Source organism: Colias philodice, chromosome 9 (genome assembly GCF_061535455.1).
Source record: "Colias philodice isolate Cphi_HAF_F1 chromosome 9, ilColPhil1 Martin Lab GWU primary, whole genome shotgun sequence".
Lineage (NCBI taxonomy): Eukaryota > Metazoa > Arthropoda > Insecta > Lepidoptera > Pieridae > Colias > Colias philodice.
The window spans coordinates 9786306-9858394 of record NC_143094.1 but is presented as its reverse complement, the minus strand read 5'-3'; the positions used below and the strand labels follow the sequence as shown (position 1 = coordinate 9858394).

At 31.5% G+C, this 72089-nt stretch overlaps 4 protein-coding genes and 1 non-coding gene across 5 annotated transcripts; 3 read left to right on the top strand and 2 right to left on the bottom strand.

Annotated features, from left to right (window-relative positions):
* Positions 1-20422: 20422 nt before the first annotated feature.
* On the top strand, positions 20423-41707 carry LOC149486064 (uncharacterized). Its single transcript, XM_089699365.1, has 11 exons — positions 20423-20536; positions 28031-28127; positions 29864-30044; positions 30680-30848; positions 31167-31276; positions 32267-32379; positions 33158-33294; positions 33740-33892; positions 34151-34331; positions 37037-37176; positions 38456-41707. Exons 3-11 carry the CDS (start codon positions 29871-29873, stop codon positions 38713-38715), a joined length of 1437 nt encoding a protein of 478 aa, XP_089555491.1. The 5' UTR covers positions 20423-20536; positions 28031-28127; positions 29864-29870; the 3' UTR covers positions 38716-41707.
* Positions 41708-46673: 4966 nt separating this feature from the next.
* On the top strand, positions 46674-49501 carry LOC149486063 (uncharacterized). Its single transcript, XM_089698684.1, has 4 exons — positions 46674-46685; positions 47030-47077; positions 47129-47347; positions 47675-49501. Exons 1-4 carry the CDS (start codon positions 46674-46676, stop codon positions 49499-49501), a joined length of 2106 nt encoding a protein of 701 aa, XP_089554810.1.
* A 6230-nt stretch (positions 49502-55731) lies between these two features.
* Positions 55732-60522, top strand: TpnC41C (Troponin C at 41C). The gene is made up of 6 exons (XM_089698744.1): positions 55732-55915; positions 56005-56032; positions 56315-56458; positions 57775-57894; positions 58837-58968; positions 60377-60522. The coding sequence occupies exons 1-6, from the start codon at positions 55913-55915 to the stop codon at positions 60415-60417; spliced, it is 468 nt and encodes a 155-aa protein (XP_089554870.1). The 5' UTR covers positions 55732-55912; the 3' UTR covers positions 60418-60522.
* A 6977-nt stretch (positions 60523-67499) lies between these two features.
* TRNAH-GUG (transfer RNA histidin (anticodon GUG)) lies at positions 67500-67571 on the bottom strand. The gene has a single exon. It is a non-coding gene; the product is annotated as a tRNA-His (tRNA).
* A 1959-nt stretch (positions 67572-69530) lies between these two features.
* LOC149486060 (uncharacterized) lies at positions 69531-69941 on the bottom strand. The gene has a single exon (XM_089698683.1). The coding sequence runs from the start codon at positions 69939-69941 to the stop codon at positions 69531-69533; it is 411 nt and encodes a 136-aa protein (XP_089554809.1).
* Positions 69942-72089: the final 2148 nt, after the last annotated feature.

The following is a 72089-nucleotide window of genomic DNA, read 5'->3' as shown; positions in this document are numbered from 1 at the left end:
ATACCATGCAATTTGTAGGACAATGTGGGCGTTAAATTATATAATTATTAACTAACCAACAAAAAAAAAATCAGCTGGTTAGTAATAATTTTTCATGACCTCGTAAATAGTACATGTTGCAAAAATGGGACCTCGTTGATCAAACCTAGCATTTTGTAGGACAAATATTTTTTCGGCTACTTTAGATTATTATTATAAGAATTATAAATTAAAAAACCAGTTAGTAATAAATTTTTGATAACCACTAAATCAACAAATTATGTCCTCATTACCCCTATTAGCTACCGCAATCGAGCATTTTCGTAAAGGAAATTCTTGGGCGTCTCATTGAAACGAAGCTACTCACGAAGTTTCAACTTGATACTAATTATTTTTACATCTAGTATTTGTACTACAACCTAAGAGTGTCGGACTAGAAAAACGTTCCACGTAATGTGTAGGACAATGTGGGCGTTAAATTATATAATTATTAACTAACCAACAAAAAAAAAATCAGCTGGTTAGTAATAATTTTTCATGACCTCGTAAATAGTACATGTTGCAAAAATGGGACCTCGTTGATCAAACCTAGCATTTTGTAGGACAAATATTTTTTCGGCTAATTTAGATTATTATTATAAGAATTATAAATAAAAAAACCAGTTAGTAATGAATTTTTGATAACCACTAAATCAACAAATTATGTTCTCATTACCCCTGTTAGCTACCACTTACGAAATTTTTGTACTAGCTAATGTTGGGCGTCTCGTCAAAATGAAGCTACTGACGAAAATTTAGCTTGTTAGTAATCACTTACGAAAAAGGGCGAGGGATCCCGGTCTATTTTCGAACACAATGTAGTATTCAATACGTCGCTATAGCTTTAAATTACACGTAGATATCAGTAAATCCTTTGAAATTCAATATACATTGACGTGTTGACAGTTTGAACGCAAACATACTGGTGCGGGTGTCACTATTGAATATTCTCTCCCGAGACAAAATATTGAGTGGAATATCAAATGCCTTTGTCCTTACGTTCTCTCAAGTCTCATGTTCACACTTCAGTTGTTATTTAATACAAATATTATATGCATATATTATGATATGGTTCTTGTGTCTGGAAGTTACCTATGTTTTACCACATTTGTATTTTAATCGGGAATGTTGGTTTATCTTGGGATTCTCCTGTGAGATGCAGTGTTAGATTCAGTGAAGTGGAATAACTGGTTCGACGTATTTGACTTTACCTCGCATATCCATGTAACAACAAACATGTAACGTTGTCGATGTCAATTCTTGATCATTTAATATCCATTTAAATTATGCACCCTTACAATTAGGGAAAACCGCTTGAAGATAAATGATCCGGCGTCGTAAACGCGTTTCACGAATCTAGACATAGTGATTTTAAAATTACAGTGTAATAAATTTTATAGTCATTTTATGCTCCACTTAAAAATTATGACGTTTAAAATTAAACAAAAGCTTAAATAAATGCGGCAAGTTATATCTAACCCGCACGCGACTGAAGTTTAATGAAAACGTTAAACCATTTCAACTATAAAGTAGAATTAGTTGCCAGCGCCAACGCCCCATTTACAATGTCATTTTCTACAATTGTTACGTTCACAACTGGTTTTTATCAGCTCACAGCTTTCAATATCACGCTGAAGTTTTGATTTTGTGATTTTATCTCAGGCGAATTGTTGGACTGAATTAGCTGTTAAATGTGTTTATTCATACTTGTAGCGAGAGGATTATTAAATTTACTGTTATAACGGGATTTTCTCTAGAAATAGAGCTCTACATTCACGTATTCTCATAATAGTCGAATACAAAGAGCTTAACTATTATAGCCTGATTTAATTTTTCAATACTATTAAAATAACTAGCGCGATTAATATACAATGTATTTATGAAACATGTTGAAGATTTTATTTTGAAGTTATGTAAATATTAGACTTTAGAAGGACACAAAAAAGGAAATGAATCGCTTGGGAAATCAAGGTCTTTTTGCCTTAAAATTTAGGTAGTCACAACAGAAAACAGTGACAATCCTCCAGTTTTACTTTGTTTTAATTTAAATTGTAAGCTTAAATATCTCTGTGGTTTCAAACATTGTTAGTTTCTGTAGTGTTCAGCTTTGAGTTACACAATTCATATTGGAGATTTATACTTTGTGTTACATATTCATAAGCAACAAAACTTTGGATATTTAGAACACGGGTTTGTATGAAATTCATAGTTTTAAGCGAGTTAATGTATACTTAATATATTGATGAATTCAGTTTGATTTATTTTATAATAGTAGCTTTCCGCCCGCGGATTCACTGACGTAGTAAAAGAAAACTACTGAATCGTATCGGTTCAGTTGTGTTCAGTGGAAGAGACTTACAAAAAGACAGACAGACAGAAGAATGCTATCGATTTTTATTGTTAAAATAACGAATTTCAACGAAGACTTCCTGATTTATTTTGTCATTGATATTTTGGAGGGATTATATACTTATTAACTACATTTGTATTCCAAGTGAATATTTCTGACAACATAAACAAAAAGTTACTTTAACAAGATACTCTTAGTATAAGGAGTGTGTTCTATGAGTGTGTTATTCTAGTGTAATCGAGTTTACTTTCCGTAATGTTTTTCTTTGCTCTTAATGTAAGTAAAACAATCTTGCACGTATTTGTAGGGCTAAAGCAACTTTTACACTGGATAGTGTATTTTAACTTCCTTCTAGGATATAAAAGATATACTACACTACAGTCCTTATAAATTACGTCGTTACTTGAAATGTTTCTGCAATCCTTTTGCTACAAATAACTATTTTATTATAGTAGAGTATAGAAATTGAATTATGAAACAATGAAACCTAGTATTATTATAAGAATTTATAGTGTTTGGTGTAAGAAAAATTAGCCTTACTTTAAATATACTTGAGAACGGAACATTAGAGAAGAAAAATAGGTAAATTACTAAACACCTTCTTCTCTGATAGTATTTTACTTAAAAATGGTCACAGAAGGGTGATTATAGACCATTGTATAGGTACAGCATGTTGAAATATTCAAATGTTATAATATAAACAAGAAATGTATTGAGGGCAAGCATACTAAATAACTAACTAACAAGCCCAGCAATTAAACTAAGGGCCGGCGAAAATAAACGTCAGCTCCACTTAATAAGGATTTACAGTGGCATGGATTATACCCATAGTTTTCTAGTAAGTATTATTTTTGATAAAATTAGCTAATTGTTTGCAAAGTAATAAGTGTATTATTTTATTTACTTCGACAATATATAAAAAAAAAAAAAAAATATGCATAGAAGTTATTATTTACCACGATGATATATAATGCTTCGCCTAGAAAATAGGAGTACCTAAACATTATTTTTCCTACAAGGTGAGTTTTTAGTCATAATTGGCGAATCTATCGGTTAAATAAATAAATTATTTTTCTATGTTTTTGTATAAAAAATGGATTATCAAATGTTTTAAGTAGACACCAAATGTGTGTTTGCCTGTGAATCTGTCGAAATTTTTGGTCCGGGAGCCAGCAGCAGATTTTATGACCAAGTTCCTCTCAAGCGGTAATTAGTAAAATGCATCAAAGTATAGTATTATGAAGCCTCGTGAACATCAGCTGGAGCTCGGTTGGGGGGAAGAGCGGTTGTAGCCTCCCGTATCAGCTGACGGTTTTTCCACCAAGATACAGCCAGCTGACATATATATTTATCCACAGTTACATATAAGCTATCATCAGGTAAATTTTTGTTTGAGAGGAAATAACGGAAAATAAATTTTTCTTTAAATTTAACTTTCATGTTCGAGACACCAGCTGACGTATAATACACCATGTTGTAAGTTTGTAACCAGCTGACTATTTTTTTTCGTTGAGATATTGGGTTAGCTACAATTTGACAAATTTTTAGCTGAGAGGAAATGAATGAATGAATGTATTTTTTTTCCTATGTGCGTGGGAGGCTACAACCGCTCACCCCCCCAACCGAGCGCCAGCTGACGTTCACGAGGCTTTATAATACTATACTCTCATGCGTCTGACGAATTATCTCTTGAGAGGAAATAGTTAACCAAATTTGCACCTGGCTCCCTAACCATTTCATTTCAAATGAAATAATGCATCTACGTACTAATGCTTCTCTATTATACCTAGAGCATCTTTACGTAACTCTATATTACACTTAATATAGAGTATCCAGAGAAACGTGTATAGATAGAGTTTACTTAATAACTAAATTAAACCGTCCATAGATATTCATAACAGCTGTAAAGCAAAATATAATGGTTATTACTTGGAAAGCGGTATCGTTATCTCCTGTTAGTTTATCGCGGCGTCAGTTCCCAGCCGAGCTAACTTGATCATTTCGAGTGAACAACTTTCTATCTGCGGGAACAATCGCTTGAACGTTTCTACTTCCAAGGGGATCATCTGTTGGTTCTGTGTTGACTAAAATTATAAAAGAATTTATAAAACGCAAGACGAAGAAATGTAATACAAGTTGTTATCAAATAAGGCATCATCGTCGTAACTAATTAATTGTTAAGAAGCTTACTCCAATTTTGGCAAAGAACCGAATGGTCTTAGGTTGAAAAAAAAAACATCAAGTATATCTCCTATTATTCTACTTGTTGTTACATCATGAGACAAATGATGTATTCAAGAAGAATAATAGTAATTTCCGCGTGTCGACTTTGATTCAACTACTACTTATATTAATATTTACACTCATGTGTTTCTATTTTATATTATATGTTACGAAATATGTAGGTATTAAATAAATGTAATTAATTTTAAAATTATAGTCGAATTAACTTCCCAAAATTTGGAATAAGCTCGATGTTTATGTAAAGGTTGAAATTTGTCTAATTGGAGTTCAAACGCTGTACGATAAATTTTAGTTTAGATATCGTATTTAATTGGATTAATGTGTGCTATTCAAAATAAGAGTTCAGAATACCATATTGGCAATTAAAACTTGAATATCGGAGGGTATAATTTTTGGAATAATTGCATTATAATATTCTTCGTTAGACCTTCAATTCAAGCTAAAACTAAGTCTCTGATTTCAGTTCCCCAGGCCATAAATGTTGGTAGTAAACCCAAACATCTTTGAATTATAATACATACTATATACACAATCATAATTCAATGAACTTTAACGAGAAAAAGCAATGCGGAATGGAAACGGTTGTTAAAATATCGAAATATTATTCTTTCCAATACAGAGGCTGTGGAGAGGTTGTATAGTTGTTAAAAAAAGGACTCATTGTAATTGGAGACACAGCATCATTCCTTTTTATCCCGGTGTTTGATTCATGTTTCACGTGAAATTCAATACACTTTACTATTATGTAGTTGCGAAACATGAAAAATTGATAGAAATATAACGCTGACTCGCAAGAGCACGGAGGAGTTTTAAAGTTTTGCAAGGCAGCTGAGTTTTATTGGACCTGTAAAGTGGTGTACTGCATTCTAGGGTAACTAGCTATTTCGCATTATGATGCTATCTTTCTCGTGTAATAGCTCTAGCAATGTAAGTACGTCTTCGTTTCTTAGAAAATATATAGTGTGAAATTTTTAGTCTTTAAATGTTTTGAGTGTATTGTTAGGTATCGCTATAAATCAATAGGTTTTTATATGCGCATTGTTAAGTTGTCTCATTCGAAATGATTTTTAATATTGACCATTTTAAAACAAAGATTAATTAACTTGGCGTTTGGTTCAATCTAAATTAAAAAGAATAATTAAAATGAATAGTTCGTTTTAAATTCTCATGTTGTGAAAACAAAAAATGTAATCAGTAGTTATTTGATACTTATCACAGCATTTATCGAGCATTCCATTTAAAATGACCACAGTAATCGCGTGTCATGTTACCAAATTGGAAAATTACTGGAAACGTGGATTCAATACGAACCATTACATACTTTTATTATCTCGTAAAAATAAAGTACTGCCGTTAAAGGTTCCGATGACGCTCGCACGAAAATAGTTGTCCAGGGGTGGGACGGAATGGGAGGCAATTTATAATACTAGTTTATTTTGGTCCTGAATCAATCACACATTAATACAATAGGTATCGATTTGATCGCTTAGTGGAATTAGTATATTAAAACTGTCTATCTCTTTATATGTATTACATAAAACTATAGAAATAAGAGGGAAAATAACTAAAGACAGAGTTCAAATTAAAATATAACATGGGGACATGGGACTTCACTTTAAGGAATGGATAAATACAAAAATAAACAGTACCACGTTTTATTCAAGATATCAGACTAGAAAAATGCGAGCTGACAGCATCTAAAGAAATATTTTCAACTTTAAAATCAAATTAAATCTCGATAATTTAAAACTTTAAAATATTTTCAATTAAATCTCGATTCATAATTATTGACAGACTAACGAGCAAGTCCTACGAACTTAAAAAAGTATTTATTTTCAACTAGGAATCGCAACTACAGTTTTTGACCTAGTTTTCAGGATGATATTGAACAAAAATATATATTCTGTGTTTCGTAACGTGCGTAGCTTTTAGCGTAGCACTGAAGCTACGCGTTCTTAGTGTTTTTCTACGACCAAGCTATCAAGGCGAATTTTGTAAATATATAGAAATGGAACCCTTTTTCTTTCGGTCACGATATAACTTGAGCAGTATTTTACCAAATTTTTGTACAATATGGTTCCTACGGAACGAAAAAATGGTAAATAAATACAAGCAAAAAAATCAACGATCTATTCTTACCACTCACTACGTGTAAGTATATGAACTGCAAAACAAAAAAAACCTTGTACATATGCTACGGCTCCGTACATTACATAAGTATATTTATAGCTTTTCGCAGCGGCTCCGATCGCGTGCATTTGACGTTATCTTGCGACAACCATTCAGTATTTTTTTCTATTCCCTATATATATTTTATATTCCTTCACGTTTTTTTCGCGGTAAAAAGTACACTCGTATGTTTTAAAAATGAAATCGAATCGAATATAATTATTATTATAGCTGGTAAATTTTGTATGTTTTTAATAAAAAGTATGAAGTCTAAACATTAATAAATCTTGGCATATAGTAGTTTATTAGCAAGGTATTGAATAAGTTGTATAACAGAATGACTACCTATGTTTTTATTTTATGTCTCTACCCGAATGACTGATTTTTCTTTCATATGTAATTCGAATGCTAATATTTGCTATAATATTTTGTACTATTTGAACAAATTGTAATATTCGATTCACATGCACTTTACTCGTATATTTTAAATAAACCAAATGTTTAATTGCGATAATGTTGGGGTTGCATAACAGCTATGAGCTATAACATAATTTAAAGCGTAATAATCAGTGTCCCTGCGGTACACGTAACAAATAACACACGTCACATGATTACCGATTCCGATCACGCAACATTGCTAACGAGCTTCATTCCGACCAATGAAGTAGAAATTTTGCTTTCATTGCAAAAATGCGTAGGACTCTATGGAAAGCGCGTCCTTGTTCGGGGAAAAGATAATTATACTCTAAGCATGTATTCTATAATACGTACCACACGTATATATTATTTTAAGTTTAAAATATGTAATTTTAATATTTATTTTTTGTTGCAGATTAAATTGACCGAGCCTTTAAGAAGCACATACGTTTTTTTATAGGTGAGTATTTGCAAACCGTTGAATAAAATTTTCGTTAACAAATTTTATGAGTTTAACTGAAAATATTCTTTAATGTTGTAAATAATAAAAATATGGACAGTGCGTGTAAAAATTCATGAAGCTTTAATCCAAGCATAAGGTTTAATGTCCAATAAAAGCTGGATTTTGTAATGTAACAACTAACAAGGGACTGAAAGCTGCTAGTGTAACGGTGTGAAAAGCCTTAAATTTCCTCAGTGCCATTGTGCCTCAACTAACTAATTCATATAACTAATTAATGCAGGTCACGTAACATTTGCGGACACGTAACAGAGTGACCTCAAAATATCATACTTTGCAGTTGTAATTAGGAAAGTTGGATAACTTGCATAGTGTTCAGCAAAAAGTTCTGGCGAAAGTTTCGTTGGAGGCTGAGGTTGGATAGCCTTGTCCGACCTTGTCTTGCTCTACGATTGTTATAACGTTAATTGGTTAGCAGTTATATAAATAGTAGTTTTGTTAACACAATATTTATACTGTGCTCTGAAATTTGATATTGTTAACGTTTTAATAATGGGTATATCTTGTTCTAACTGCTATAACTGTCTTTGTTAATCGTTTTCTTTCTATAATTATAGGTTATAGTTTATATCGAACTAGCAATTCACAGCGGTAACTTTTCAACAGATTAACTTGTTAATAGTCAAGTTTTAATTTATTCTGATCGCAAAATCGATATTTCTGAATAATTCATTGCTGATATTGTATACATACTTACTGAAAATAATTTAACCACATAGCAAATTTGAATTTTTTCAATTGAAACTATGTATTTTGCTGATTTATTCGTAAATCAGTAGTAGTTTAACCTTGATTGAAATGGAAGCGATTTGTTGGTTAAATCGCGAATTGTAAATGAGCACTGAGTATGAAGCCACAGTTCAGGGTAACTGGGGCGTCGAGCAATATACGTCTTAATCAAGCGGCCCTACACGAAATACAGCGTGTATGAAGTACCTTCATTTGAATAGACTTTTATGTCGAGAACACCTCGCCTTGGCGAGAACCTTCTGTAAAACGATGCTTGAAAATGTGAGCTTGTCACCTGTTGCTTTTATGGCGACGTCATATTATTTATTGGAATTTTATTAGTTTTCCGATATCGAGCGTAAGCACTTTGCTGGAAATGTTCCAGCTTTTATGATGTAAAAGCGTTGCGAATATTTCCCCGGTCAGGTCACGTACTTTTTGTAATGTAATTTTTAAACGTATGTTCGAGTACATAGGGGTCAAATTGATTTAATAGATCGAGCACTGTTAATGTTCTATTAGTATAAAACAACATAATTAAATTCCCAATAAGCTCTCATATTTCAATATAGAATTTAATAATTAACTACTATGTGAGTATATATCCTATAAACTCGATTTTAAACGTGAGGGATATTCGTGATGAAGTTCGCAGACATTCCTCTCTTTAATAATTGTACTGTTATATAAATCAAGAAAGGTAGCCTATGATTTGATTGACTGTATATAAATAAGAAAATCATGAAGCTTTAGTATACCTAAGTAAAAATATACTGTTAAAAATACTTAAAATACGATACTGATTTTCAGGCGCAACGTATTTGTAAGTAAAGTCAACACTGCCTAGTGAAGCGTGAAACTGTTGTCCATTGTAAACTGGATAGAACGAGCACCGTCCGCCCACAATGCTTATATTGTTCGTACAAAGCGCTTCACGATGCTATTAGAAGCTTATATGCCGCCTATTTTGCAAGCACTTAGCTTTTAATAAAGCTGACTGATTTTGACGCAGCGCTAATTGAAATTGGCGCTGTGTGACTTTAATGATATTTTGTAGGAAGCTGTTCGTATTTGGATTAATATTTGATGCTTTTTGGGTGTACTCTAAATAAACACGTCCCTTAATCTTGTATATTTATTTATTGTTGCTTTTATTAAAAAGAGTCTTATTTTATTATGTGTTTATTTAATGAATCAGAAGAAAAATACATGCAGTTTTTATCACATACAGTTCCACTGATTGATTCCCTTTGCGGCTGAGCAACAGATTGTCTTAATGAACTGTAGCCTTCTGTGTCCTACTGCCTACAATTCATGTTTCCGTTAATAAATGCTTGTATTGTTAAATGTGAAGAGGAATAGTAAATTGTTTAATTCCATACTTAATTTGTTCTAATATGAATAATAAAGAATTAAAAAATTCTAATATATTTAAGTAAATATGAACTTTAACATTTGTTTTGATTTCATGTTCTAATAATATAAATTCATTTTTACCTCATTTCTCCATAATGATTCTTTATCTGGATTAAAAATAATTAATGTATAGTCTGGCGAACGTGTGGAAGGATTAAATTCCCACACAATATCGGCTTTAGGACTTTGAGTAATTACGTTGGTTAGGTTTGTGTTTCAGCCATAGCACGTTCTAGTATACAAGTTTGTAACGAGTAACTAAGGATGAGGTTACTTTGCTAATTATTTGATAAAAAGTAGTCGGTACGCAAAAAATAGTGTTAATTAGGTACTAAAGAAAAGTTTGAACTTAGAGTAGTTCAGTTTTATATGAATCGGTTCAGTAGATTCGTCCTGTGTAATTAGATATGCATTATGCAGACAAACAAATTAAACTAGGAAAATATTTTCTTCAAAATTTCATTTTAAATTTAAATAAAATAGTTTAACTGTAAAATAAGTAGAAGGAACTTACATAAAACTCTACAATAATTGTGAGTCACTAGCTGCGCCCCGCGGTTTCACCAGCGTGGCTCCGCTCCTGTTTGTTTTAGCGTGATGATATAGCCTATATAGCCTTCTTCGATAAATGGACTATCTAACACCGAAAGAATTTATCAAATCGGACCAGTAGTTCCTGAGATTAGCGCGTTCAAACAAACAAACTCTTCAGCTTTATAATTGTAACGAAAAATATAAATAAATTTTACAATACTTATTGTATTGAACATAAAACCTAATAATATAGGTTACTACAAAACGTCACTAACATGGATTTATAAAATGTAAAAACACCTATACACCAGTTTGCTAACATTGTTTCACATGTTTTTCTAGTTAATTTGCAATTCAAATATTTGTTATGAACATCAAAATACAGTCAATAGACCTTCTGTTTGCTCTGTTAATTTCAACACAGAATAGAGTTTATTTCGCGAGTTTTAATTTTATAATCGGTAATGTCGTTTGTTTTGATTTGCATAAAAAGTTAAATAGATCGAATAAAAAAAACATAAGTTAGTTAACATAGTTTGTTATGCGAATCAATGTGTGATTTTCCTGTCTATGGTAAGTAGAGAGTAGCCAATTTAGACGTACTTCATTTCAAGACTCTCTCTATATATCCATTTGACGGAAGATGCGATAACGCCAGTAGGTATTCAGGCGTAGGTTTACATCATTTTGAGTTTCAGCGGTGTGTTAAAGTTAGTGGTGTTCTAACACCGCTAAATTTCTAATGTGTTGTTGAGAGAAAAATGCTAATCACATAAACTTAACTCGTTCTCAAAAATATATCCCCGCAGTATTTAGGATCATAATGATTAATGAACACCGTAGTTAACATTTTATAATTAACGTTTTACACTCAAAGAAAACACCTAAAATTTACCATAATAATAAACTGGAAACTAGCTCACAGAATTAAAAATACTTTCAGAACTAATTTTATACGGCAAAACAAAAAGCCAACCTAATTATATACATAAACTTGTAAAAAGTTATTTTCGAGCGAGTGTTGTAAAATACGGCACTAAAAGTTGTTTAAGCTGTCTCGGAGTTAGGGATTGTGACAATTTGACAGACCAACTCGAATCGGAAAATATTTTCCGATATTTCAAATACAAATTTCCGATATTTGAAATGCTTAACTATAGCTACCTGAATATGAGATATTTTTTTATAAAATTTGCATGGACATGTTCTGATTGTATTTGTTGTGTATTGACGATGTGAATAACATAAAAAGTTTAACATAAAAATAAGATAAAATAATATAACTATTACATTATAAAAGTACAACTCAAAATGCGAGCGATATTGACGATTTAAGAAAAACTCAGTTTACAAATTATATTTAAACAATTTATTGCATATATAAAGCAGTAAGTGACACACTCTTATGTATGATTTATTATCTTTTCCTTTAGCACAGGACAGTGTAGAACAGCGAATTAGGAATATATGTATAATTAAAACGGCACACACGGCTTTCTTTTAATCACACTTTGTATCTTTTCTCGGTCATATAATTTTTATCACTGGGCTTTATTACGGGTACTGTAGAGTGTAGAATGTCGTTTCAGGCTTTATGTTTCGCCATAATCTGTCAAGAGTGGCGACAATAAGATTCACACTGACTTTGTTTTATATGTATAAGTTATGTCGACATATTGTTTAAAAATACTTTAATTTTTAAATAACTTATGTAAACCTAAACTCAATTGAAACTAATCCAAAAACACAAAAACTTTTTGTTGAAATATTATATAGGACTTACGTTACATTATATCTTCAATATGGATATTGGACAATGAACATATCTAGACAACATTAAAAAATCAATAAATTTAATATTTTTTCAATAATTTACTCAAGATAACTACGAATAATACACATCACTAGTAGTAGTACACGCGAGTAATCGTAAACTTTAATACACAATAATAAATCGTACGTAATCAATATATCGTTACATCTACGATTATATTAATGTATTTCTATCATCACTCGAACTCTATAAACTGGTTTATTCCGAGCTTATTTGTGCATCCTTCAGGTGAACAATACAAACATTTCAAGTGCTTCCAGACTGGCCCGATGTCCATGTGGTATCGAGAGCCATTCAATAGCTCCTAGTTTATCTGCAAAGGAAACCTCGTGGTTTGTTAACTTAAGTGTTAGTTGGCTAAACGGAATAGCAAAGCGAAACTAGTGAAATTTCAAAGCTGCTTGGTCGGGAAGCATTCATGCGGTATTGATGTTGGCTCTCTGCTGTTGACGTTGATTGCTTATGTTAATTATAACATTGGTCTGTAATATCTTTACGTCTGATTTATTACTGTTTATTTAGATACAAGCGGGAACACATGACACGTTACTCGCATTATACCCGGTAAATATTTATGTTCTAATCAATTCTATCCTTGAACAGATAGATCAGATATTTGCGAGAAAGAATGACAAACATCCAAACAAACTTTCGCGTTCATAAAATTTTTGGATACTCTGTGCAGACTGCAAATTAAAAAAATAAATAAAATGTAATGTTACTAGAGTACAAACATTATTATCAGGCTTTTCGCAAAGGTTTACCTACTTGAACACAAGAAATTGTACGAATGAAAGTTTATAAGAAATTAGAAAAATAAGCGTGCCCTGGAAGTTTCAAATATTTAAGCAAGCTCAAACAGGGTAAAAGATTGAAAAGGGGTGAGACTAAAATACACCTACTATATAATTTATACCGCTGTAGGTACCTACTGGTTTGATGGTGTACATTTTCATTCGGGCATGACTCAATCTATATAGTGGCCACTTCTTACTTATACTTTTAAATTTAACACATAACGGGGTTGAGATTAAAGAAAGCTATTTTTCTAGCTATAAACATAACCAAAATAAAAACAGAAAATGTAACTTGGGACTTTATCGTTTATCCAAGGATTAATCTAAAAGTTTTTTGTTTGAAAGTTCTTTCCAAAAAGTTTTACTTGGACATTGATATATCGGTCCTGAAATTGTTGGACCTGACAAATAATATCTAGAACTTATGAAGAAATTGTTCAGAGACAAATAATTTCAAAATTCCAAAGCGGTGTATTATACTAACTAAGGTGACCCTTTGTCAGGCTTTTTAATATACATCATATTTTCAAAATGAAACGTCCCATTTTGCCCTTATTAAATATTCAATGTCAGCAGTTGATGGGTCGTAATTAGCGTTAATGCTATTTGGACGAAGGCTGCATAATTGACTTTGTTAACAGTAAAATTGTTTGAAAATCCCGTCAATGTGGAGGGAATTTCAATCATTTTTAAATGAAACCGCGAATGTGATGTGATGCAGTATCCAGAGGCTAAGTGAATTAAATCCACTGAACCATAGTTTAGTAGCATCAATTTATGGATAGATTGCAGTTTTATGAGTATCGACTTAATCATATTTATAATTAGTTAAATTTATTTGATTTTGAGGATATGAACATTATCGTATTTATAGTATTAGTAAGTATAAAGATAGTATTGTAGTTGTTTATCTTTTGTGAATAAAGTATTGACTAATGAGTACAAGGGATACTTGATAAAAATAACAACCCACGGAAACAAAATTTATTATAATTTATTTTAATCAATTTGTTGGTGAAATAGAAAACGCAAAAGCTCATAAATACAGTCTGACAGTAACAGGAAGAGGATCTCGCAATATCCAATTCATTTACTCGACACGAGGATTAAGTGTCTACGGAAATTTTTCTTTCGTGCGAGAATGTCCTCATATACCTAATGTTGGCGCAAATACAACATCTTTCAAAGAATTATTTTCATTGTAATATAATATTTTTCTCAATTTTGTTATAAAATATCAATGATTTAATTATAGAACCTTTTCAGCCGAAAAGAAACAGAACTTACAGTCAGAAGCAAAATGACTTACTTTGGAAAAGTTCTAACAACTTAAAACACCAATAAAATAATAAACCAAAAGTAAAGTTTCGTCCCAAAAAAGCAACATTTTTATTAAATATACGCCCAAGCGAGTTTTTATTGGAAAGTTAATGATAAGAGCAATCCCGAGAAGTCAACGTGAAGCACTTTTTATTTTTATATAGGAAGTGAAACGTAAAGTACGCGGAGTGAATATTTAACACTCTGAGTGAAAATAACGTGGCTCTAATTAAAACTTCAGCAACATCAAAATTAATATACACTGTCCTCTCGGTCCCCAGGGAATGAAGATAAAATGTAAGTTTTTGTCTAGTTGTACTGGAGCCGGGTTTTCGGCGTTATTTCATTAAACCGTATTTTTACGATGTAAATAAAAGCTTTGTCGGTTGGGATTGCAAGACTTTGTTTTACTTTTCGCTACGTGTACAACGAATTTCATTATAAGTTTACCGAGTGGATTATTTTAATGTGTTTGTTCTATTAGATTCCTAATTTGAAATGTGAGAGAAAATATATAAGTTTTTTAATATGATATGGAAATAAAAGATGCAAAAAGGGGTGTGGTTGTTTGTAACGTAAAGCTCTTTAAGTGAAATCTAATTAAGATATATAAGTTTCTACATCTTTCTTTTTTATGATTAATACGAAATAGCTTTTTCTACTTCTTTTAAGTATTTTGCCGGATTCCTTTCTTTATAGGTTAGTCCTATTTTATATAACAAAACGAAAACTTATAATGAAAAATATTGGTAGTAATTTTAGCACTGAATTAAATAAATAAATAAATAAATATTATAGGACATTATTACACAAATCGACCTAGTCCCACAGTAAGCTCAATTAAGGCTTGTGTTGTGGGTACTAGGCGACGATAAATATAATATTTAATAAATACATATATAGATAATAACACCCAGACCCAAGAACAAATAATTGAGTTCATCACACAAATATTTGCCCTGACCGGGGATCGAACCCGGGACCGTCGGCTCAGTAGGCAGTTACTTTACCACTGCGCCAACCGCGTCGTCAAAATAAATGCGTTAATTATGGTGGGAAGCAATTGATAGGCGCAATAAATACTGTTTGATTTAATATGCTCCCGGTACACACACGGACAGTATTGCATTAAACTGTAACCAATAAATTACATAATATTGCAATATTTATTTTTCTAACATACTCGATCTCGATCAGATAGAGTAGGTAAGTAGGTAGAGAGTAGTAGAGAGTATTTAAAATATATATTTGTTTATAAAATGAAAATATATGGGGGGGGCAAGTATCTCGCCTCGCGGCGGTGCTGAAAAAAAAAAATATTATTATAATATCTATATATATATATATATATATGTCGGCGCAACGACGCTAAACGACTACCCTCAAACTACTAAATAATTATAACAAGCTAAAATTTACTTTGATCTTTTTAAATAAGTGGTTGTAATCAACCACTTATTTAAAAAGATATAATGTAATGAAATAATTAAATTAACGAAATAATTAATGTTTGTTAAAAATGGTAAAAATTCATCGTAAAAATCAGAGTGGCAACACTCAAACTAATTCTTGTGAGTCATGGTTTGCTTTAAATGCGATCGCCCGACAGCACAGAGCACATTCACTCGCCGGCCGTCGGAGCGTTCGGAGCTCTCTCTAAAATTAGTAATTTCGACGTGAAATAAAAGGACAGTAAATTACCTACGGGCGTTCTACTTCGAGTATGAGCGCCTACTCTGATGATGGTGACGTCAGAATTGCTGATGTCACTCTTTTTAAAAATAGCCTTTGGGCCCCTTCTTCCGTCATATATATATATATATATATATATATATATATATATATATATATATATATATATATTATAATATCTTAAAGATATCTTATCTTATAGTCGTATTGATACAATGCACTTTATACAATTTGTTGCCACTAATATTTCTATCACAGATTTTTGAGTTGTACTCTAATATTAAAGAAAACCATTTCCAATGCAAAATTTATAATCTATTTCGAATTCATATAATTCAATGAATAAACAAGAGACATTCTTCTTTTGAGTTTATGAAGGCACCATAAGTGGAGTTAAAATAGTTATAAAATATCGCCACAATAGCGTTTTCATTCCAAAACAAGATAGTCTGATAAAATCCGAGCAAGCACTTAGTCAGAAAATGAGATACTGTATCAATGTCATAGATTATTATCATAAGAGGCGCCAAAATGAGAGTAAGGTCGTAAACGTCGTAACTTCGTCTAATAAAACCTTTAGGAGTTTCGTATATGTGCTTAAATGATCAAATAAACCGTTCTATCTTTTCGATATTGAAAGGGTTTCTCACTTTCGGGGGATAGCTTCGCAAAAATTGTTTTCGACGAAATAACGAAAGTCAAGAAAGTTTGAATTGTATTATAAATAACATACGGAATTGGTTAGAATCGAAGAGGATATAAATGTTGTTTATATTACAATGTACGTTTGCGTATATTATGTAATAAAATATTTGTTCAAGACTATATTACATTGATTGATGTATTAAGTTTAAGTTTTCTTCAAATGCCATATTCTCATACAAATGAACATTTAACAACCCTTTTTGTGAAACTTTTTCAGCGTCACATCTAAAGTATAGAATGAGCCATTAGACCGGTTTCCAGGCGACACTTCACATATAACTCTGGATTTCCGACGTTCAAGAGCACCGTTGGCTTTTAGCGTTATCTTCGCTGTTGAGATCACTCCAACTTTACAGAAGGACACTGTTATTAAATTTTATTTTTAAAGCACAAGTGACGCAACACAATGCAATATGAGATAAATTGGAAACTCCATTCGCTCTCGAGAACTTGCTTTTGTTGCAATGGCTTCTTTGGCAAGTACGTAGGAAACATTTGCGGTTAAAGTTAAATTATTAATTAACTATGGCTTGTTTCTGTTCCGTTATATTACTTCAAGCTACATTATTAATTAAGATACTTTAGTCTTTAGGTGGTAGGTAAGAACTGCTTTATGCTTAATATAAGAGATGATTATAATGTCTAGTTCAGAAGCATATAAAATCATAAAAATATTTTTTTATCTCTATGCTTTCTCTATAATGATTGTTTGCTTCAATAATAATTGTTTTTTCAAAAATATTAGTACAAAAATTAATATAGGGGAAACAATTATATCATAATGTCTCGTATCATTTACAAATATATATTTTTGTCCGAAGTGATGATGGCTAACACTTAAATCTTCACTCTGTATTAACATAAAAATAAAGGATTTTTACTTTGAAAGCGCCGACACAAAGACTGATTAAGCTCATTATCCTTTGTAGCAAATAATATTCAAATGGGTAATAAATAAAAATTAAATCTGTTAGGATTTTCTCTACATAACATACTTTAGCCGTCTTAATAATTGGGACAATTATTACCCTTATACTTTTTTAAAGTAATCTATAATAAAATTCTCTGATCTCCAAGATTCTGTAGACACGCAAAAAATTGCGCCAAACGGTTTCTGCATCGCAGCGTATAAGATGGGAAGACAAACAAGACCTTTTTGGATTTATTTTTGACATTGACAGATGAAAACTAGGAAAAGGTATAACCACAGATAAAATACTCTGAATGGGTTTTTTTATTTACTCCTAACAAAAAAGGTTTATGTTTGTAGCGTTTTTTTTTCAACTTTGGTCGTATTAAACGTAGCAGTTAAAATGTGCGTACTTAATTTTCCGTGTAAAAATTTTCATAAGAGTGTATTTTAAATTCGAACGCGATGCCATCCAGTTGCAGTGCATATATTTGCAAACAAATGTCTCATACTGAAAATTCATAAATGTTTGTTTTATATCTATGGAAAACATGTTTCTCGGAAAGTAAAATCGCGCAAAAAATATTCCACAACTGTGGTTGCGAACTCGAACAACTTGACATGCTTGAATATAGAACGAATAATGCGGATATAAAATAATCGTACGTTTTGAGTCATATTTTAATGAGCATAAATAACTACCTCCATTTTTGAAATTTGTATTAAAATTACTTATCATGTCAATTAATTAATTTTTTTTTCTTAAAAAATATTGATATCTACATTTTAAATACGACAAACATATATTCTCCCTATCTTAACAAAATCGTAATGAATACGTATAATTAATTTAATGTCCGACAATATTAGCACCGTGAATTACAGAAGTCTATAAATAGCAACCTTACCCGCATATTCCCAATGTTCATACAATAATTCACGAAGCATATGGCCCAGGCCAGAGCGTCTCCACGGTTGTATATTTGGTTAACTCTAGGGATAATCACGTGACCCGTGGCGTGACGTGAGCCAGCCGTATCACGTACCACCTCGATCGATACTCTTCCTCCGCCTCTAAAATTATCCAATACAACTTTGCAGCTTCGTACCCGCTAAGGCTTTTAAGCCTTGTTCAAGTATATTTAGGCGGCATTGTGTGATGAAATTTCGGGTTTTTTGTATGATTAGTTCTGGATAGTGCCAAGATGTGTGTTAGTTATAATGATTGATAGAATTGTATTATTTTATAATGTTAATTGCCAGCCCAACCCTAACCACCAGACAGGTGAGGTTACCAAAACAGACCTAGAATAAAAACAATAATAAGAGTGCCAAATGCAAATTAAATTCGTTATCACCTCTTTCGAATTGGAATTTATAGCTCAATGTCGGTGAATTAAAACAATATCTTTATGTATTAAAAAAAAAAAACATATTTTTAATAAATAATATGCATATATAAGTCTGCGTAGTGTAGATATTATAATATTGTACATAGATAGAGCAGGATGTAATTTAGTATTTTTGGGGTTCCGAGCCCGAGGGACTAGAGGGATTTCGGAACCGTAGCAAATATTTCGCTTCCCTCTCCTTGCATGTATAAATAGATAGTCGTAAGTATAAAGAAGTGATCAATAGGAATAGAATACATAATTTTTATATTCAGTATTTTAAGAGGAACAGGTAAAATTAATTATTTTTGTTGGATGTTCGAAAGATTTGTTTCTTTTGATTGCGACATAATTTCTTTAAGCATTCTAACTAGTAACATAACGATTGTATAAAGAAAAAATACGTGTGTGGCCAATCACTAACAAAGGAATAAATAATAATACCTATAGACAACAACTCTACTATATGTAGTGAATTAAATCAACAAAATTAAAGTTAACACAGTTGACCTACATAATTACAATTTAATCATCCAAACTAAGTTTGTTTTATAAAATAGTATGTATTACTATATTGTTTTTAGGGCTGTATCAAGATTGGAGCACGAATGTTGGATTGGATAATAGATCACGCAATACCATGCGCATATTATGATGATTGTGTAAGCGAAATCACGTGACTTCTACAATTAGAGCTTTTACTTAAAAGATTAGGTACATATATTGTGTAACATATTTGCGGATAGAAATATACAGGTAGTTCAATACAATAACTAAAATGTTAGAAAATTGTATTACCTAAAAGTTACCACTGTAAAAGGATATGAACAGTTGTAAAATATATGACGAAATTGTCTGGTTATAAGCTCCATTATAGTTCTCTATGTTATGTTTTATGGCTTGCCATTTTATCATCGCGTAGCTCGTAGTTGTTATAGAAGGAATTTCATAGTCGCGAATAAAATAAATTGTAGTTTATTCTATATTAAACGTTACGTCAACGTATGATTGATTTTCTTACACATGCGAGAAGAGAAAGAATCATATTAAATCATCAATCATTCATTAGCAATACAAACAATAACACAAAATGAATTCAGATTGATCTCTCCTCTGCTACCGGAAGATTGACTACGTTTTAACATTTAAAACAATAGATAATAAGTAATTGATAAGCAAAACTGTGAGTTCAGCGACTCGCGGTGACCGCAACGAATGGTCGGGCACTTAAAGCGATCCTCACACGTTCGCTCACAATACACCGGCCGAACGGAGATGAACTATCAAATGATAATAGATGTAACCGAGGGGCCGCAGTTAGCGTCGATCTGCGTAGGAATAACACTGATATGTCGATAAGCTAGCCAATATTTATTTAGCGTTTTAACGGCATGTGTTTTGTCACAGAGTGCACGCGGAAGTTCCTGTTTGTGAATCTGTGTTTGTTGCATTTGTGACCCGATTTGCTACGTACTAATTGGTGTGTAAAGGTAATTAGTGTGGATTCGTATGCGTAAAGTATACAAATAAATTATAAGAACATTACACTGTGGTAAATTAATTCGGGACAGCTTTCATGGCGTGGATAAAACATTCAACATACCTATTGTTTCTGGAAGCTTGATTTAAAAAAATAATGCTGCATAATGCTACGTTTTATGTATTTTTTTCATCGAATTTAACCATGAATTTTTGTCATTTTTATTGTTGCTGTAGTACAGATTACTTAGGGAGTTCAATTAATCCAATTACAAATTGGTCCATCCAGCATTTATCTGTGCACCATTCATATTTTATTGATTTAAATTGAACGGTTTAACAAAAGTTACAGAGTAGAATTGCGTACAAAATAACAGGCTATCGAGACATAGGTACATTATTTTTTGCAATTCAAATAAAAGGTTTATAATTTACAAAAATGTATAATATAAACAAACTAGCGGTCCGCCCCGGCTTCGCCCGTGGTACATATGAAAAATAGATGTTGGCCGATTCTCAGACTTACCCGATATGCACAGAAAATTTCACGAGAATCGGTCCACCCGTTTCGGAGGAGTATGCAGACTAACATTGTGACACGAGAATTTTATATATAAGATTATCAAAATGATTGCTCTTATACTAAAATTCTGAGGTACTTACTACTTATATAGAAAAGAAAACGATAGGCTTAAAAATGAATGATACTTTGGTAAATAATGGGCAAAGTAATTTGTCATGTCGTTGATTATCACCGAAGCATACAACAATGTACAACTTTTCTAACAATAACATTAATAGTGCTTTAAAACAGATAACTACGAAACTCTTGTTATTTGATTTATCCAATTGTTACATTTATTCAAAAAAACGTGTACTGCGGAAAACGTCCTTTTTATTTTGAGTTAGGTCTGGGTGAAATAGTATTCCCTTATTCGTACGTTAAAGTTTTTTAGCTGACAATAAATTCAACGACAAAAACGGCGAAGACGATGAAAAAATAGGTTGTGAATATGTAAATTTGTATACGGAAAATAAATGATAAGGTTTTAAGGCTAAGTAGAACTTATAACTGAACAATTTTGGTTCTAGACTATATTGAAGAAACGCTTGTAGCACACGAAAAGGAAGTATTTAGGTACTTATGTATAAAATGTATAATAACATACGTATTAATACCCACCACTCAATATTATGTTACTAAACTACTGCTATAAACTACTATTATAACTACTGTTACAAAGTATACACCATAAACAATTATTATTCAAAAACTCATATAATTTCATATAATGCCGAATAGGATTTACCAGTCCTTAGAATTACAGCCACCCATTGTCTACATAGATTGAGTACTTCAATATAATATATTCAAGTCACTCTTTGTTTCAATGTTTTGGGTCGGGCGTAATAAGAAAAGCCTCCCAGATTTGCAAAATAATAGCGAGATATTAACTAGAACTCCCAAATGAGAAATTAACTGTTCTTACATGACACACATTGACATTATCATAATCGTAAAATCATTTAGAATTCGGTTATCGTTTGAAAATGAAACACTCTTACAGGAAAATTTAAACATTTTCGATATCAAGCGAGTTTGCCAAAATTCGTCGATGAATTCTCGGCCTTCCATTTATAAAACGCTATTCAATTTTTTCCTTTCATAACATGAAAATTATTTTTGCAAGATGAATTACGTTTTTGATGTACCTAGAGGAAAAATAATAGTTTAAATTTATAGACAGTTAAAGTAAAATAGACTTGTTTTTGTATTGTAAAAACTTATTGTGATGTTTTATTACATAACTAGCTGTTGCCCGCGACTTCGTCCGCGATTCGGTCGTTTTTCGTCATTCGTCGTTTAAAAAAAATACGTGACACTTTATTTTTGAATGTTCTTAATTGTCTCTTATAAAATTTAACTACATTAAAATTGAATACTCTGATAAGAAAATCTTAAAATCATCGAAAATCATAGACATCGAATATCTGAGGAAAACATGAATGAATGTGATTTAAATTCTACATTTCTTAGTAATTAAAATAATAATCTAAATTAAATGTAGATTAACAGTTTGAGCGCGCCATTATAGAATATGTACCTAAGTAATAAATTACGTTAGTTTAGATAGTAACTTTACTAAAAACACGAGGACTTTCTTTCGCGCTCGGTACCACAAACTAAACATGTTTGTGGTACGTGGCCCGCGTCACTTTACCCCCCACGAGTTCCCCTCCGTTGCTATGCGAAAATACATTCGTCGCCCTACTGTAGGAAAAATTGTAATACTGTGGCCTGGGCGTTATAACACGCTCAGGGAATTCCTGAGTGCTGATAGACTTCCGTCTATCGGCATTTATACCAATTTTATATTAATATCACCATCTTGAGGAAAAGCTTCTAATGTCGATTTAAAACGCATATATACGGATTAACCTGATGAATTAACATGTTCTAAAATTGTGAAATGAGTTCAGTTTTAAATTCGAGAAATATTGATTTCTTGTATTCGATTATTCGTCGTAGTCGAATACAAAATATATTTAAAGAAACTTAGGTTGGCCTTCAGGCAAAAGGGATCCTATCAAATGATAAACTTGACCTTGTATCTTAAAAGTAAGAATGAAAGGAGCATCTGATAATTGTTGAGCACCAAAGGATCATTTAAAACGCAATACTATAAGAGCTAATATTGTCTAAGAACTGTTTAGATTGCACATGTTCCTCTAAAACTTAAAAGTAGTGATTTCAAAGGTTCCGGCGTATCTTCAAACGAAAGCCGACTCCTTACTCCACTTTAAAGCATTACAAAAAGAACATACTACGTTAATATCGCCTATACAGAAGATGATCTGTAATCAATTGTGAGGTTATAAGCAAACCCACTTTTATATTATTTTGTCGGACCACACCACCGAATTTGTAGATTGATCTTCTATGTTTACCTCTAAGTCATTAAGACTGTGTCGAAATCTGTCTGCAGTAAGACGGGCCTCTCGCTATTCGTCCGTTTAAAGAGACCAATAGTTTCAATTCTTAATCTTTCATTAAACAAACTTATTAATCGTTCTTGTCTCAAATAATGGTAATATTCGCGTCCCTACTCTAGTCATTGCTTATGCTCATGTTCATCTTCGAGAGATCGAATAATATTATGGTGCACCCTATTATTTGTCAAACGGTCTTCATATTGAGTAAAAGTTTCAGAATTCTCGAGATAATATATGACGATCGTGATCAGCTGTGAGACGTAATTCCCTCTCAGTGAAGGTTTTGGTCTCACAGGATAGTATATGCCGTTCGCGGTCAGCTGTGAGCCGCAATTCTCGTTGTGAAGCGGTTTCAGGTTCGGCATAACACATGTTGTTTTCGGTCAATAGTAAGCCTCTTATCTCTAACGATCCTTGAGAACTCTTATTTCTCATTTTCTTAACTTTGCTCGAATTTCGATATATAAAGATTTTTTAGGTGGCACTGATGCGGGTGAATAAAAATTAAGTTAAAACGGACTAAGAGTGTTATAATCTCAATCATCATCATCAATACATATAATAAAATTGTGGAAAAGTGATGTCTGTACAATTAAAATATGTAGAAAAAAATAAGCAGGTGTTATTATTATCGAGAAATCGAGAGAAACCATTTTTTTCTCTTAAAAGCTCCCCCCCTCGCACTTCCCGAACTCCGATTGACCGTAATTTATTTTTCCTTACATTTTTATCATATCCTTTTCTAATGGGTTTCATCCTACTGCGATTTTTTTTTGTTTCAAAAATTATCTACCCTGGTGTATAGGTAAATTTTCCACATAAAATGTCCTTTAAATTATGTCGTATTATATTTTTAACCCCCGACGCAAAAAGACTGGTCACAGAATATTTTCCGACGCTGGTTCTTAGATAAAGTGTATCAAAATTGGTTCATCCACTTATTATACCTACATAGGGGTAAAAGTGGGAATGAAAAAAATGAAAGTTATAATTTATTTTTAAAGATCGTCGGGAAGTTTATGAAATTATTTATTCCTTTTTCTATACACTTTTCTTCGTCTCAACGGTTTAGTTACGTGCTCTCTCTCTCTTCAGCCTTTAGTTACGTGCGTGAGACAGGAAAGATCTAATTTAGATTTGTTTCTGGATTTGATAAAAACTGAGTATCGATTAAGCTGATCAGTGGCTACTGGCTACACCATAGATTATTAAAAACATCCGTTTAAGAAAGGAAGGAAATAGAATTTGCTCCTCTCCCCCCCTGGTTCCTAAAAAATAATATGACATAATTTAAAAGAAATTTTACGTAGAATTAGTTAGGCATTTCTTTTTTGATTTTCGATATTATATACTAATCATAATTTTTAATTACAATAATATGTAGTAACTATTTGGTATAGGTTAGGCATTTCATTTCTTGATTTTCTTTAATAATTTGGTACGTAAGTTTTTTAGCTCAGTTTAGTAAGAAATTTTAATAACAATTCTTTTAATTATTTATGGTAGTACAACAGTACAGTATGGTTGTACGTATTTACTCAATAATTGTATGTTAAGTAGTAATTCAGCATAGGCGTAGCCACGGTGGGGCTGGGTGGGGCGCTTACCCTGGCTTTGATCTGGTAGGTACTAATTGTGAAGGGGAGTGGGCGTGGGCGTGGGATTAGGACTGAACGTGGTGGATTATGGCCTGTACCCTCATAGGAGGCCCGTGTCCCAGCAGTGGGAACGTATATGGGCTGATGATGATGATGATGATGATGTGGCATATGGCGTGGGAGTGCGAGTGGGCGCGGGAGTGGGAGCATGAAAATAAAAATGATTTTTTATTGTTGCCCCACCCTGAGCCCATGGTCATAGGTCCCATAGTCACTATTCCACGCGAACGAAGTCGCGGGGACAGCTAGTAGACAAATATAATCAGAAAGCTGTGTAGCTTTAACCATTAAGATACACGCATTAAGAACGCACACGCGACGAAAGCTTAAAAATGGAGTTGCTGCTCTGCTCACGAATATGAAAAATAATTAAATTAAATTATTAAATTAAATTTATTTATTTTTCTCATCACAAATGCACAATATATATACATTGTTAATCTATATAATATCTTAACACTAACATTTGTGAGAGACTGGTGCCCGCGAGAAGTATAAAATACTTGTGTTACGGGTCACCAGGCCCCCAAAGCATTAACAATCACATCTATAAGATAAACAATGAGCGTGAGCATGAAATGAGAAAGAATTAATCGTAACTAAGGTTAAATGAAAAATTAAAATAGAAAAAATTACCAATGGACATATTATAAATTATTATAGATGAGGTGAAAGGTTAAAGTGAATTGATATACTATGTGTAAAATGTGTGTGTTTGTGTATGCGTGTGTGAGTGTGTGAGTGAGTGTGCGTATGTGCTCGCGTGTATGTGTGTGTGTGTGTGAGTGAGTGATTGACGGTAGGTGTGGATGGGTTTTTGCGATGGAGTATGTACGTTTCAGTTTCTCTATTTACCGAATTGAATGAATAAAATTTTCTGTTGTTTGATAGTCTAATTTTTTGAGCCATTTACATACCGACGTCTTGCACCTTGATGTACTAAGAGAGTATATTGAGATAGACTTATTGATTCTATTGTATAAAAATAATTATACCAAGTTTCGTTTAAATCCGTCGAGTAGTTTTTGTTTCTATAACGGTTATACAGACAGACAGACGGACAAACATTTTTGACGTCGATGTCGATCTCTAATCACCTCGTGATAGTTATTTAGGAAATATATTTCATGTGCAGAATTGACCTCTACAGATTTAATATAAGTAGGTATACATATATTTAGATTCCAATTTCCATGTAACGTTAAATTCGACTATACAATAACTAACAGACAACGCAGGTTACTCTCGTTTCCGTAAGTTGAGGCGGCTACATATTCGGTCCTAATAACATGACTTTTTGTGAACGAAACGACAGCGCGGTTTAATTCGATGGCAACACCATCAGAAAAAAGGAAATATTTTTAACTTTGAAAAAATATTATGATTTACACTATTAATACTATTTTAACATTAACACAAAATATAAGACTGTGAGTGTGTAAAAATAAATCCAGCTAGTTTCACATCACACTTATGTTTATAATTAGGTATACGACATGAAAATATATTAATTACCAAGCAATAATCATACAGATAAATACTGAACAAAAGTATTAACAGTCAAAGTATATTTTTACTAACAACATGTAAATGATGAAGGAATAATAATTATCAACGAACTAACCTTTTTGTATTAGAGTCCCGCCTCGTGATCGAATTATTAAAACACGAAGATTTTTAAAAATGTAACCAATGAACACAATCAATATTAGATTAACTGTAATGGTGTCTAGTTTGACTTAAAATAATATACATCTACCCTCACTTTTAAAAATGTAGTATATTCACACGAATTATATAAGCGCACCTTATAGGAAAGGGAAGATTTATTATGGGTTAAAGAGTTAAATAAATAAATAACATAATTATATTAAAATTATTAATTTTTAACATTGTGTTCAGTAGTGATAACATGTAAATTGATTTGATTTTTACGAAATCTCATAGATGGCGCTGAATCAAATTTGTCTTTATAGTACTAAGATTCATTAAACAGTTTCTCTGCCCAAATTACGTAAATGACGTAGTTTTTATAGTGTAAAGCTAGATAATAGCATGGCTTACTCTAAAACAACATTTAAACATGAGTCTTTAGATTGTACGCTGTCGTAGTACACGGAATACGTAAGAAAAGTAAAGGTTCACAGCTCCTCCCCCGGAGGTGATAGCATGATAATATGTTTAAAAAAACCTCACACGACCTGTTAGTAATATTCATGCAAAATTTGAAGTCAATCTATGCAGTACTTTTCGAGATTAGCTCGGACAAACATACAGACAAACAGACAAACAGACAAACAGACAAACAGACAAAAATTCTAAAAACTATATTTTTGGCTTCTATATCGATTATAGATCATGGATTATGTATTCTTTTAAAAAAATATTCAATGTACAGTTTTGACTTTCCTACGATTTTATTATATGTATAGATTATGTGATTTATGAGAAATTTTAAAAATAATATAGAAATATTTTTATCGCCCAGAGAGCTTCCAAGGATATTGTATAAGAATTACAATATATTTTAATTAAAACGTCATAATTGAGTGAGAAAACTGAAGCGTGGTAAAAGTGCATTTCATTTATTAGGTCAAGATTATAATATAGCAATTAATCCGTCAGTCCTCGGATCACAGACACAATAGAAAATCTATTGTGTCTCGGCCCGATCGGGCCGCTCTGTGATCAATGGGTTAATTTAATGAAGGTTACTTGTTTTATATAACAATAGATTTATCTGCATCTTTTGGGTTCAAGTTTAAGTTCAATACTTCTTGATAAAAATGTTAAAAACGAATAACATTTCATAGGCGCTAATTGTCCGAAATCTTAATGAAATCATTGTTTCAGGGTGGCAGGTGAATCTCAACTAACATGACCTAGTGCCCCATGACTGTGGCGCACCCCTCACGCCATTCTCATTCGCCGACCTAACACGCACACTCACGTAAGCAAATGATTATTATGTGTGTGTTCCACCTTGTTGTAATTTATCGGTGTCGTTACGTACCATGCTTTTAGCTCGCGGGGAATGTGACTCGGTAAAGATACCTAATTTACATGGAACAGGCCTTTTAACTTGAAGGGCCTCTTACAAGATTAATGTACTTGAAAGTATGTGGTTTTTCTTTCAGAAATAACCATTGTGATACATATATATTTTTTATGATAGTTAATAATAATAATATAATATTTCACACTGATAGTAGGTACCTATGTAAGGAAAAAGAAAATTAAAATTTCAAAAGACTATTGGAAATAATATGGCGATAAATGTATGGTTTGTATCGATTCTTAAAAGACATAATAATGATACCTGTGATAGAAATAAAAATGAATACTATGGTAAAGAATTATCTATAAACATAGTGATAACTCCGCTGAACAAGTCCGAAAGAAGCAAGCGGAAGCCCCGGACCTTGAGACAAGGCCTCGACTACTTCCATAGAATTGCGATAAACATCCGACCTTTTTATCCAAAGGGTCTAAACCTAGTATTATGTAAATTTTAGGTTTTCGGTCTACGTTTGAATAAGTATATTCAGTTCAACGTGTATGGAGTAAATAGCTTTTGTATTTCTTAGAAGAGTCGGTACTAAACGGATTTTACGATTGCCCTGGGATCAACTTTAAAGGCTTTCGCGTTGATAATGTTCACAGAGTAACTTTGTGATTAGTAATTAATTCATGAAATAACTCTGGACTAATCACAATTATACTGTTGAATGCTATAAATAAATAATGATAAGCCTTAAAGCCAATGTTAATCTGGATGACTCAAAGGGCTTTAATTAATAAGAGGCGCTAAATTGAATGTGACTATAGTGTTACATATAAACAATCTGTGACAGAGAAAAGTGATGGAAATTTTTCAAATTGCGTTTTCATCAAACGGTACGTATAGCCGGTTCAATATGTAAATGTAATAAAGTCGATATTAAAATTTAGAACACGTTTGCTCTCGTCTCTCAACCCGATTCAATTTCCTCTAATGTGGATTTATGCGTCAAATTAATGTATCTATATGTACGCGTTTTTCATTTCAATCGCTGCCAGATATGGAAATTTATATTATTTTAAAAGTATATTCAGTTGCATTACCTATTTCGTTTCAACGAAATGGGATTTGATATTATTGAATTATTTGCGTGAGATTTTCTTTTGATAAATAAAATAACATAAATTTGTTTATGTAATAGGTTTTCGTATAATTGTGAAAGCATTTTGTAATCTTTTAAACTTTAAAAAATTGATATATTTGAAGAATTATATTTATTTTACGATGACAATTCCCGATAGTGCCAATCCTTTCCGCGTACCTTTATGAATATAATAATAACTTCTGAATAGATATCATCAAAAAGTTATAGTTTTGGGGGTGTATTTTAGAAATAAAGTACAAGTACAAGTTTAAGCTAAGCAGAATTTTTATGTATATGGATAGAATGCTTATGAGTCAATCGATTTTATAAAACTGTTCGCTACGTTTCATCCATTCTTCTCATTATATAAATTTCCAAATCATTCAAATAAGTGGTTGTTTTTTGATTGGATCACAAATTAATTCGTTGAGACATTAATTACTTTTTTTTGAGAAAGCGTAACGGAATTTTAACTTCCAACCAACTTACAACCCGTATTACACACATATAGAACTCCCTCTAATATCAAACATTACCACAGACTCAAAATGATGCCCCGTTGGTTGATATTCTGTTGCGTGGTGCTGCTCGCGCGGCCAGCTCACCAGCAAGGCGCCCAACAGTGCCCCGCGCCCAACACCATCACACCCTGCACTTGCACTGTGAAGAAGAACGGTCTGGATATACTGTGCGAGTTCACTGAGCAGCAGCATATACAGAAGGTTGGTGTGTAGCTTTTAGTACATACCTTTATGTTTAGAAAGCGAATGTGTGGATCGTTCTGTTGAAATGAATTTTAAATAATATAAACAAATAAGGAATGTAATACCACGTCGAAGAAATGATTTTTGTGAAATTTATGAGAATTTAATTTAAATCAGGTAAACAATAAAAAAATTTGAATCACCCAAAATCTGGGTACCATCTCCATATAAAAATTGGACTGAAAATCGTCACCATAAATAAAAATAAAATAAAATAACTTCTATGGATTGATTCAATCAGTGAAATACTACAAGTTTAGATTCCTCCTTCAAATTTCTTACAACTTACAAAAACGTATATATCTCAGAGACTATGTTTTCATTTAATTACATTCCTGATTCAAGATTCACATTATACAATCTTGTTGTTAAGTGATTACCAGCAATGAGCCTATATAGGACAAAGAGCCTTGTTACTCAAAGCCTTGATGTTGTATAATTAATGATACAATGCATATTGTATATTGTAAGGGTACTTCGTAGGAATCCTGTTATAATACAAGTAATGTTAGTTTCATTTAAATTTAGTTGATGTGAAATTTATGAAAAAGTAGTTGTATGTTACAATATTTATATGGTATTTCTTGTTCCAGGCGATGAATACACTTCGTTCTAAGCCAATGATAATTTTCTACCTGAAACTGCGTCATAACAATTTGGCCAAGCTTCCTTCATACATATTCCTTGGCTTGGATATTCGGCACTTGACGGTACATAATAGTAGCCTAGCTGTTATCGAGGATTCATCTTTGAGTTCTATTGGTAAGCTTAACCCAAGTTTAACATATTATTTCATTTGAATTAACATTTTCTTACTTCTCTTCTACATAATTCATTTATTTTATATCATTATAGTAAGACCTCCTTAAATGTAAACTCATTCGAATAGTTATCTTTTTAATTTCAATTTTAAATTAAGAACGCTTCATCAATATGTAATCTGTAGCGCGAGAACACGTAAAATTTTGCGCGCGAATGACCTGACTTTTACGAGTTTACTTTTTTTATTAAACAATTATTATTCTGAACAATCTAATAAAAGAAGTTTCTTCACAAATTGAATATATTGGATTATTTCAGGCAACAAGTTAACGCAGCTCGATGTGTCTCAGAACAAACTTGCGACCATTCCGACCTCGTCCTTCACGCATCTAAACCATCTGCTTATTCTCAACATGAATCATAATAAGGTGAGGAAATGGAATACATATTGCGTTAGTAAAATATCTATGTACATTAATAATAAGTAATAGCACTGTGGCCGTGGCGTGAAAATAATATAAACCTGGTTTTTCATGACTAAATTTATACCTTGAGTCTAGAATCTAGATCATTACATTAATACAATCTATCTTTCTTAGTATTTGTAGTTCAATAGTTAAAATGAGTAATTTTATCCGTAAATTATATTTCCATTATTCAAAGTCTAATAATACAACAAATTCACGCTTATTAATTTAAATTATCGCATCGGAAAATACATTTAAAAGCTATCCTGTTACAAACTTCCATTTAACAACACCCACGTAATTTGTATTTCGGTAAAGCGTCCACAAATAATAAAGAAGCAATTTCCTCTCAAACTTCACTAATGAAGTTAGTATTCTGTGGAAGTGAACGTTCTTGTACATGAACATCAATAATAATTGGCATTTCTAAGAATTATCTGAACTTCGATTCTTTGTCATTTTGTTCAGTTTAATATAGGCGAAAGCAAAATAAAATCTTTATTGAGCTCACAAATATGGTATTTCATAAGCGAATCTGTCTTGCTAGCTAGGAAAATATAGTATTTTAATAAAAAAGGACAGGGGTGAGCCAAATTAATAAATTCATTAATATTTTTCAAGATGTTTGTCTGAAAAATAAAACTTAATTTAATTAACATAGTTAGTGTTAGTTCAGTACGAATAAATAAGAGTACAATTATCAAAATGTTCATGTTTAGTTCACATTAACAACACTAAAAATTATATTACGCCCAACGGTATATTAGTAAAATTGGTAATCGTAATCGAAGAACTTTAATAACAAAATCATAAAAAATTTAATGTAATGTTTGCGAAGTTTCAAATATCAAAACCATATATTAACTCAGCTTTTATTTCGCTTTTATTTAAACAAATACCCAGGGGTCTTGTGGCTTCAAATTTAAAACCTATTCAAATTTGTTTGTTCAGGTAACTGCGGTACATAACAAGGCATTTTTGGGACTCGACACTTTGGAAATTTTAACCTTGTATGAAAACAAAATATCGGTGGTTGATGGGGAAGCTTTTAAAGGCTTAGAAAAGTGAGTACATATTTATTATTTATAGTCTAGTAATATGTTTTTATACAGTTTGAATATTGTTTTAATTGAGTATATGAAATTGGATATTAAAACTAGTGTATCTAATAGAAATTATGTCTTTCACACTGCTAATTAAATTAAGTTGCATTTATATTCTATTGAAAATAAGGACAAAGTACATTATTATTGTTGGATCTTTAATCATAAATGACGGCACCATTATAGCGATGGTGTTAGTTGAGCTAAAAGCATTCTTTAAGCTTTTCAGCTCATTACTTTTTATGTATTCAGATCCCGTTTACGTTGAATAAATTAGGAAAAAATGAGCTTATCTTTACCTTATCCAGGGTGATTCTTAATGTAACACTGAGAAACAAAGCGAAACCGTAAGCTTACCTTTTTTATACGATAGTCTACTTAATATGTTATACATGTTCACTGCCTAAGAAATCTATACAACATGTAATCAATACAATGATTTTAATGAAAAATAGTTATATGAATAAAATAATCACATTTTTCTTGCTTATAATAACAACTTTTTTCTTGAACTGGATAATTTATCTTTATCACAGGAAAATTATTCTCGTACATATTATGATAGGAATATGCAAATTCGATGATAATATCTATTCAATCTCATCTTTATATTTCCAACGGTATATCAAACTACAACTTCCGTATACTAATACAATAAAAACAAAAAGTAATTTGCATAACACAAACACAATTAAAACGGAACATCAGTGTGTGCGCTTATATGATAAATGGTTCCCAGGAAGCTGAAGCGTCTGAACTTGGGCGGCAACGAACTAACCGCGGTGCCGCAGAAGGCTCTAGCCTTACTCGAGAATTTGAAGAAACTCGAGATGCAAGAGAATCGCATTACTTCCATTTCGGAAGGAGATTTCGCGGGTAATGTAATAACATTTCCTTTGTATCTCGATATCCCGTCTTGTTTTATTCAGTACTCTTATTTCGATCAAATAAAAACTTAAGAGTGTTATTCTTTTTCGTTTCGTATGATAAATGAATTCTCGAATTTATGTTAATATTATAGAGTACAACGTACAGATACATAATATTTTTATTATTTGATATATTGCATGTTGTTTCGACGTGTTGTTATCACGCTTACAATCAAAGTTAATTGTATAATGTTTTGCAGGTTTTCCTCCGTTGATTAACATGTTATATTTGTTGTCGTTGATTGTATGAAGGTTAATTAGGTCGGTTTAATTATCAGATTCGAGTGTTGTTTAGGACACGTGTAACTGATATGTATTTAGTTAAAATAACATTCCAAATATTATGTGTGTCGTTTATATTTGTTTTGTTAAATTAATATTTTATTTACTAGGTTTGAGGAGTCTTGATTCACTGGGACTAGCTCATAATCAATTGAGAGAAGTACCATCTCAGGTATTTTCTCACTTAAATTTCCTCAATTCATTGGAACTTGAAGGCAATCTAATACAGCGCATTGATGAAAAGGCTTTCGTCGGCCTTGAGGGTAAGTCGGTTATAAATTTACTTATAATTAAATCTTCTTTGTCGTGGTTCATGATTTAAAAATCTTCCGAATTGATATTCTCTTTTGCGCATATTTTTGGGAAATTATGACATCAGGTTTTTGTTAATCAGTGAAAAGTTGAAAATCAAAATTATGTAAATATTGGAAGGTCTATATCATTATTACCTTAATTGATATATGTGAAATTTATAGAATCATTTATGTAACAAATATAAAAATTACTATTGATTACTACAGAAAACTTGCAATACCTACGCCTGGGCGACAACCGTCTACACGAAATACCATCTGAAGCGCTACGCCCGCTGCATCGGCTACGACATCTCGACCTACGCTCCAACAATATCACATACATTAACGAAGACGCGTTCACTGGCTACGGAGATTCTATAACGTTCCTGAATTTGCAGAAGAATATGTAAGTATTATAATGAAAAAAAATACGTACTTATGTAAGGATTTGCAATACTACGCTTGAGCTACAACCGTCTACAGTCTACACGATAAATCGTTGGAAGCGCTACGCCCGCTGCATCGGCTACGACATCCAACCTACTAATTTTTATCAGAGCTATTTATTATAATTTCTGTTGTAATTATCCAATACAGACATATTTAATATTTATTTTAGTCTGTCGTGTACTAGATTCTACTTAGATACAGTTTTAGTCATAAGGTCGATGAACAATTAAAAAAACTATAAGTGGTCTTTTTTTAATCAAATCTGCGTTCGTTCATCGTTGTATAAAGTTCGGTGACTTTCCTTGCTACTTGAAGTGTTTTAGTTAATAAAAATATTCCTTTGGTTTTTATAATGACGCTAATATGTATTGCAAAAGGTTAATAAACTTTGATAATAAAGAAAAAACGTCATAGAACATCAAATACCAAAAACTTGGTATCTGTTTGCTCGAATATTTAAGTGGAAGGTTATATTTCACCGTTTTAGGCTTTTTATAGCGGGTTATAAGTGGAGCTTGGCGTAAGAACTTTCGGGGTAAGACTTGGGTCATTTATAATGTTGATAATCCTCAATTGTAATAACCGAGCTAACAAATTACGAGCATTTGGTTATGTATTGTTTTAGAAGTATGATAATTTATGGCTTTTAAATGCGCGATTTAAATCTTGGATCTTCCTTTCAAATTTGATTTATCATACAATATCTTCATTTGAATAAAATGTATTCAAAATTGATTGTGTTTTTACTTTATTTACTGTGGCAGAAATGACGAGAACGTAATAATATGATAACTAGATGTTTGTGAATTAGCTAGATGAAGTGCTATTGGACTAACATGGTTAACTAATTATAATTGTTGCTAGAATGCACAGATATGGCTAACAAGTGTGATTAATGTCATGCTGTGATTACTGTTAATGCTAATGAGTATTCTATATGAAACATCTTATCTATAAAAATGAATCGCAAAATGTGTTGATAAGCGCATAACTCGAGAACGGCTGAACCGATTTCGATAATTCTTTTTTTTTATATTCCTTGAAGTACGAGGATGGTTCTTATGTAGAGAAAACGTAAACATGTACCACGGGCGAAGCCGGGGCGGACCGCTAGTATTGTAATAAAACTATTATTTTAATAATAACTCAATATAATAGTACAATTCGTTATCAGACACATACAATAGGTAGGTACATGCGTTTATTTCTATTCCTGAACTTTCTTCATTTTTATACTATTAAAATAAATTCAAATAGTCCTTAAAGTTAGTTTCAGTATAAGTATATAAAATCTGCCATCGACTTGTTTCCGACACCTATTTATGGAAATAAACCACGTTGTAAATTTGAAATTCAATGAAATATTAAAGCTACACAATTTTATAAACATAGTTTTGATAACACAGAAGAGACGAATCAATAATTATATTACTAGAGTCTAAAATGAAATATTATATATTAGAGCTCATTCTTGCCATTGATATATAAAATATTTGTATCCCATCTTTTCTTTTCCAATAAAATGATAATAAAAAAATTACGATTACTATAGGTTTCTATACAAAATGACATAATTTGTTTTACTTAATAAAACTACCAGAAAACACAAGCTTCACCAGTATGTCTAATCGCAAAACTTATAATAATTAAAAACGGGTAAAAAGCAGCATTTACAACGAATAATTACAGACCCCAACCAAATGAATACTTAAAACGTGTTTTTCAAATTTTAGTTGAAAATAAGCCATAAAGGAATCCCAAACTCAATTTAATTATTCAATATGTTCAGTGTTCACGTTTATTAAGGCCGTTTACGTTTCATATTTATGAGATGGGGACCTGAATTTTGCTGCGCGTTCACCTAATTACTGTATTTAAAATTTTCCGTATATCTATGATAGTTATTTTTTATGATAAATTATATTTTTGATTTACCAAGTGATCTTGAAAATATTAATTAGTAACAGATTAATAATTAAAATAAATTAAATTGATATATGGCAACACAAAAATGGTCTTGATTGCGTTAGTCAGAACTTATTCCTGATGATCATGTTGAATCGCAATTTATAGCTAAGATCAACAATGAATACAAATTTCCACGAATTGCCTTAATAGTAAAATAAAAGAAGCTAGTAAAAATGATTATCCCATTATTCGTGATCCTAACGGCCTTGACAGTATTAAGATATTTATAGCTGCTATCTTAGACAAGATTAATTCTGTGGTGGGGCGTTGGGACGTCCGTGTTTGATTAATTTGGCCCGATTCAGTACAAGCGTCTTTTGTTAATGTCGCCTGGGACCTGCGGCGTTGTAGCTTCGTTAATTGAGACAAATTATGTGAAAAATCAATAACTGTAACGCTTAGAACGTTTTTATATTGTTGGGTAAAATCGTTTCGATTTGTTTGGGGTTGTTGTTTTCAGTTTTTTTTGTAGAGATTAATGTTTGTTGATTAATAACATTAAGAAATAACAATTACAAGTAACAATATAATGATTATGAAAGTTTCGTTTAATAAAGGTAATTCATTTTACCAAATGAAAAAATGATATCGATTGATTAATATTTGTTTTTCTTTTATATTAGACGGAAAATATAATCAGTCAATAAGTCTTGTTTTAATAAACTCAGGTCTCATACTCATATATTTTTACAGGATTCACCAATTGCCGACGATGGGCTTCGATAATTTGAATTCCTTGGAAACGTTGAATTTGCAAAACAACAAGCTACAACATATTCCTGAAGAGATAATGGAGCCCATACTTGACACTCTCCGTGTTGTAGATATTATGGGTAAGAATTCTAGAAAATCTATACTAATATTATAAAAAGTGAAGAGTTTGTATGCTTGAACGCGCTAATCTCTGGAACTATACTGGTCCGATTTGAAAAATTATTTCGGTGATAGATAGCCCATTTATCGAGGAAGGCTATATTATATCATCTCGCTTAGATCAATTGGAGCGGAGCACTGCGGGTAAAACCACGCATTCAAATCTTTTTAAAACAAATTATTTATGCGACTTTTCTATAGAGAATTTAAATTTGTTAACACAATTTATTTTTAAGACTTTCACAAGTTAAATTAACTTCTAATGCAATTTACTTTTGGAATAGTATGCAGTAAAAACGAAATAGAGTCTGAAATTCTTTACGAAACTTTTCTCATTTGATTAAACAACGAAAGTATTTGAAATTCTGCATCTGAAGGAAAATACGAGTGCAATAAAGAAACGAAGTGGAAAATTTTCAGTGAAATTGAGTGTCGATTCGGGAACATGGCAGCGTACTACACTCAAAACTATTTGTTTGATAAAATTTCTTACTGCAGTAGTGTATTTCATCTGGGAATAATTTTCTGTTTCAACATTTATAAAACCCAAATCATAGAATATTAACTTAATAGCTAGCCCAAATTAAACACAACATGTGCTTCTTGTTTCTAATTTTGGTTTCGTTATACGCTAAATATTTCGGGCATGGAATCAAACAGGAATATCAATTGTCTATTAAACCACGAGCATTGCAATATTTCGTAGTCAGGAGTTTAAACGATATCAATATTTTAAATAAATAGTGAATATTTCAGTTTAAGATTTGAAACACATAATATGATAATTCAATATTTTTTACATTACTTTTTATTTCCAAAAAAAAGCGTGTGTGCACGTGCATCTGACACGTGTCAGATGTGAAACTTCTTTGGCAAGATTCAGAGATACCAAAATCGTCCATGACGTGACGGTATTGCCATTACGCGACCTTGATATTTTACTCTCAACGCGCCGAAAGAAATTTCCTTAAAAAACAAGTTGGTTGTCTGTAAAGTCGGTTTACTGACGATAGTTGAACGTGACAACGTCCGATTGTGCTTCTTTGTCGCTCGTTCCGCGCTCTCGCTTGCACTTCAAGCATATGAAACGCCTCAGAGCGAGGTAACGCCGCATGAGTCATGTTTTTTCGTGCGTGCAGCCAGCGCTATCGAATTATAAGACGTTGTCACGTCAAAAATCCTTCTCTTAATTTAAAGACATTCGACATTTCGTTGTATAACAACTTACGCATCTTCTAGACAATCCTCTAATCTGCGAGTGCGACCTGGCGTGGTACGAGGCGTGGCTGGCGAGCCTGCGCGACCGCGACGACGAGATGATGCAGAAGAAGCGCACCGTGTGCACTATGGTCAGTGAGCACCGCGAGTACAGCGTCGCCAAGATGCCGCTCGAGAAGATGAGCTGCAAGCGGAAACCCGGCTACGGGCCCTCCACAGCCTCCAACACCTGCCCCATTTTCGCCCTCAACCTCATCCTCCTCGCCGCCAGAGGACTCTAGTAAGTCTATTCCCTTAAGTCTATTCCTTCATTTAGGTCCGAAGAATCAACTCGAGCCAGCTGTGGCCGGATAGCTCGACGCGAACTCTTCGCTCGTCTCGTCTCCAGCGCGATGAATTTGTGCAATAAACATATACATATCAATTTTGGGCTGAAACGTAGTATTTTGGGATGGCAATTTGTGATAAGATGTTTTTGCGAGTGTGATACACGTATTTTTAAACTAGGTACCTTCGTATGGAATGCCTTACTTTAGAGTAATGAAGGCAAAGCGTCGGCTCCGTTTGAGGAGCGTTTTCTATGCGGGATTTAAGACGTAGTCGAGAATTGTGATGCCATGAGCTATATGCGTTTCGTTTAATCTTTATCGATACCCAAATATAAATCTTCTAATATTTTTTATCGTTTACCCCTAACTTTAATATTGTACACGTATTTTAAGCTTTTGTGCATTTACCATGTTGACTACTATGGTATCGTATAATTCTCTAAATCTATTAAGATTCCGGGCGTTAAGGTCGTAGCCTGAATTTGATACGAGGACTACAGGGAACGAAAGGAGCAGATGTTTTTGTGGGAATTTATGTATTTTCCTGTAATTTTATGAAAAATGTCGTTCTCTGAGAGTTTCTGGCTACGACCACTCAGAACGTTCTGGTTATTATTAATCTTTAAGTATTAAAATATCTCCTTTGAATTACTACCTCTTGTTTAATAAATTTAGTTAGTTTTATTGCTCGAAAGATTATTATTGTTACTGAGCCCCTAAATGTTCGATTTGATGTAGTTTAGTTTTATGTAGATAAGTGTTAGATAAATTTTCTATATAAATTATAATTGCTGTTGATAATTTTAAATTGAGTAGCATTAGTATACTATTTTCAATTATGCTCGACATGTAAAAGTACCATTAATTTCACATTACCAAGATATTCACTAGTCCATGTATTGTTGAGAACTGCAATTGTTAAAATGAATATAACAAATCATATAAGTCGATGAGTGTGGATAGTTTATTTTTTATTGAGTACATTACTTGCATGTTAAGTTTTACTTTAAGTTAATATTTGTTTATTTTTATTATGTTTGAGCTTTTAATACCTCTGAAGCTTGAAAATGAATGCATTTTACTTGAGGTTTTAGGCTTATGAATTTATTAGTTTTGTAGGATAACTCGTATTGCTAAGTATATTTATTTTAAGCTGTAGGTTTATTGATATTTCATAGTAAATTAATAAATGTGACTGCAAACAAAGCGCATGCTGCAGTTTTTGTGAAAATATTAAATTGCTTTATTTTGCATGACCTCTTTAACATTTTGTTCTAAAACTCATTTTTTACTATGAATTTCGATTGCAATCTTGGCAAGCGTGGTAAAAATTATTGTAGTAACACGTTTCACGTGCAAGAACCTTATTGGTATACACTGTTGACAAAATTACTTTAACAATGATTGCACCCTTTATAAGTGAAAATCCAAGTGATAAAAAACGTAACCTAAAACATATCCCCTAGTCTGAAATTTAATATTAATATTATATAAATTATTATATTATGTATACAAATATTACAATTGGATTGATAAGCTTAGTATGAAATGAAAATTTTGGTAAAATATACCTATTTCGATTGGTTATACGCGAACGCGAAACCGTTTTAAAAATATCTCGCAAAATTCAAACTTCAGTGTTTCATACAAACATTGTTGTACAAAATGTGTGATGCCTGTTAGACGCGAGATTGAATACCCGTTTTGTATTCTTTTGACAGGCGTTTACACATTTTACCATATAAATCTATTATACCAGTAGAATAATAAATTGATCGTATATTTCGTATTGATGTTTATACTAGTAATGCACCATTGGAGATCATTAGGCACGTAGAATTAAGAGAACACGCGTAGTGTTGGTCAGAGTCAAAGAAACCTGATAATTAAGAATTACGACGCCGTCTCGGGCGGTACTTTTCTCTATAAGTGTTTAATGTATTCTTCAATATTGGATTTTTCGATATCTAGATGTCGTGTTTCATGTCTGCTATTATTGTGGGGAGATTTTATCGTACTAAATGATGGAATGCATGTCGAAGTTAACACGAGATTAAGATCAGCAATGTAGCTCGTAACTGAAACCTAAATCGATTGCAGAAATATATTTAGAACTCTATTACCAGTTTTAAAGGAAAAGAAAACAAACTGAAAACAACGATGATATCTTAATAGTTCCATCATTTATGTAACGTCGATATATTGTCTCTATTCCGTACTGGCGCTTTATTTGTTAATCTGACGTAAGTTAAAATATACTTTATATGTAATTCGATTTCATATAGAATAATTCGATGTTTCTATACTTATATTTATAATTATCATTATCTTAAAGTAGTCAAATTTTATTAATATAAAATATTGATGATTGTAATCTACTATATTTGTATTTTTAATTTTCTTTACGTAGAGGCTTCAACTTGTTTTCTAATAAAAAGAGAAAATTGCGATATATGAAAGCTGTAGTTATTTTAAAAATAAACATATTTTGACGATTAAGACTTAAACATTTTGAAGAAAAAATCGTAAATATTATAAAACAAATGCCACAAGTAAATTAATATCATGGACCTTACATTGCATATCAATTAGTATTAAGATTATATAGTTATATACTCTTTATTGTTATATATTTATCGTATATTCACTGTTAATCATTGTTGTGGAAGCTTATAAATCGATGTTTATCTGTGTGTTATATGTATAATGTATTCAATCTATTTGTGTCTGTGTAATCACGTGTTTTATCAGCAATAATTAGGAAACTTAAAAATAAATTTAATCTGAGAATATAAAGTTTAATAAATCTGTTGGAAACTATTTAGTGCGATGTGTTCACGGTTAATAGTCACATTTATTAATTATATTACGTAAAAATCTAAGTCTAATATTGAAATCTCGCTGTAAAGGTGTAAACTTTGATTGTAATAAAAATTTAAATATGGTATAACGTTTGTTTTAATTACTCTATCCCTCTACTTTAAAATACACAAACACACACACACACACACACACATGATGAACCATATTTTAACAAATTTGGACTAACTACAAGACCATCAAATGAAATTCAAGGGAAATTCATAGTTATTAATAACAGCTAACACGAAATTGCTGCATTAATTAGGCACACAATTGAAACATGTACTAAGAACTAACTATTCATCTATTCACCTTACAATGTGTACTAACACTAGCATACTGCATTCGGTATTATCAACGGGATGCCTTTTGTCCAAAGCTATTCTGCACTGAAACGGGTCACACGACTTAAGAAAGATGACAGCGTTCACGTGACGAGCTTACAGAGCTTCCACTGACCAAATGCCACGTACTGCTGAATTATCACTTGAATTTTAGATTCTCATGGGTATTTTTCATACGATCTGCAATGTAAGATGTAAATATAGTGAAATTAAATGAAAAAGAGATATGCTATGCTATAGGTAAGTGTTTTTGATATTGAATGAGATATTTTTATATCTTACGGTAAGCAAAAAATATAGCCTATCTATTTTTTTCCCTAGCTATTCTATAGCATAGTGCCTGCTTGGTTGATTGGAGTGTTGAATGATCAATGCCCTCGACAAAAAATAATTACCAGTGTGTATTGTAAAATTCCTTCTTTTATAATCTACCTACTAGATATTTTATTTTTTAATAATTTAAGTCGCATAAAGTAAACAGAGAGAATACTTATTTTAATTTTGACAAATAGATACACAAATTAGAAAATGTAGATAGAGAGAAAAAAACATTAATATTTGTAATTGAGTGAAATACAATATGCTTTTGTAATACATTATCAGGTTATTAAATCGAATTATTAATATTTATATATATAACAAACCTCATACACTCAATCACAAAATAAATGAACAAATCCATTAATATCCGAACACCCGTATTCATTTCAGTTTTAATTGGTCGTCAGGAACAAATTATAATTATGAAATATGACCCTTCGTAAATACAATGGGAATTTTCAGCTCGGTAAATTCGAGAAAGTCCTTGCTTATCATCTAAAATTTGAAGTCAAATTTACATTGAATAATGACTCCTTTGCACTTACTTTTAAAATATTTTTGTATATTTTCGGTATATAACCTACGCAATTAATACCTCCCTGGTGAGTATAAATAAATTAAATTAATAATATTCAGTATGAATAAAATATTTGGAATACAAAATCATATTGTTTGCAGTTTTTGGAAATAAAATGAAACGCAACCTTTGCGTTAGGATACGCATCCAAATTGAATTTATCGCGAAAATTCTAGAATTTTCTTTCATATGCATCCAAAATGTATTGTAATGGTCACAATTAAAAACCATACGTAGAACAATATAAAAGAAAATTGTGTTTCGACCAATAACTCAATTGAAATTATTTCATGTTTTTTGGCTTATTGGATTTGTCTCTACGTGCTAGGATTACGATAATAAGTCTTAAAAATAATAATTTTCATTTTCATACAAAAAGTCTACTCGGGTGGAGCCGGGACAAGCAGCTAGTTAAGAGTTATTAAAGTGTTACGTGGTTACATTAGTTTGTAGGTACAAATGATGTTTTAATTAAAAACCATACGTAGAACAATATAAAAGAAAATTGTGTTTCGACCAATAACTCAATTGAAATTATTTCATGTTTTTTGGCTTATTGGATTTGTCTCTACGTGCTAGGATTACGATAATAAGTCTTAAAAATAATAATTTTCATTTTCATACAAAAAGTCTACTCGGGTGGAGCCGGGACAAGCAGCTAGTTAAGAGTTATTAAAGTGTTACGTGGTTACATTAGTTTGTAGGTACAAATGATGTTTTAACATCCGTGTTACAATTCCCGGTACGATAAACGGAGAAACTAATAGAAACTGAAGCTACGCTGTGACACATGATTTATTGTTTCCGCTACACACGGTTCAGCTAACAATTCTGCTATTACTCGTCTTCCACCATAAATAATAATACTTCGAAATGGATCTGGTGACTTTTCATAATGCAACTTGTTTTATTTATGATTTTAAAACGTGCTGGGTTTGACGACATGTGTATATGAGATTATTTTGCTTTTCATTTTCAAAATTTAAAAACTGCATTGGAATTTTATTACACATTTTTTTTATAATTATTTAATTCCAAATAATTAATCATAAAGCTTAATGAATTCTATAATTAATAAAGAAATTTTCCTCACTCACCACTTTACATTCTATCGCGTGTATAGTCGTTGAACTGAAAAATGGACAAGAGATTGTTTTCAAAGATAAATAAAATATTACAATGTAAAAAAATGTAAGCTTTTGTAAATGTAGCTTACAAATTAAATGGTACCGGGATAAAATGACTCTATGACAAGTGATTAGATCGCTCACTCTTGCAAAAATATTTCACTGAAGTTCTTTAAAAAATAATAAGAATTCCATAAACATAATGAGCAAAGAAGCTTTGTGTCTTCTTAATATTTAAGTTTCCTTTTTAAATCGCATGTCAGGCGTTGTTTATGATTCATTTTATAGCTCCCCACTGAAATGTTAATTTAAAAGAAGCCGTCGTAACCCAAATAAAGATAAGGAAGGAGGTAAAAAGCAGGTCAAGGATAAATAATAATTCTTAAAAAGGTTAATTTCATATTTATTGTAATGAATTAATTAGTGTGAGCAGTGAGCACTCCGGATGTGACTTCCAGAATTTTTGAAATATAAAGCATTGCTTTGTTTTAAGTTCAGTGCTAAGCTTAACGATAATGTTTTTTATTATAAACGATTTGTAAAAGTCTCTTGTCTCACTATCTATACTAGTTGTTGTAAAACCATACACGAATTATGTAAAATATACTTAAATACCTATAGTACGTGAATCCTTTTTTCCAATCAATATAAAAAATGCTTTTCTGTTAAAATATCTTGAAATAAGATCTTGTTATTATATTGATATAACTTGCAGTTCTTAGTCCCTCATGACGTAACCTTAAGGTATGGATTATGAGTGAGACGTTTCGAATTCAAACCTTTATATAATATATTATATGAAAATGGTGTGATATGTAGAAAGCATTGAAAGGTGAAAACGAAAGATTTTATTTATTTTTCATTCAATGCACTTGAACTTGTTGTTCTCCACCCATTACCTGAATAATATTGTTCATAAATCAGTCAGACATTGTAAATAATAAGTAGGCATTACAACGAAAAAAGCTCTAATTTTCCATTCTGGTACATGCAATTGTTACTTACCCATAAAGATATCGTTATCTTGATAAAACGTAGTTTCACTTTTTATTGTGAATTGATTACCGCAATATTATTACAATAACGTCTGAAAAATGAGGAGAGTAATAAAATAGGAAAGTATTACTTACCTCAAATACCAATACAAATTAATGAATATACTATTCTCAAAACATAGTAAAAATAAATATCCTAAGATAACATACTCGATACTGTAAAACTATTAGAAAACAATTGTACTTCTATTTTTCTTTTCAATTAAAAAGTAGGCGAGGCAACTGACTAGCTTTAAAGCAGCAAATGCATTTCGCAATTACAAGTGAGCGGTTCGCTGAAATTCAAATACGCTGGCTTAATGTAAATATATGTATGCTTACATTAGTTATTAACTCAGTTTCTGTTTAAACAAATATAGATCATTTCCAGGAACAAATGTAGTTCTGGGTATTCGTGTGCATTTGGTTTGAAAAAGCTATCGATGAAACTTTTTAGAAAGTGTTTACGTTAAAATCCTATCGTAAAAGTTTGTGGGGGTTGTGTGTGTATGTTTGTTACTCTTTCACGTAAATACTCCTGAACTGTTTAGAATGAAAATTTGCAGCAGATAGTGGGCAACTTGGATTAACACTTAAACGCAGCTTAAATTGAAATATATGAATTTGCAAAGATTTTTTTAGACTAGGTTTTAAAAAAGGGAAAAATACATCATTTATTGCTCTATCCATACTAATACGTGTTAATATTACCTATAAATGCGAAAGTAACTCTGCCTGTCTGTCTGTTACTCAATCACGCCTAAACTACTGAACCAATTTGCATGAAATTTGATATGGAGATATTTTGATACCCGAGAAAGGACATAGGCTACCTTTTATTGCGAAATATGTACCACGGGCGAAGCCGGGGCGGACCTCTAGTAGTCTATATATTTAAGCCAATGTTAATCTATATATTTTGTAATAAAAGGCAATACATTTAAACTATGAATAAATTTTTAATAGAAGTAGATTATGGAGTACGATTAATCTTACTTTACTGTAAAATTAAAATCCCTTTAATGGCGTTTTGAATAAGAATTAATTTGCTTCTTAAATCTTAAGAAATAGCGAATAACGATGATTCATAAAAAAATGTAGTTTGTTTTTTTAAGGGCTCTTGAAATATTATTTAATTTTACTTCGATGAATTTATTAATCAATTAATAATTTTTATTTGGTTATTTTAAGTTTAATTTCATATCTTACATTGTTAAACAGCAGCTTTTACAACAAACCAATAGCCCTCGGTTAGTTTATCCAAATTTGTTATCTAGTTTACCTCTAACCAAACTATACAACAGTCTTTATAATCCCTATTCTCATTATCATCTATAAATGAAGACTAGATCATAAATATGTCATACCAACATTGATAAGCAATTTACGCACTATAGAAATAGTTATATCGTACTTATCCTTGTCCATGAAATTAGAACCATTCAATCATTCTAATGTTGACTCAATAAATTCCTCTTATGAGTCCATTAAGGTAGATATAACGCCATTATCAGGTGTTATCGTGTTATGGATTATTCGCGACAGCTAGTGGTGTATCTGTCACTAAAGTTCACAAAAGCGTGCGGTTAGGCTTGCGAACAACTTGTGATTGTTTTCAACACGTGATGGAATATTCGTTCCTAAGATGACGGCATCTGTAATAAGGTAAAGATTAATTTATTGTTAAATTTTTTAATAGTTGTTTGACGAATTGCTAATGGTCCTGATAATATAACTTGATGTCAATTGTTGCGTAATGCTGAATTCCAGTCAATTATCTTTGCGTCATTCCGTTTTCCAAGATTTAGTTATATTGAATTTATAGAGTTCTTACTTTTAGATACTTTAATTTTCTTTAAAGCATTTTTAATACAATTATAATACTAGCTGTGTTTTACCAGCAGTGTTCCGCTCTTGTTGATACGTGATGATATAAAGCCAATAAAAAAAGCAATAAATGGGCTATCTAAACAGAAATAATTTTTCAAATCGGACTTGTAGTTCGTGAGATTAGCGCGTTCAAACAAACAAACTCTTTCAAGCTTTATAATATTAGTCTTGATTTTCGCAAACTAATATTCTGTAAAAATAAACAATTACAGGGACGCTTCGTGTAGTCGAGGCTGGCTCAGATTGATCGTTCAAATTTTCTTCGGAATTATAATAGTGACGAGTTTCATTTTGATTCTATTGATGGCTACTTCGAGAAAACCACCTCCAAAACCCGCTTCCCGTTGCCGAGTGCGGGAGTGCTACGTTGTTTGTAAAATGGCACCTTATTTCGATGAATACGAAAGTGATATCGTGGATGCTGCTTGGGTAAAATCTTGTTATTGAAATTACCTTTCGTTTAGGAGCTTTTATTGTAGATTAAGATCTACATTTCTTTAATTTCCTTTGTACGATAACAATCTGCTTAAAGGTTTAATCTTTAATTAAATGTCAAATATTAGTACTTAGGTATATTAATTACTTGATAAAACTTTATGGGTGTTATTTATTACTAAAATTTTGGTTTATTAGTACATTATACAATAAATTAATAGCGTTATGTTATTTATGGAACAATCTGTGTTTTAGAATCGTTTCGTGTAGAGCAAGGTAAATTATAATTAACCGTCTAAAACGTTTAATATATTGTTACAGCAAGCAGATGCGACTTGTGAGAGTATAATATTAATTTTAAAGCAGCCGTTCTTCACAAACAACACACTGCCGCAGAATTGGCTCTCGGGAACGCGTAGCAATGTTAATGAATTGGCTATTGTCGGTGGCAATCTGAAGCACATATCACCGTGCGCTTTTATCAGCCAGTTCTCCAATAACATACAGGCGCTCATTCTAGAAAATATACAGTTAACCACATGGGGACCTGAAACCTTTGTGGGACTCTCGAGTCTTAAACAACTATATATCAAAGACTGCAAGCTTATAAATATAACAAGAAACGCTTTGCAAGCTGTCGACGACACTTTAGAATTCTTGGATATAAAAGCGAGCTTTATGTGGAATCCCGCCTATATTACTGGCTCAACGAATCTCGCTAGGCTAAAAGTTGTAGACTTTGCGATAAATCCGTTTTACAATATATTGGATAGATCAAGCTTCACGAAGTTACGGATGTGCACAACGTTGTTTTTGAATTCGTGTCGGATAACCTCGATTGGAGAAGGTGCTTTTGATTATTTGGAAAATATTAAGATATTATATTTGAATGACAATAATTTGAAAATTGTTCCGGCTGGGTTTTTCGATAAGATTCTACCACGGCAACCACGACTAGCCCTACATGATAATCCTTGGAATTGTGACTGTTCTGATTCAATGTTTAAGAGTTTATTGCCAAGAGATGTACTTATGGTGGATCCGATGTGTCGTTACCCTAACAGCTTGAATGGTTTAACATTTTCTGAATTTAATTATTATTGCATGAATAAATCAAACGGAGAATACATAACGGTCATTAAATCTGATCAAGAAGATGTAACTAATTGCGATGAAATAAATAGGACTCCTTTAAATATAAATGATATTTGTTATAAAGGCAGTCATATTATAGGAAACAAAACTCACATTATTAATCCGTATAATGGTGGTTGTTATTTAAATCTAAAACGAGTCGAGAGAGTCAGAAATTTTTGGTTGTCAATATTAAATAATTCAACTATTATTATCCATAACAATAACTGGTTAAGTCTCACATATTCAGTACGCAGTAACCATCACTCTATGGTAGAATTGTCATCAAGCAGCAGGGCAGACCAAGGTCTACTCTGGTATAAGTCATCATGTCCTAACGAAATTTACTGTTTAAGTCGAATGCCTTCTTCTTTAAGAATATTTGACTCCAAATCGAACATTCGATATGCTTTTTGTCCCTTTGAAACAAAATCTGGAGATATACACGTTAATCAATGCGTCTCATACACTTTAGCCGATATTGATACCTATAAATACATATATAAATTCCATGGCATTATCGGATATATACTTATATCAGTAATGTGTGCTATATGTGGTGCAATTTGCATATACGCTTTAATCCATTGTAATCCACATTTATTAAGGGGCAACAAAAGAATTTTGTTTGTAAAACACAAAGAAATAAATGCCCTTATTCTTCCCCCAGATGTGCCTTTGCGTAAGAATACCTTAACTGATTGCAGTTTGACTGATGGAGAGATGAATAATATATTTTTAGTTTCAAATCAGATAGAAAGTCTATCTTCGTTGGAGAGATCGTTTTCATTTAAAAGCTCTAAAAGTATGAATAGCAATGATGTGAGTTATATATCAGCTATACAACCGACGGACGAACAATTAGCTCAATGGCGGATTAGAGAAAGTTATAAAAATGTTCAATACGATTCCATAAAGTCGGATAATCTCTCTAGCATTTTTGATACAGATTCACTCACATACTATTCACTGAAAGAAATTTACGAGACACCGCTCGAAATGAGCAAGAAGTAATACATTAGTGCGTCCAACGGTTGCTAAAAGAAATAGACGATTTCATAAATCACTTGTCAGTCTATCACTGTTTTGTGAACGTTCATTAATCATGGTATTAAGAGATAACGATTATAGTTTAGCCGGGAGTTCGTCGAGACGTATTGAAATGGTCAGTCGCGTCACGGAGGTGCTCACAAAGTGAATCGATTCGTACAGTTGTTTCCGCACGACGTGTATTGTCTTCGCCGTGAGACGTCAGATCTATTTTAATGACTAGTTCAAAACCAACTGTAGCTCCCTGAAGCGTGATTAGTGAGTATCGGTCTATTAGATCTCTTGGCACTTTGACGTTTCTATTTCTTGTTATTCTATTAAATAGTGTATTAAATATCTGTGGACTTTTGATATGCTATTTTTCTTTTGAATGTATTTTTAATATTTTTTTATTTTATAAGAATTCTTTATCCTATTAATTATATTGTGATACGGATCAAGCAAAGACAACAATAATGTAAAGACTGCCAACATCAGATTGGAACGAACTACATTATTATTGGCGTCCCTTACCTGTCGACTGTGGCTCGATACTTGGCACAGATTAATTGGATTGGCAGAAAGTTTTGCAAATATATTTTTTTTATTTTACATGTTCTTTTATTTTTTCACCTCACTTATTGGGAACAATATGTATTTAAAATCATTTATCAAAAATAGTGTAAATCAATTATTATAAATTATAGGAAATGTAACCACAAACGATAATATCTTTCTATTCATAGGTACTATACCTACTATTACTACGCGTAATTAATTTAAAACTTTATTAGGTGTTAGTTTATGATATCCGACCTAAACAACGATTCGAAGATGTGTTCTATAGATTAATTATTAGAATGTACAGTGATGTACACTACATTCACATATTATATATTTTGACTGGAAATCTATTAATAAAAGTTTTATCAAAACTATATTAATACTAGCGGTCCGCCCCGGCTTCGCCCGTGGTACATATTTACGTTTTCTCTACGTAAGAACCATCCTCGTACTTCAAGGAATATAATAAAAAAATAATTATCGAAATCGGTCCACCCGTTCTCGAGTTATGCGCTTACCAACACATTTTGCGATTCATTTTTATATATAAGATATTATAATAACATTAAATTAGTAGTTGCTTTGTTGTAAAAAGGAAACAATATCACCTTGTACATTTTCTTTGTTATGATTTCTTTATATAATAAAAAATAATATTTTTTTATTAAATAAAGAATTTTCAAGATATTGTTACATAGGTAACTGTGTAACGCAGTATAATTATAATCTATTCTATATAATAAAAATGAATCGCCAAATGTGCTAAGCGTAAAACTCAAGAACGGCTCGATTGATTCCTAAAATTGTATCAAACCCTTTTTTTAGGCACAAGGGTTAGTATGGAGCAAAAACTCAAAAAAAGGGGCAATAGGACAGAACAGTAATATTATTATAGTAAGAATGATATTCAACAAAGATAAGTTAAAAGGAAAGCAATTGAAAAATAAACATTTTCGTCTTGCTCTAGCAAACATCGTTCTTACGATGTACGTATGTACAGAAATGTATTACTTTTTTAAATATTTACCCTTTCCGCTGGTTTTATTGAATCTGTTTGGTGCACTTACTATTCAATTTGAAAACGTATTATAGAATTAGCTTTTCCAGCTAACATCCTATGTACATATTTTTGTTTAGCTAATTTTTTTTAAATTGTAAAGAAATTGACAACGTTAAAAAAAATAAAATTGTAATTATTATGATAAGATGAAGATTTTTTCTCAAACGTATAACATTATATTTTTTAAATATAATAATTACTGATGTTATTAGCCACAATAAGTTTTATAATCTTTCTTAATATACTATTATAAAGGCGAAAGTTTGTAAGTATGGATGTATGGATGTTTGTTACTCTTTCACGTAAAAACTACTGAACCGATTACAATGAAATTTAGCACACATATAGAGGGTAATTTGGATTAACACATAGGATAGGTTTTATCCCGGAAATCCCACGGGAACAGGAACTATGCGGGTTTTCCTTTGAAAACGCGGGCGAAGCCGCGGGTGGAAATCTAGTATTTTAATATCGTATAAAGTTAGTGTCACTTTTTTCGATAGAGGTACATCGAACAATTTCGTTACGAAGCATGCAACAATGTACACTGTTTTGAAAACGACAGCAAAATTTATAACCAATAAGAAACGAACAATATGACTTCACCATTCCAAACTACACGTACAGTCGTAACATAATTAATTATGTAACACCTGTACAATCAATTAGATAAGAGGTTTGTCGCTGTTGTCTGGTAACCCCGGCAGTGTCGCGTGCCAAATTGTAGAAAGGAGCGTCAAGCGTGTACGACAATCGTCATCAGATGCAGCATGTGCAACAATTAGGTACACGCTTTATATGAAATGGCCAAGGTCAAGGATGAATATTTACGTAACACAGATTATAATATAATTCACTAATGGAGGGATTAGCAGTACTTACTGCTGAAACCTCGTGCTTTTAATTAACTGATTTTTAGCTGAATTTTATTAGTGGATTACCGCCTTATATTCTAAATACCGCTAAATATTGAGGTGTTAAATTATTATTATAAGAAGAAAGAGCTTTATAGAATTGTATTCGGATAGAAATAAAGATTTGAGTTACACGCATTTTAAAGGGGTGCTACGTTGTAGCACGAATTTTAGGGGCCAGTTTATCGAATCGTAACTTTTTTTTTTTTAATTTCTGTTAGTTGCTTGTGCTTGATTGAAATAAGCATGGACGTATAAAAAAAGACGGACGGTATATCGCCTAAACATTGAGTGAAGCCTAGTAATGGCGGCGAAACATCCATGTGTGTGTGCCATGTTGCCATGGCAACAGCTGTCCTGTTGACAATGGCGGCTGTATTTTTTTCTATAAATTTTGCCGTAATAATTTTGTCATTAAAACATAAAAGAAATAACTTGCTTCCCTGTGGAATGTAATCCCTCGTGTTTTGTTATTTAAAATTGTACTGTTGCGACACCATTTAACCATGCAAGACGGCATTTTAAATATTTTTTGTGAAACAGTGACGCAGTTAATCAGTTGGTAGTTCACGACGTAATGGCGGCCGACTAGCTTACTATGGTGAGAGTGTGTGCGTGTTTATTGTCTTTACACGATCGCTAGCTTACTATGGTGGCTTCACGTTGTTTGTTCGTAATACGGCGTCCGTCTTTTTTTATACGTCCATGGAAATAAGTATATTTTTATATTTCTGCAAGTTGATCTAATCATTTTAACCACACACAACATGTTTTTTGTTTCACAATTTTCTTAAAATGTAGTCCAACGCATTTAAATAAACATTGAAATGAATGCGATTTCAGAACATAGGAATAACGTAGCAATTTGTGTCTTTACTCATGTATAAAATGTGAGTTGCGATTGAAGCTATGAATAACTGCAGAATTCCACTCAACTCAATTTTTCCATTTCAAACTCTCGGATATCAAACGCGCTGTAGTTTGAAACCCTTCTGGCACGTAAATATTACTATTGTTTGCGCGAAAGGATATAGATAAAACTGATATGAAAATAACTTTATAACTTTTATTCTGAAAATACTCTCACCTACTGTTCTTTTTCAACTACTTTTGTTTATTATGAAATTTGAATAATGATATATGGTATTAGTATTGAGTATTTATGTTTTATTTCGAAAATCAAGCTGTATTCAAATATGCAGCGGTTTGTGCTTCCATGTGAACATCTGATTGCTAATTGAGTCGTATATTAAGGGGTTTATGTTATTAAAAATCGTATAACAAACTGCATTTGCATTTACCATTTGTTTTGATGTAGAATCGAGGATATTAATGGTACGTTTGTGCTATTGGTAGCCCGTGGTTAATGTAATCGCTAGACCACAAAATAAATATTAGCTGGCTTTCGGAGCTATGCATGAAAATTCCTAGCTGCATGCCTGCTACAAAACGATTCTGCTACAAACCTATTAAATTACAAGTGATTTTAGTATTTCCCTGGGAAATACTAAAATCACAATTAATTTATTTACACTTTGGGTTCGGATTTTTTGGATTGAAGCTTATGTAGTGATGTATATTTTAGCAAAAGTTGGTATAAATAGTGGTCGCCTTTGGTTTTGGATGAGATTTTATTCTATTGGACGGTAGGAGTGATAGGTTTTATAGAAATTCAAAAAATACATCGACTGTCGGATCGGATATCGAATTGAATAAGAACACGGAAGACTCACTAACTGAAGGAATTAAATTTGTCAAGCAAAATACTGATTTCCTTCGTATGAAAATAAAAATTCTGTTAAAAAGTTATCATGAACACAAAAAAATGTAACTTAATACAATTTAATTATAGTATATCAATGAATGTTTATTTCAGTACAGTAATTCTATAAATTCGTAGCATAATCTATTATTATAGAGGATACTATAAATCACAATTTTCAAATACCAATTCATTTATTGCATGATCCATATTATTTAAGAAATATTTGCACTGCGGCCAATATTGCAATTATGCTTGAAACATAACTATTATAATGCAATTTTCAATTAAAACATCTAGTTCTATTATTAGTATGGGTTAATTCTATTTTATAACTTCAATAATCATGCACTGACGTTACTCATAAATAATGTTTATACTTAATTATTCTTCTATAATTATTGTAATTAATTAGTCGATACGGTAACGGATTTTCATTTATTTTTTGGCATGTTTCTGTCTACTTCTCATTGTTAGAATATTATTTAATAATTTGATGTACATGAAAAATACAAATCTTATTTAGATCTAAAAAATTGTTTTTTTTTTATTAAAATTAATTTTTAATTAAGCAGCTTTGGTTACGTTACCTATTATGACAAATACCTACAGCTTATAAAAAAGAATTTTATAATAAATTTTATAATATAATAATTTTATAATAAAGCTCCTCCGACTTTGTTAGCTTTATCTGATTATTTTTATAAAATGGAAATTTGTTTTTTGCCATTTAGTACTTTATAGTGTATTTTAGGAATTTTTAGTTTAGCAATACTAGTCAATTTGCCCTTTGAGTTCTGTATCTTGTATCAATTCCATTTCTGGACTACCTAAATTTAGAAAAGCATTATTTATACTGTGGATGCACTTGTGCGCATTAGCTGGAAGGTTATCCAAAATTATAGTCGAATAATAATCATTATTTACGATACCTCCCACGCTATGCGCTTCTGTTTGATAAGATATAAATAACTATTATAAAAGTATGTCCTTGGTTATTATTCATAGATAATATTATGTTATAACACGAAACTCTCTCATACTCTATTTACGAACAAATAACTCTATCGCATGAAAACCGCTAAAAGATGAGCCTAAAATTCGCCATGCAGTTAGTTAATTAGATTATAGCCCGAAATATAGGCTTCTATATAGTCAGTGTGTTAATATCTATGTATTATATTATGTTTGTCGGGCCGATTTTTCAATGCTTGGATAAAACTTATCCGTCCAATAAAGTATTACACGATAATATTAAAATGTCATGTAAGTAAATTGTCAAATACGGGCAAGTTTTATCCAAGCATTGAAAAATCGGCCCTATGTTTGGACTTTCTTTATAAGTAAAGTAAGACAGTAGGTATAATGCCATAACAACATGCTATGCTACAGGATGAAATAGTTGTTTAGATAGGAAAACATAAAAATAGTTATATAAACAGAGTTTAGTAAACATAATTTCAGATATTTAGATTTTCGGGATCATAAAGAAAATAATTTAAATGTTTTATATAATTACGTTATCTGTCCATGAAAAGATAACTATTGCTCACTTCTCGCTTAAATAAACTAAGTATTAACCGAGATAACGCGGCGTAGAACCTCCCTCAACTATCGTAAATCTTTCTGATAAGACAAAGTTTTGCTTTGAAAAACTGTGCAAATTAACTTAGAAGCAACTTTACACGTGCCCTTGTCTTTGCATCGATAGTTATTTGAACAAAAATATGGCAAATATCCAAATCGACTCGATGGAGCATTAATAAATTTTTGTCACATAAATTTTAATTGGATCGTATTAATTTTATCGCGTCGTATTTGGCTTGAATGTGCGGACACGGGATCAGTCGTTTGACAGTGTATAGTGGCCTTAACGATAAGGGTTAAAAGCGATAGAGTAGCCAAAAGGAAAGTACTCACGGTTTGAGTCGGGATATGAACCGGAGTCCGCCCGCTACACTCTGGGGATCGTATCGCGTATTATAGCATTAGCGAACTTCATCCAAATACAGGGACTAGTGTTCCTCATTCTGTTGTTCGCGATAGTTTACGTTTTAGTGCAGTTCTTTTAGTCTTCACTCACACGCCGCCCAACCATGGTGAGTGGTAGAAGTAGTGTTGTGCCGAATTTTAATTAATTTATAAATGAAGTGATTGTGCCATTAAATATTCATTTGCTTATTTACAGGAGGAACTCGACAAAGAACAAATTAACAGTATGTATAAGTTTTAATTAATTTCAGTGATATTCCTTCGTACGCTAATTAAACTTTTGTGGTTTCAACACTTGCTATTCAATTGTTCGGGCGGGTTTAAATTTTCAATTATTTATTAAATTATTTTTCGTGTCTTTTTTTTAATTTTGAATTATACTAATTATTTTATTTAATGATAATTATTTTATTAAAACCCTACCTAATGCAAGATAGTTTTGATAGTGATTATTTATTATTAAATATTATACAGCTAGCTTCTATATAGAGCATTTTTCTTTATAGTTCTCAAGAAGGCCTTCGAAGCTTTCGACCACGAAAAGAAAGGATGCATAGGCACGGTGATGGTCGGTACGATCCTCGGCATGTTGGGCCACACTATCACAGATGATATGCTGAAGGAGATCATCGATGAAGTCGATGTTGATGGTAAATTATTTGATTATTTCTACTTTTATTTGTTTTTGTGGTTTCAAAAAAAAAAATCAACTCCAAGAGTCAGAGATATTTGATAGACCGCTTACTCTATCTTAGGGCCGATTTTTCAATGCTTGGATAAAACTTATTCGTCGAATAATGTATAAAACTATCATTTTATAAACGTATTCTAATTGCCCGTATTTGACAGTTTACGTGACATTTTAATATTATCGTGTAATACTTTATTGGACGGATAAGTTTTATCCAAGCATAGAAAAATCGGCCCTTAGGAGCTTTTATATAAATTCATTGTTTAAACATCTTTTTGCAAAGAATGATTAAGGGCCGATTTTTCAATGCTCGGATAAAACTTATCCGTCCAATAAAGTATTACACGATAATATTAAAATGTCACGAAAACTGTCAAATACAGGCAATTAGAATACGTTTTTAAAATGGTAGTTTTATAAATTATTCGACGAATAAGTTTTATCCAAGCATTGAAAAATCGGCCCTAAAATAAATATAAATGTTTGCTTGTGACAGTTGAATAATTTATATTCAAATTATTTTTCCAAACTTATCCTCAACTTTCGGTTATAAATTTTCAAAATTTCTTACATTTTACAACTTTAATTAATCTTATGAATTATATAGTTTGCGAATGCTTTCATATTTTTATTGTAGCTCAACATCAGTAAATTTAGATATTAACTATTCTATAGCTTTTCTATTATATCAAATCAATACCTACATAATCATATTCAATTATATTTTTATTGGTATAGCAACAATCGTCTGGCAGATTGTTTATAGTTTATTAATAATGCTTCCCAACATTCACGTTTACCTTGATATATTGTATAATATCAATACATTAGAATGCTATACTTATAATATCTACTAGAGATCGTAAAGGAGTCAGTGTTGACAGATATTCACCCTTTGCCAATTATTTCTCGTGCCAAAACGTAGTGCTGAATGCTTTATTCTTTTATATTAAATGATCATAAATAATAACTTTTAGGTTTGATAAAATAAGAAGTCAAGATAACCAAAAAGCTCGGTATCTATGTAGATCATACCACTCTATTATGTAACATTACATAATACTTTAGGTACAAAAATGAACAATTATATGATTAGATAGCACTACGGTATTAGTGACTGATATGCCTAGAAATACTTTCAAAGTCAATGTTTCATCAAGGTTAGCCTTCCTCTATACAAAATACGATAAAACAATGAATCTTTTTAGCCTTACTATAAATTTTTAATTGTTTTTTTATATATATTTTATATGGTGAATGTGTTTTTTTTAATAGGATCTGGTGAGTTAGAATTTGAAGAGTTCGTGACGCTGGCCTCCAGGTTCATGGTAGAGGAAGATGCTGAGGCCATGCAGCAGGAACTGAAAGAAGCATTCCGGTTATATGACAAAGAAGGTATTATAACATTTTGGTCAATTACATCTTTAACGAATCCAAATAATTATTTTTTACTTAAATCTTAACCTCCTTCAAATAATTAAAACTAGATCCTGGAGGGACGAAAGGATTAAAAAAAATCATTAAAATCTGTTCATCGAGTGAATAGGTACCTCAGAACTTCTTTAAAAACAGAAAATACAGTCGAATAGAGAACCTCCTATTCGACTCGAGTCGGTTTTAAAGCAACTACCTACTTGATATTGAAAAAATGCTTTATATTCTATAAAACTTCAAATAATCTTGTAGATTTTATCAAGTTTAATTATACAATAATGGTTAAAGCATTCTAATTAACCACTTGACCTGGTTGATTGTGTATTGTGTTCAGAATCAAGTTACATTTGAGACCATAGTAAATAATCAAAGGTCGAGAGTGGGAGGCAAATACGGGTATTGATTCCTCGTTTCAATGCGAATTGTAATTATAAGTTAAATTCATATTCTTCAGTGAAATTGTGACATTATTTATCCTAAAAGGTATCTATTTTTAATGCTACTGACATGATATAATAAATAATTCACTGACCCGACACGAAGTGAAAATTTATGAAGACGCTCTATTGCTTTCTCAATAAAAAATTTCCGTAAATTTTCTTTATATTTTTATAATGATTCCGCTAATTGAGGCAGTGAAGAATCTAAGAAAGATCATTAAAATAGCGAAAATTTTGGTGTAGTTACCGATTGAATTATTTACTGAAACAATATTTAGAAGTAGGTAAAACAGATTTTTATGTTATGTAAGGCGAAACGTATGTTCATAGGAACACACATAGGTACCTACCTATGTGTGTTCCTATGAACATACGTGGAAAGTAAACTTCGCCTAATTAGTATCCATATTTTTGAAATTACCAATTTTCGTCACATATCAAAAATTTGTAAAATTCTCTGAAGGGAACGGCTACATCACCACCCAAGTGCTGCGAGAGATTTTACGGGAACTCGATGATAAAATCAGTGCGGAAGAGTTGGACATGATGATTGAGGAAATTGACTCCGACGGCTCTGGAACAGTTGATTTCGATGGTAAGATTTTTCTCTATTTTTTATATTCATATAGAGCATGTCAAATTACTATTTTTGAGTACAAAATAGTAAAGAAATTGACTAAATTGTTATTATTGAATATTTTGCAACTGTTTACAGAAATATTAAAACATAAAGTTGATTGTGACAATTAACTTTACTTTTTAAAACATGTACCACCAACATCCTAACGTCTCATTTATTTCCAGAAAGATACAGATAAATATATTATTTAGAAGATGAAAATAAGAATAATAGCAGCAAAAATTCAGATCAACAGCCCATAATGTCCTGCTTTATTAATTATTTTTAACCACAATGCTTACCTTAGAACAACACGAATTTTTAACAATAACATTATGAATTCACAACGCTAGCAAGCTTCGGTACGAGCTATTAAAAATTTAATTTTCGGCAAACCAGCTTTATCTTGCCCTCTGCAACGTACTATGAAATAGTATTTATTCATTTTATAGTAAAATAGACTCGTGGTATAAAAAAAAAATCTAGGTATCTACATTATAAAGATAGAATTTTATATTTTCAACACAATATATCATCGGTCGCGTAAAGGGACTCGCGTTTTCCGTTTGGTTTACTTAAAACCGCTCTTTAGAATAATATACAGTGTTTTTTTTGTTCTTGGATTATAAATAAGTATGCATAAATTTAAAGGTTTATTTATTTATTTATTTATTTATCCTTTATTGCTCTTAGATTTAAACTAAAATATGAACTTAATCTAATTATAAATTAAAACAAATGGCGGTCTTATCGCTAAATAGCGATTTCTTCCAGACAACCGGAGTACGGAAGGAAATTAGTTAGAGGAGAGGGATGGGGCAGAGCATAAATATAATATGTAAGAATATAATATAAAGATATGTATAAATATAATATATATATTCACAAAAGTATAGGAAAGAATAATTAAAGCCATAAAAACATGATAATAAATATATAAAGCGACAAGGATATAATACAATATATAGGTTATTAAGTACGACAAGAAGAGTGATAGTTATCGCTTACCATTATTTTAAACTTATTCAATGACTGTGCCTTCTTTATTGGCTCAGGTAAAGCGTTCCACAATTTAATAGCCTGAACAGTGAATTAAGTATCGTAGAAACGAGTAAGATGTTGAGGCATTCGTAATCGATACATTTCAGTGGAGCGAACTGGTTCATCATTGTTTCCCCTGAAGACAAATTTTTCTTATTTTTCTAAAGGTTATGTATATGCATAAATTTTAAGGCCTTATGGTTAAAAGCTAAATAGGAAAAGCTAAACGTAAAGATAAAATGTGGAAATCCTATGTGCCTAACTATGAGAGTGGTGCCAACAGTGGTGCCTAACTATTTATTATTAATTTTATTTATTTAATAATTATCATTTTTTCTTTCAGAATTCATGGAAGTAATGACTGGTGGTGATGACGAGAGATAAGCTTACTACCCTTAATAATTAATAATAATAGGTAATAATCGCTATTAATGTTACCTATATGATTGCATACCTCATTTTTGAGATAAATAAATATCTTTGTCTACATATTTGGTCTATTATTTATATTGCTGATATATTTTCAAACTAGCTTTGCCCCGTAGTTTTACCCGCATATTGCTCCACTCCTGTTGGTCTTAGCGTGATGATATTAATATGTAGCCTGCCTTCCTCAATAAATGGGCTATCTAACAATTAAAGAATTTTTCCGATTTGAAAAATTATTTCGTTGTTAACCAGTAGTTCCTGAGAGTAGCACGTTCAAACAAACTCTTCAGCCTTATAATATAAGTATAGCTATGCTTATCTTGCTAAATGATGAGAAGAAGCATCTGCCATTCTCCAATTTTTTTTTAAATTTTCATGAAAGTTTATGTCAATTAATTAAATTAAATTTAGTTTATATAGCCAACGAACTTATCAATTTTTAACTCGTTAGTACTTGTACATATGTGTTTTCTCAATATGCGAAACTAGATATATTTAAAAAAGTTTTACAAAAACATGCTCCAAACGTTATTTCTTAATGAACGTTTTATATTATAAGTACTCTAAACGCTACTCTTTAACTATTCATTGAAAACTTAATTTAAATAGTAAAGAATTTCATGCTATAAATAAATATAATATAACATTTTCGAAAGAAACAAGAAATGTTCAATGAAACCGAGCACAACTTCAGCTGCAAGGATCTGATTACAAAGCGCGGCTATTGAGTACGAACACTTCAAGTGTTTCTTTCAATATTAAAGCTTTCCTTTGCATATATTTTCAATGAAATTATTTTTAGTTCATGCTAAAATTAGACGAAGCAATGTACTTAACGAGTTGCAATAAGAAACAAAAAAGTTTATTAAGATTTTTTCGCTATATAAAGCTTTAAATATGAAGCTTAATTAAGGGCACCACCATATAATATAATTATTGTTAAACTGTTTTAATTTACAAAAATATTAGCTTTTTGTAGCATATACCTACTCAATTCTGTTCAATATAAATTATGTCTGTTATTTACTTTACTTGTATATACCACAGTTAATATAATACTATAACTAGTAATACTTAGGTAGGTAGGTATTAGACATCAACTATATTACTATAACCATAAATCAAGCTTACGATTTGTTTACATTCGTCACACGATTAAAGTTAAATGTTTACAATTCATTCCATTAATTTGCATAAAAGGATAAACAAATAACCTTTAAAATATTACCGATACAAAGTTATGTTGTTTTATGTGTATAATGTCTTAAATTGTGAATTAAACATACTATGTTTGCAATCGTTTGCCCCAGAGTACAGCATCCGACGTGATATGGATGCACAACAAATGTTTTGTATGTTATTTAAGCAATGTATCTTCGCTTTTCCCGTATTTCTGTTAAATAGCTTTTGCAAATGGTCTATAAATATTCCCTCTCATCGTACGGTGGTCGGTAGTACGGTGACGATAGCTTCCGAATTTGATCTGAAAGTATGAAATGTTGTTAATTGGTTATTAAATATTTAATTATTATATTAATGAAATGAGAAGCAATTATGAAATATTAATCATTAGTCAAAACACGGGATGTTGATGAACCTCTTATTAGAAACGTTTTTATTACAAGTTATATCGATAAGATTATGAATAAATATTTTATCACAAAATTTGGTGACAATAGAACAATTAGAAAGCCAACAAAACCATGGTAGACTTTGAAAGTTCAAATGATTTAAAAACAATAAAAACATGATAAACTAATCAATTTTGTGCCAAAAGTTTTAAATACTCTATAAATAACCATGAATATCGCTATTGTGGTTACTCTACCGGCAGCTGATCGTTTGTTAACCCATGCCAAATATTATATAGTGCATCTGCAGATACGAGAGCTCAAAATTGTATAACTGATTCAAACGAAAATCACCTCTCTCACTGAACAACACGGCTGATATTTGTATGAATATATAATCCGAGATATATGCTGACAGCGACTGCACATTGTATAAGCAAATGGACACAGTAAAATTTATTGTTTCTTAGTTGATATTAAATGGGAAGATAAATGATTATAAACAAAGAGTGGTTTATATAACATTGCATTATGTTATATGATGTTTTCATTTGCTTTTAGAAATTCAATTTATGCATATCTAATGCACACCTAATGTTTGTAGTGGTAATGAAATAATAATAAACGAATTAGACGGAGTTATCCGTGCGAACTTATATTGTTTAAACTAAAAACTGAATACTAGTTAATAGATATATTAATTATAATTACTATTTGTCATTTGTTATGTTTTTTATGCAAGACTTGAGAAATAAATTGAGTATCCTACATACCTAATTTAGATTGCATGAATACAAGTTCGCTCTGCCAATTCCTCCATCTTTCAAATAAAAAGCAACGCTAGTTCAGAATTTTCTCCTGATTGCGATATTCTCGTCTCACCCGGAACATGGCAAATTGGTAGTCTCAAATATAATATTCATCCTCACTTTTTATGTTGAAAATGTGACAATGCATTTTTATCCGTGGTTTCTGAGCTCATATAAGCTAAGTTATTTTAAGAGATGTTACCGAGGACGGCAAATGCAAAGATATGTTTTTTAACACCCTCTACATTTTAAGGACACTTCTATTATTCTTTTTAAAGGCATAAAATTGTACATAGTGTCGTTTATCTTTATTATTACGATCTAACTTTAGGGGCAATAATTATTTATCTTAATTTAAAATAATCTTACTTTATTGTCTTAATAATTATTTAATTAAACAATAGAATGACAAACGAGATTAGCACTCAATCAAATGCAAAGCAACTTATTGAAGGAACGTCTCGTTTCTTAGAATAGGGGCAGGTAACTCGCTTAGCGTTTTAATTTTCCTCTCGCCAAGCCAATCCCGCGGGCGGAAATCGAATCAGAGCGTTAAGCCCACGAAACCTATCAATTCCACGAACGTGTGAATGTGGCTTTATAAATTGGAAGAAAATAAATAGTGTTCTTAGAGATTTGTATAGGTGTTCTTATATAATAGTGTGTAGACACATTAGGTACTTGAATTTAAAGCCCATTGAATACTAACAGTCGGTGTTTAGAAAGCCGCAGGTGAGAAAAGATTAAAATTATTATGTTACTTCCCTTTAATCATACGGAAAGTCTTTCAACAGGACATGTTTATAGTTTACTAGGCTTCAACCCGCGGCTTCGCCCGCGCAGTCAAAGAAAAACCCACATAGTTCCCGTTCCCGTGGGATTTCCGGGATTGCATCATTTTCCCGGAATAAAAAGTAGCCTATGTCCTTTCTCGGGTATCAAAATATCTCTATACCAAATTTCATGCAAATTGGTTCAGTAGTTAAGGCGTGATTGAGTAACAGACAGACAGACAGACGGAGTTACTTTCGCATTTATAATATTAGTATGGATGAGAACAGTATATAAATGTTGATATATTCCATCGTTTTTCTTTTTGGCTATCAATAAAAGAGTTAATTAAAAGCTTCGCTTAAAAATATTTAAATGAACTTATATTGTAAGATATAGGAAAACAAACGCGGTTAAAGAAAATAAGAGCTACAATATTTTTACAATGCATAAATAATGAAGTTTCCTTCTTCATTATGGTAATATTGACAATAGGATGGCACTTTAAAAAGTAATTTACCCCTATAACTAGACAATATACCTCAAACGAACTCACGCGTGTCCCCAATGGTCTAATTTGCAATGGCAATCAGTGCAATTAATAACATTTACACCTTATAACTCAATCAATCCAACACTGCGCTAAGATCATTAAATACAAATTGAGTGTTGACATTTTAATTGCACGATTTCCACGTAACGTTCAATAGATTATTGGCACATAGTAGTTCTAGTATTGGTTTATTTTTAGGAATCATTGACTGGGGCTTGAAGTCATATTATTATACCTTTAAGGTCCTTCTTATGTATCTTACAATTGTCAAGAGAATAAAATATCATATCAACTTCAGAGCATGAGAACAGTTATATTTACTACAGTTATTTTATATTTACAACACAGGGAATCCTAGTGTGGAGATTAGTGCATTTTATTATCTACAAAATGTTTAAGTAACAATAAAGATTTTTGTATTTTTTTTTTGTATTTTTGTATTTACTTTAACACTTTACTTTTTAAGCTGGATATATACCTTTTTCAGGTACCTCTTTAACTCGTAGGACATCGCATTTGGCAATCTAGGTTTTACTTGACGTCGTGCAAAGTTTTATAGTCTAAATAATGTTCGGGTTTAATATAGAGTTTGTACTCAATTCATTATTATTTTGTATCAGGATATTGCTTTATTCTCAAGAAGTTGTGCATGAAGTTTTAATCAGACAGTCAAACGAAACGAAGACGATAAATAAACGAACGATTTAACTATTTAGCACACTAATAATAAATGAGATCTCCATCTACTTTCATTCAGTGTTGCGATTAGGTATTTATTTGAAACTAGCGGTCCACCCCTGCTTCGCCTACATGCTTCGGTACATGTTTACGTTTTCTCTCCAAAGGAATCATCCTCATACTTCAAGGAATATTATTAAAAAAAAATTAACGTACAACACATTTAGCGATTCATTTTTATTATATAGATAGAGGCATACTTATGTACCTATTTGCTGTTTTATGAAAATTGTTAAAATATTGAAATTATATTCCATTGAAAACTGTCGTTACAATTTGTTGTTCATTAATTTATTTATTTTTTGTCAAGTAAGTTTTACTTGTTCATTTGAAGTAAATAAATTAGATTTAAGTCTTTCATACGATATCCGCTGTAATAATTCATCCTATAACAGAATTCAAAATAGTTACCTAACTTTTGTTTAGAATTTTACGGAAATACTTTTTGTAATAAAATTGTTGGTTTTCCCGGGATTATGTTGCAGCTACGTGATGTTCGGAAATTGAGCTCATTAAAGTACAATTTTTAATTGGAAAGGCGCAGCGCATGTTTAATCCAATGTAGATTTGCATTATGCATATAAAATCGAGAGTGGGATCATGCAAATAATTTCCAATTTCGGAATTATTATCTTACAAAATATATCGAACATATACCTGTTTGAACTGTTTTGGGAAATATACATATACCGGTGCATTTAGATCAAACGAGCGAATGCTTATTCTACCCCACAATTATTTTAGTGTCAGGCGTAGAGCATTCTTTTGTTGTTCTTATTGCGTTCGAAAAGATTCTGTGCAATGTTCTAATACTGAACAACACTGAATACGAGTTTTCTATACTTATACTTACTATAATACTCTTGCTCTAGCTCTAGCTCTATGTTCGTTTAGTCTAAATGCACAGTAATATGTAGACTTTTGCAATAAGTCATTGAGGATAAAATATAATTGTGTCAAAGGTAAATGATTCAATCCCTATAATGACATATGACTTGCTTCTTTCCCATATGATTCCCTTAAGGGAAAGAAGCAAGTAGAGTAGGAATAAGAGTGTCAGGAAGATAGAATAAGAATTAATAAACTAAATGAAACTTTAGTTTGTTCGCTAACTCTACCTTGAGTAGATATGTACCTAATAATAGGTATTAATAGTGTTTGATACGCCTACATTGAGATAATTACACCTGAACACCAACTGAATCCAAAATCCATTGCTTGTTAAATTTATGGATTATTCATTAATACTACAACTAAAAATAATATTTTCCGTATAAATGTGAATGTCGTTAATAAATGAAACTAGATTAACTATATGTATAGTTGAATTTATTATTTTCTCGTTAACAATTCTAAAAGCTTTGGATAAATTTTCCAAAGTACAATAAATAAATTACAATACAATAAACCGTCAGTTTATTTCATACACATATTATTCTCTAATCTTATTTCTTTGGACCTGGAATTGTATTAAAATTACCTACTAAAGACCATTATGTACATAAAAAAAATATATAATTTTATGTTAGAAGTTAGAACCATCAAACAAAAAACATTATCTTTGTTATAAAAATGACAACTCTACACAATGTACTAACGTGTATCACGTTTAAACAGTTACACAAATCACATTCAAACTCCTACAATACGGAAATTGTTATGAAGCGCAGTTCAAGGGTTTCTCAGTGGCGAAAAATAAGTCTTAATTGCCCTCCTCTGGCATTAAATGCTCAGCAAACCTGTGCTTTATGTTCAACTTTCTTTGTTGCCCGGTGAGGAAACTCTTTTGTTTTAGCCGTATTCTGATTGCTGTACAAAGCTGAAAGTAAGGAAGTGATTTAGCAAGCTTGCTTTATGAAACCATCCAAGGGAAAATCCATAGTCTTTAATTATATGATAGGTATGTACTTGTGTTTCTTTTTCTTGTCTCATTTAGTTTTATGTGGCTTACAGACCTATAAAAAATGTAGGTATAACAAATGAAATGCAGGTATAGTAGTAACTATAGGTACTATATTATAATAATTATTATGTATTATTAGTTATCTCTTTCCTACTTGAATAGTATGTAGAGCAAGAAAAGCAACCAACTTATTAAATTAAAAATATCAGTTAGGGTAACTGGTTTATGATGAAAAGCACTTTTTTGACAGAGCTATAAGTTAGTTTGTCTCTAAAAACCTCTCTAGAAATATTGACATTAAAATTTTCTGGGAACTGTTTCAGAAGTAAGTTTATACTGAAAGTTCGCACAATATTCGACAGATAGAGGTTTTGTGGTCCATTTGTTGATAGCGTTTAAGTTTCAGAAATTTTATATAGATGGCGCTGATACCAAACAAGAAAAAACAACACTCCGATCACAGATTCTTACAATTTTTTTCTAAGTATTAATTAAACAATATTATAATTAATGAAAATATAAATAATTTAAAATACAATTTGACATATTATATAAATTTTAAAATACATGTTCAAAAAATTATTAATTATCGGTTGGGTTATTTATAAATTTTTTTACATGCATAAAAAGCAGTAACTAAAAGAAAAAAAATGAACAAAAATATACGCCCCTCCGTGACAATGTTTTCACATTGCCGTGACCAGGATTCGAACCTGGGTTACTACGGCCACAACGTAGGGTCCTAACCACTAGACGATCACGGCTACAGAGACGATGACATGATTTTTGAATTTAATGATAGAATTCGGTCCTGAAAAAAGATGAGATGTTTTTAACTGGTTAGTACCTAGGTAACATTAAATTAATTATATATTTAAATGTTTGTGCTTATGCACAAATATTGTTATTCCTCAAGTAAGCAAAATGAAACCTAACTTTGGATAAAATTGGATTTAATAATAATAAATGTTGCTATTAATATAGAAAGTAATAAAATGAAAATATATAAATTAATTAAAATAGATCAAAGTGTGAAAGACTGATAATATTCAAATCACGTTCGGTATTTTGGATCTTGTGATCCCTGAATTACTGACGCCTATTGAAATATTATAGCAATGTTCCTCGAATAAATAATGTGCTTGTTATTTTTTATGACGGGTGATAAATTTAGATTTTACCTTTGAAATGAATAACAATTTAGAAACTCGAAAAATATTTCAAAAGTATATTATTGATGATTTTCACTAGTTTCCGCAAATAAAGTTATTTATCATCTCGTTACATTAAAATAGTAGTAATGGCTTCTTGGTAACAGATTCTTTTAATAGATTTCCCTCCTGATAAACTACGCAATTTAACAGGTGGCTTATATTATGTTAGCTTTCGCAAGCAAATCACCACAAATATCTAAATCTAGAATAAATATTCAATAGACAAATAATGCTATTAGCTTTTTGTTTCACGTAAAAACCGATTTAAAATATAGATAATTTGATTTGAATTGCACTAAATTGTTTTCCCCTTCACTAAAATGATAAAACTTGTAAAAAGTCAACATAGTAGGTAATAATTTAATAGGTGGCTTGCTCTCATTCACGTCGTAGAAACACTGTTTTTGTGCACTTTATGTTTGGGCTATTGAATTTCTGTATTTTATCTCGTTTCTTAAACAGTTACGTAAGATCGATTTATTTTCAATTGCAAATACTTAATACATTTTAGTATTGTGCTAGGTTTAAAAGGTTTAATCTATTTCCCATTGTTGAGACATCATTTTATATAACTCTCAAATTGCACAAATATTATAATTATGTACATAAATATGTTTTCCTGTAAAAATAATTTTTCCGAGTTGTACCAATATATTTTGCAGTTTTGCGCTAATTTTTATTTATTTAGATACTTGAAGCGGTGAAGCTTTAAAGTGCTTGTTTTTTATAGGTAAATATAAAATATAGGTATATAACCTTATCATTATGTACAATTTGTATTGCACTATTTCATAATATAATAATATACTAGGTATTCGTATAACTATATGTAAACTAGGTATATGTAAGTAATTAATAATCTATGTTAATTTGTGTGAAGTTTTGGGGCCATGATAACATTAGCCTAATCCCTTCTTAACGGGTCTACAAATTGAAAATTTAAATTACTAGGAAGTTAAAACCTGACCAAAACTACCCACACGATGCAGTCAATTAATTATGACAAAATATTAAATATTGTTAATTAATTTACATATGCAAGGCACGTTAAGGGCATTCTATTATAAAAGCACACTAAATAAGTTGAAAGTCCTTGCATATACGTTTAATTTATTCTAATTTAATTAGACCACAAATAAGGAAAGAACAAGTAGTCTTTAAATAAATTTCGATAGTTTTAATAAAAATATGCTAATACTCTATACCTAGTTAGTATTATTTAGCTTAAACAAGCGTATATTTCAATAATTATTTACCATAATTTGTTATGTGTTTTTGTCGTTATCTTTTACAATATATAAAATCCTAATAACTTTAAACTAAAACAATATTAAGTAGTAAAATTCAGATAAGGAGAGCAAGACAATATTTTAGGCATAACTAAAGGTAGTGCCTATTTGCACGTACTTTGTTTTAGAAGTAAATTATCATCACACAATATAGTTCTTTATTGGCCCATGATTGGCCCGTACAAGCTTATAACAGCTCACAACGTATATTATCCGGTCTTTAGTGCAATCTTCTTCTCTGTCGATTCACTCTTGGCAGAGTGGTCGTGGTCACGTTGAGACGTCCACATCGGTGGTAGAGGCGGACATAGCTTTCCGCACGATCTCCCGCCATCTCTCTGTTATTAGACTGTCTGGCGCAGTCTGATACGCGAATTCCTACAGCAGATTTCACTTGGTCGGTCCAGCGCATTGGTGACCTGCCGCGCGATCTGATTCCTTCTACCTTTCCTTGAACTACTAGCCGCTCAATGGAGTTGTTATCTCGCCTAGACACGTGTCCAAAGTATTGCAGTATGCGCGATTGTACTACGGTCGATAAACGCTGTGTGATGCCGAGCTCTTGGAGTATGGACTCGTTGGTGCGAAACTCTGTCCACGATATCCCTAGCATCTTCCTCCAGCACCACATTTCTAGAGCATTTATCTTCCCTTTTTCCAACTCGCGCACTGTCCACGTTTCTGCCGCGTAAAGAAAAGAAAAAGCAAGTTAGTGCAATCACTGTTTGATTAAAGTGAGCCGCCATGTTACGTTCTACAAATTAAATATATGAATTGTAATAACTTCTGTCTATATTCAACGTCGACGATTTCCGTCAATCATTATATGTACATGTTGAATAAAAATTTTGTAAATACATCTGTATATAAAGTAGGTATTCTTAATACACGCTGAAGTTGCTACAATTTTAATAAATGATTGAACGTTATTTTCGAAACCTATTATTTGCCTGTAATGGTGTTTCACATGACCTAGCACTACATGGGCACCAGCGTTCCACGCACAAAGCTTTGTAATGAAAATACTTATAGATACAGGAGAATTAAGAAGATTATTACTGTCATGGAGTCGGTTAAATTGGCTGGATCTTTTAACTTTAAAGTACCTAATAATATGTTTATTTCTCTCCTTTGTATAGTTAAATATGACAAATTCGAAAAAATATATTCTTATCACTATTCGTTATAAAACTCAATGTTCGGTATAACGCGGTTATAACATTATAAGGTCCGGCTTAAAAATTCTCACAATGCTCAGGTACATAGATAAAAAATATTCCACAGCACCGTGACCGCATAATAAAATAAATATTAATTTCTAACAGCAAGGTCATTGCAATCGACACCAAGATAATTAGAGGTAATTGTTATACAATAATTTAGTGTTTATTGCTTGACTTTTTTACGTAGTTATTTCTCTTTAGAATTTAGTAATGAATCGATGAAATACAAGGTCGATCTACGTCAAATGTTTAGTCTTCCTGGTCAAGGATCCATAAATTGGGATCAAATATTGCTTTGAAATATAATAACAATATCAGAGTACAAGTTAAGTTTTTGTTAGAAGCACTAACAATGTCGGCAAAAAAAACTCATAAAACATTCAGATGCAGAAGGGATTTTTTGTAAAGCTTTACTGAATTTAGACGAAAGTTTTAACAAGATGTAACTGTGACTAAAGAATACTGGTACAAGGTTTTGTTACGACAATACGTAAGTTTAGACTTTAGTCAACCTGCATCTGATACATGACTTAATTGAATCGGGTATGAAGCACACGTAGCAACTGTTCTACGCATTCGTGGGAACTGGGAAAGCAATTGGTTAATTTTATTGAGATGCAACAAAATTGGTTATCGTAAATGCCAATTCCCCTGTTTAAGTACAAATTGACTTTACATATAATATGCAAAAAAAGAAATCCAATCATGTTTCCAATTTTCCTGTAGGTAAACTAGTACAAGCTTTATCAAATGAGAAATGGTCTTAAAGGCTGACATCACATTCACAATCATTTTTGTTGTGAAAGATCATGGGTGGGACCAGGCGTAATTCGCATACCAACAGTTGACGCTTCAGCTTATTTTGTTATCATTTTAACATGTACATAAAGTTTTTCAAACAAATTTTTAAAAACATTTACTTGTAAGTTACGCAGAGGTTATCGGTGTCATTGCTCCCAAGATAAAAAATGTACCAAATATATTTCTGCATAATGATTACACATTTCTTGATATATATCACAAAAAAGGTAAAATATGTCGCTATGCTTACATATATTTTAATGAACGTGATACAATTTCCAGTGTGTCTTTAATGGTTCAGAATATAAGTCAGCAGCAGACAAATTGCGTTGATAAAAACTAGCGTAAAGCACGAGTGGTTACTCGATTATAATTAAGCTTTAGGGATTTTTTAATAAACAGTATTTCTTAATCGATTTAAGAAACACCTCGGTTGGTATTTTTAGTAAATTTTACGCACAAAAATGGTACACACAAGGTGTGGCATAAAACAGGAAAATAAACACTGTGTTTCAAAACTGTTTCAGAATGTGTAGAATAAATTCCTTTATCAAAAGAAGGTAGTAGGTAGTAGAGCCTTCGGAAAACAATAAAAAGGCTATAGGTATGCATACTTTTTCAGAATATATAGAACTAAAAAATATATTTACAATTCATACACTATTTTGATACAAATCTCATCATCAATATTTTATATAAAATATAAGGCAATAGACGCACGACATTACATTTTGTCTCAAATTTCTATGCAATTC

Excerpts from the sequence above, each read along its gene's own strand:
- LOC149486064 (XM_089699365.1), top strand. The coding sequence starts at position 29,871 with ATGATGCCCCGTTGGTTGATATTCTGTTGCGTGGTGCTGCTCGCGCGG. Across the intron at positions 31,277-32,266 it reads TCAACATGAATCATAATAAG|GTAACTGCGGTACATAACAA; the intron begins GTGAGGAAATGG and ends TTGTTTGTTCAG. Across the intron at positions 32,380-33,157 it reads GCTTTTAAAGGCTTAGAAAA|GAAGCTGAAGCGTCTGAACT; the intron begins GTGAGTACATAT and ends AATGGTTCCCAG.
- TpnC41C (XM_089698744.1), top strand. Across the intron at positions 56,033-56,314 it reads CGACAAAGAACAAATTAACA|TTCTCAAGAAGGCCTTCGAA; the intron begins GTATGTATAAGT and ends TTTTCTTTATAG. Across the intron at positions 57,895-58,836 it reads CCGGTTATATGACAAAGAAG|GGAACGGCTACATCACCACC; the intron begins GTATTATAACAT and ends AATTCTCTGAAG.
- LOC149486060 (XM_089698683.1), bottom strand. The coding sequence starts at position 69,941 with ATGTGGTGCTGGAGGAAGATGCTAGGGATATCGTGGACAGAGTTTCGC.
- LOC149486063 (XM_089698684.1), top strand. Across the intron at positions 47,078-47,128 it reads AAACTCTTTCAAGCTTTATA|AGGGACGCTTCGTGTAGTCG; the intron begins ATATTAGTCTTG and ends ATAAACAATTAC. Across the intron at positions 47,348-47,674 it reads ATATCGTGGATGCTGCTTGG|CAAGCAGATGCGACTTGTGA; the intron begins GTAAAATCTTGT and ends ATATTGTTACAG.